This window comes from Rutidosis leptorrhynchoides, chromosome 4 (genome assembly GCF_046630445.1).
Source record: "Rutidosis leptorrhynchoides isolate AG116_Rl617_1_P2 chromosome 4, CSIRO_AGI_Rlap_v1, whole genome shotgun sequence".
Classification (NCBI taxonomy): Eukaryota; Viridiplantae; Streptophyta; class Magnoliopsida; order Asterales; family Asteraceae; genus Rutidosis; species Rutidosis leptorrhynchoides.
This window is the reverse complement of record NC_092336.1, coordinates 175,428,761-175,500,849: the sequence shown is the minus strand read 5'-3', so window position 1 is coordinate 175,500,849 and position 72,089 is coordinate 175,428,761. Positions and strand designations below refer to the sequence as shown.

Below are 72,089 nucleotides of genomic sequence, written 5' to 3'. Positions count from 1 at the left end.
TATTTTTTTCGGTTTTTGATTTTATGTTTTAAATAAAAACAAAATACTTAAATAAAACTTATATTTTTATAAAATAAAAATAAAGAAACTTTCTAAAACTTAAATATTTAACAAAATTTTAAAAATATATAAATTTTTCTTTTTTTATTTTCAAATATTTAAAACGTATTTTTATAAAAACGAATTTTAATAAAAGTAAACTAAAATTTTTTTTTTTTATATTAGCGTTGCGCTTCCGGCGTTTAAGATTTCCCCGGCAGCGGCGCCAAAAATACTTGATGTTTCGCGAGGTGTATACGAAATAGCTTATATTTTTACAACAATATAATATTAAATACGATACAATTTTACACAAGATATTTATTTATTTAGAGAACGGATATACTTAAACCTTGCTACAACACTTATAGGCAGTGTACCTAATCGTACAGTAGTGTAGTTTTTAGTAAGTCCGGTTCGTTCCACAGGGAATCTTTTTAAACAAAGCTTAACGCTATATTAGTTTACTTTTATAGAAATACATATATATATATATATATATATATATATATATATAAGTAATATTATTATTATAAAGGGGAATTTTTACCGTTTAATGACCGGTTTGTCGATTTTAAAACTTTAGTCGCAGTTAAAACCTAATGTAAAATATTAAATAAATAAAAGACTTAATTTAAAGCGTAAAATAAATAACGATAATGAAATTGCAATAAATAAAAGTGCGATAAAATAAAATTGCGATAATTAAAAAGTACGATAATTAAAAGTGCGATTAAATAACAATAAATAAAAGTGCGATAATTAGAAGTGCGATTAAATATAAAATAAAGGAAATTAAATATGAAATAAAAGAATTATGCTTATTTAAACTTCCGTAATCATGATGTTTGACGTGTTGATTTTAGTTTTATGCCCATGGGTTAATTGTCCTTTGTCCTGGATTATTTAATATGTCCATACGGATTTGTCCATAATAGTCCATCAGTCATAAATATAAAGAGCGAAAGCCTTCGTCAAATTATTCTTATTTCCGAAGTCAAATATTCCAACTAATTGGGGATTCGAATTGTAACAAGGTTTTAATACTTTGTTTAATGAATACACCAGGTTATCGACTGCGTGTAAACCAAGGTTTTACTACTTTGTTAACAATTACACCAATTACCCTTGAATGTAATTCACCCCTGTTTCAACAAGTCTATTAACTATTAATCCAGTTCCGTATCCGGTAAAATGAATAATTATTGGTATTTATAGATATCCCGCCCACCGTACCCAGTCAAGCGTATGTGGTTATATATAAATACGTCAAATTATAAGTTTGTATATTAAATTAACAAGGTATTGTTTAGTTAATATAAAACCCATTAATAGCCCATAGTCTAATTTCCACAAGTGTCGTTCTTTTGTCCAAACCCCAATTATGGTACAAAGCCCAATTACCCAATTTTAGTAATTAGCCCAACATCATGATTACTTCGGATTAAATAAGCATAATAATAACTTAGCTACGAGACATTAATATAAAAAGGTTGAACATAACTTACAATGATTAAAAATAGCGTAGCGTTACACGGACAGAATTTCGACTTACACCCTTATAACATTCGCTAACATACCCTTATTATTAGAATTATAATTAAAATTAAAATATAAATTATAAATATATATATATATATATTTTACGTATGAATGAGGAGAAAAAAGATGATGAAAAATGCTCAGAATTCGGTTGGCTTTATAGGCAGTTTCTCATTTTGGGGGTCCGCGACTCGCGGCATTTTTACCTTCAAACTCCGCGAGTCGCGGAGTTTACTTTTACAGCTCACCCATGTTTGGAGTCTTTCTTGCCGACGATTTATTTTATATATATAATATATATATAATTAATATAATTAATTATATATTATATTATATTTATATACATAGTTAACTTGTAATTTTTAGTCCGTTGCGTCGAGCGTTAAGAGTTGACTCTGGTCCCGGTTCCGAATTTTCGAACGTCCTTGCGTACAATTTAATATCTTGTACTTTGCGTTTTGAATCTTGTACTCTTGTAATTTCGAGACGTTTCTTATCAATAATTGGAACCTCTTTGATTGTCTTTTGTACTTTTGAGCTTTTTGGTCATTTGCGTCTTCAATTCGTCGAATCTGTCTTTTGTCTTCACCTTTTATTATTTAAACGAATATCACTTGTAAATAGAACAATTGCAACTAAAAGCTTGTCTTTCTTGAGGAATAATGCTATGAAATATATGTTCGTTTTTAGCATTATCAGTCAATGTGGTCAACTAAAGTCAACATCAGTAGTTTCATGTCAAATATTGGTCAACATGTCAAACCTAAGTCATACAATACGTTTTAGGTCATGAATAATCATTTTCAAAATTTCAGTTTATCGTTGTGCATCAAATCCATGAACACGTAGCATACTTAGCATATTATCTCATAGTACAAAATTCACATAAAAATGGCAAACTCCAGATAATAAATATACCTAAAATAGATTCCAAAAAGTCTAGCCTGGGACTCATACGATAATTAAAAGTCAGGAATCAGAAGGGATACATTTGGGGTTTTCCAAGTCAGTTTCTGACCGCGCACTGATTTCATTTTGGCTATAACCGGAGTTAGGAACATGCAATTGATACAATAACAGTGGACATAGTTCAAGGACGAATCAAAGTAACACGTATCAAAAATCTAGCAACTTTTGTTTAGCCAATTTGTACAGTTTATTCGTGCAATTTGAACATTCAGTTTTCAGCTCAAATCAGAATTTGCATAAAGTATGGCTCTATTGTACCCAATGCATAAGGTTTCAGAGATTGACATAAACTAACAATAAGTCACATATCATGTTAAGTTTCATTTCCCAGAAGCATACATGCTCAAACAATTCACATAATCCACAGAGTACAAAACTGTGATCAATTTACAGATTCGATTCTCATTTAGTCAGTCACATTCGCATACGATTATCCGAAGATCTAGATACAATTAGCCTATGATATCCCCATGAAAGATGAAATAATTTTTGTCTAATTTTCAAATATGCAAATATTTAATCACATAAGTTAACACATTTTATCATACAAGGTTATTTTCATGCAAGTGCTGTATAAAACTACTTTTACACTAATTCTAGCATATCTCGGGCTATACATAAGCAAACGATATGATATCCTAGTCTAACTTGAGTGTTTTTAAATTATATTTCCAGTGGTATAAGTCTCACATGCCAATTATTTGTCTATCAATACCAGTTTTCTGATCAAGCAACAAAAACACAACGATAATTCAAATCGACATAACTTAATCATACGGAAACGAAATCAAGCGAATCCAAAGCCTAAACTCAATAGTTTTTCTCAAGGAATCTGATTATAACATAATAATTAACATTTGAAAAACTTAATTTTTCTGATCAAGAAAATACAAATTCGTTTTTAAACCCTAGCACATTAAACAATCAAAATAACGATTACAATTAACACGTACGCGTATAGACTTGAGCAATTGACAACATAACTATGAAACTCACATGAAAATCAGATTTTAAGAATTAGGGTTCATGCAATTATATCAACGCGTAGAGGAGATCGAGAATTGCAACGTTTGTTCTTGAGATTTAATCAAAAATTGAAAATTGAAGGTGATGGTATGGGGATGGTGATCGACGAATGGGCAGGGGAGAAGAGAGCAGTTGCCTAGTGATTTCTTTTTGTGAGGGTTTATGCCAAATTTAGGTTTACTAAATGTATTTATATTAGGGTTTAATTAATACTAAATACAAATAAGTCCCTTAACTTGCAAAAATTAAAATATAAGGGGAAGAGGGGAGGGGTTGGCCGAATGGGCCCCATAGGGTATCCCCGGGCTCTCGTTTTGCAATCCCGTGTAATCGTGGTCCGTTTTAAGTGCTGTTTAGTCGTACTGAAGGCCCGGAACGCTAACCCGAGTGTTAAACGCAACCAATTATTTAATTTAATAAAAACCCAATAAATTAAATATTTTAAAAAGTTAATAATTAATAAAATTGATTATTAAAATAAATTCGAGCGATTCGTTGCTCAAAAATTTATTATCCAAAATCGTATCGTTTTTATCGTATTTCATTATCTGAAATATTTATTTGAATTAATATCAACCCATATTAATTATTAAAACCCTCCGAAGATCAAGTACGCATTTAATGCACGTAAATGCATAAAAGTTAAATAATCGCCGTTAAATAAACTAACAGAAGGTTAACGGAAGTAACGGAAAAATCAGGGTTGTTACAATTCATGACATATTTTAAAAGACGTTGCATTCGAGTCATTGAGTTCATCAAGATTATTATTAAGTCAATTATAGATTGGATATATTCTGAAATGGTATGCATGCCTGTCAACTTTTGATGTGATGAAAGTTTGTCTTTTAAAAAACGAATGCAATGTTTGTAAAACGTATCATATAGAGTTCAAGTACCTCGCGATGTAACCAAATGTAATGTATTCGTCCAGATGGATTAGGACAGGTCGTTAAATGAACTTCCTTGCACAATGAGCGAGGCAATCTAGAATTCATCCTTATTCTTAAATTTATGTGCGGATGAACAGAAACGCGAATCATGGGTTATAAAGAATGGTCGACTCCAGGTGAGATGAATCTCCAAAAATGATTTTGCGCACCTCAAAGTATTGAATCCTAGGATTGATATTTACGAGGGTGTTGCGGTTAGCCGTGAACATTGAGAGTAGAAACTTCTCAAACGGTCTAGTGTAATATATATCCATGATACCAACTATAACAACAGTTGGGGTAGAAACTCACCCAGTGCATTTCCTATAATAGGGCGACCACCGAGTGTACCTCAGAAAACTGATTTATCGGTCCGCGTTTCGGCCATGTCCAACCATAAGAGGGAAAATTTTATGAGCGCAAAGACTTCCCAACAAATTTTATAAAACCATCGTCCAAAGTGGCGTGAGAGTTTTTATCAATAAACTTAAGGGTAAGTTTCATCCTTGAATGAAGGATGAGAAGAACTGTGATCCAGACACACTGCAGAGTAATGCAAAACTTTTAATATAATCAATCAAAGAAGTTTTGAAAAAGCTTTAAACGTCTGATGTGACCCCATAAATGAAACGAAGTTCTTAGTAAATTTAGAAGTATGTACAACGTGTACCATTTTACATAAAACAATTTGGCTTAATTAAACAACTCAATAGAGGAGTGGTTTTAAAAAAAATTTGAAGGTATAATTTAGTATGTATTAACCAGAATAAGTTAAGGTAAATTTATTTATTTAATTTTATACGTACATATGTGATTTTATAAATTGCATACGTGACAGAAAATCTTACTACTTCTATCTGTCCATAAATCTCATGAGGACCGCCCAATTAAACAAATGTGTAAAAATCCTGATGATAAACAGAGTATTCGTATTTCAGAGGTTACGAGTTGAAGTAAGATCGTAGAAGATCGAGTGGAGGACTTGGATTGTCGTACGACATTGACCAAAAAATGTTACAAGGTCATGAAAACCAATGAATTAAATGTCATTTTGACTATTATCATGACATAAGTCCTTGGGCCAAAACTGTTCACGTGCGAAGCTGTTGCTAACAAGTAAGGTATGAAGGATAAAGCATGAGATGGGTAGTTTGGTTAAAATGAGTTTCTCGTATATCAACAAATAAGAAAATGAGTATTTTCCATACTCATATAATAACATGAGAATTTCTGAATGAGTGGTGTAAAAATTTTCTTTGACTCGCTTTCTGTTCCTCATGTCACAATATTGGAATTTCTATATGAATTACCGTAATATAATCTCGTTAGCCAGACACCATTATATTTCACTAATTCATAGTTCCATTCCAATATCACTACATAAGGTCAGGACACGTGGTCAACCTCGAATTTTAGCACAATTTTCTCTAGAACGGTTTCTTAAAAGTGTGCTAAGGATAGCACAAAGAGACAAAAACATCTAAAGTAATGAATAAGAGTAACGATGACATAAAAATGTCTTTGAAGTATCAAGAATCTTTAAATGTCAAGAATGACGTTTCTAGTTCGCAACCCAAAGCACAAAGGTACAACGGCACAAAGGCACGTAATATAAAAAAATGTTATATACCTAAACATAATAGCTGACATTGAAATGCCGAGCATTTTATAAGTCAAGAATGACCTCTCGCGTAATATAAATCAAACGTTATATACATAACCATAATAGATGACATAGAAATGTCGAGAACTCCAGAAATCAAGAATGACATCCCTCGGTTTCACTAACCGATGTGTTCTTATAAAGGATAAACTCATAAGAGTTGGAGAATACATTTAATCGGAATGGGAGTTCCTTCCGGATTCAGAGGATAAAAGAGATGTATGTATGATAACAATATACATAATAATACGATACAAATAATCACATATAATAATACATTATAGGTCAGGCTGTAGACTAGACTCAATAATGCACCCTATTGACTCGGGGTAACGACATCAATGCAGCCTAATTCCCTACAACCTGGGCTCTGATACCAACTGTAATGACCCGTCAAGTACCCTTAACGGCTCCGTCACTTAGTCCCACAGCTTGATCGTAACTCTATATGAAATTAATAAATAACATTGCATTCTTTATTTAAAAATGATTTCCTATAAAGGAAATCTACCAAAGTGTGTAAGTTTAGAAAAACCCATCATATGTAAATATCTAAAGTTGACCAAAAACCAAGTCAACAAAATACCCACAAAGTATTAAACCCAAAAGTAGAATACAATGTTTAATGTTTAAATCCATATCTGCTACAGACAATGCAGACTCTCTAAGCACAGCGGAAGCAATCAATCATGAACCTGAGAATAAAATATGTGAGTAACTGTCAACAAAAATGTTGAGTGAATTATAGGTTTAATATTGCAAACAATATTTAATTTAAACCATAAAAATTTATGTTTGAAAACATAAAGACTCATTGTGGACCACAAAACTATATGCTCGAAAACATATAAAACATTATTCCATTAACCCGTGAGCCACCTGGTAATCACTTAACAACTCCATACCCTTAACAAAACCAATATAAAAATATACACTGAACAGGTATATCTTCCAAAATATGAAGTACTAATATATTCCGTTTGTAACTGCTAGCGCGACTAGCACGAAATGGGGCGGTCAGACCCGATAGATCTATCCATAGGACTAGCGTTCACCAGTAGAAACCAGTGATTAAAATTACTAGATTATGAAATATTTTCGTTCGACTCACATTGAATAATTCAAACCAAATTCCACTTGTATCCAATATGTAAAATAAATTGCATGTATTCTCATCCCAAAAGATTTAAAATAGAAAAATTAGACTATAACCTACCTTAACATAAAGGAAGCAACAACACAGTAAAGCGAACAGCAAAAGATAAAGTGATCAAGAATAACCACAACGCCAACCTATAAATAAAGCAGTTCGATATAAATAACTACCTTAGGTCAAGTCTTAGTGTGATAGCTATAGTACTTGTTGTAAATAAGCATAGAACAACACTACGTATGTTTTGGTATGATCAAGACAGCGTATAACACGTACTTTCTATTTTTAGAAAGTTTCTATTTTTAGCAGGTTTCCATTTTTAGAAAGTTTCAATTTTTGAAAAGTTTCTATTTTTAGAAAGTTTCTATCTTGGGAAAGTTTCCTTAATTAGAAAAGTCAACAAAAGTCAACTGAAAGTCAAAGTAATCCGAAAGTCAATACAAAAGTCAACCTTGGCCAAACTTGATCAACATTGAAAATAAAAGTGTAAATTATATTAATAATTTAAGTTATAATGTTATTTAAAGTCATACTTGTATAATCATGTCATATCATATGTTAAATTAAATTAAATTAAATTATAAAGTTAACATAAGTTTAAATGATGTAATTAATATAACAAAATTATTAATTTATTAATTAAATATTAATCATAACATAAGTATTATTAATTAATAATGAATTTTTAATCATATCATAAGTATTATTAATTAATAATGAATTATTAATCATATCATAAGTATTTAATATAATTATTAAACCATAAGTATTTAATAATTAAATTATAATTAAATAATAACTAAGTCTTATAATAAATAAATAAATAAATAAATAATCTTTATTATAAGTCTTGATATAATAATCCCATAATATAAGTTTAATACTTACCATAAGTATTTTCATTAATAATAAATGTATTATTAATCATAAGTTTAATTATAAGAATAATTAAATCATAATGTAATTAATAAATGATATACTAAATATATATATCATAAGTCTGAATTAGCAATAATTACTTTTATATCATAAGTAATTTAATAATAATAAAAATCATTATTTATAACATAAGTTCAATTTTTATAACCATAAGTTTAATTAAAAGTTCGTCGGGTCATAACTTGAGCCACGAGTGTCGGTTTTCGACGAATTTTATATATATCTTCGTCTAACCAACCAACCCGACATATTAGTGCACTCAAGAACACCCTAAGGTCAGTTCATGAGTCGTGAAAAACAGCCATGAACCCACTTGAAAATTTAATCCGCTTTAAATCTTGTTTTAGCCATTCCGGGTGATCCGTGGCTCGGATTTCGATGACCCAAACATGAATGTTCATCCAATCATCAATCCTAACCAAATGGTGCACCCTAGAGACTCCAAAAATGGTCACAAATTCGGACCAAAACTGATTACACACGTTTTTACATTTTAATTCCATCAAAACCCTAAATCGGGCATAACTTTTGATCTGAAACTCAAAACAACATGAATCCAAAGCCTAAAATTATTGTCTTGATGAGAGGAACTCATCTAATCACTTTATTTAATCAATAATCCATGTTAAGTTCACTGATTTCAACCAACAAGCTGCTGTACAAAATTAATCAAACCGAAAACATACATAAACAAGTATTTCTACGCATCCAATCATCAATACAACAATACACAAGTACTATACTATCATAATAACATCAAAAATAGTAATAATGAATAAAAATGAAAAAGTTAGGGCTAGAGTTTATACCCTAATCAAGAAAATATTGATATAATTGCGTAGAGGATGAAGAGAGCAATCCGGTTATATGAACAATTAAAAGATCCAAGTTATTGATGATTAACAAATGATGATGATGATGATGATGATGATGATGATGGTTGTGTGGTCGGCCAAAAAGAGAGAAAAGAGAGAGGAGAGGTGAAGTTTGATTAGGTTAATTGTGAATTAAAATGTGGTTTTGATCAAATGACACCAAGTTTCAAGATTTGGCACAAAACCCCCCTCCCTTGGGAATTTCGGCTGAACATGGGAGGGATTGGGCTCCCATTTAGTCCATCATGATTAAATGTACAAAAACTTGTGGTCCGAAAGCCCGAACGAAACTCGAAATGCGAAAATGCCGTTACGAGATTAAATATTAGGAAGAATTACACACGCGCGAAGAATAAAATATATAAACACTATATATATTCATATGATATAAAAATATCACATTTAAAATAATTTGGATTTAAAAATCCTAAAAGTCTGACCGTTGGTTTGAAAACCGAAATGATTCGCCGGATGAAAATCCACGACACGTAGAAACGTGCAATTTTAAATACGAATATAAATATTCATATAACACATAATAAGGAATATATTATTACTAAAATAATAATATAAGTCATAGAAATGACGTTGCATGAAAAACAATTAACAGACGTTGACTACATATGGTAAAAGATAACGGAAAAAGTAGGGTCGTGACATTAGGGGGAAACCCTACACGGCGGTGTAGGTAAAACGCTATAGGGGAGATAGGAGGTCAAATGATCGTCTAATGTGTGTTTAGGGTAGAGGGTCTACCCTTTATTTATATAGGAAATATTAGGATTTTGAGGGAAAGGGCCAATGGGCCGCTAACAGACCAGGCTCAAGTAAAAGCCTAAATAGAAGCTCGATGCGCTATGCGTATCATCAAGTCCCCCAAGTTTAGTATGATATATAGCAAATGTATCATGTCGAACTTATAATATTCCAATGCACGTAACTCGAGAGGACTGTCATGTTAAATAGTAAATAAAGTTTCAATAGACATTTAATGCGCATCTTGTGCGCCAATTAATGATGCGTAATGAGCATCTATTGCGCCAAATGACGCCACGACAATGACAGCTCCCATGTTGAGCTCCTATACTCATGAATGTTACACTTTGTGTGTTATGCGCAAAACACACGAATGCTAATTTTAAACTTAGGTGCGACTAGAAAACAATGTCTATGCGAGATAATTACGAAACATAAACCCAATATAATTATGACGTAAAAGTATACTAATAGTATATTAGTATATCGTTACACCCCAGTTCATGATAACCAAAGACACCTTACAAATTGTCGTAAAAGTATAATAATGAACAGCCATGGACTCTATCCAAGCATGGACTTACAAATTGAAATTTCCTCATAGAATGAGGTTCGTTTTAAGCAGATAGTTTTCGGATTCTACCTGCCTTTAATGTAACTCGTCAAGTGAATTGAGGTTTCGAATCTCAAGGTCACGTCAGGTCATCTCCAGCTATTCACAATGAAGGCATCGTTGAAACACATAGCGATTGAAATTCGTATTGTTTAAAGGCGTCTCTTAATGAATTCCAAGATCCGACCTCAGGGTTCATGTTGACGCATCCCTACCACGAGGTGAGGGGCTTCTTGAAGCAACTAGACGATATATCTGAGACCAAGTTTGAACTAATAATATCCTCGAATGTAAAGCAAAACAAGGTTAAATCGTTACCATTTTCATCATCTAGACGAACTCTAATGCCAAGACACCTTCATGGAGTCTTGCTCCTTGTTCTCTTCTAGGGTGATCTTAGGAATTTCAGCATAATCTGAAAACAAAAATTATCCGCCGCCAAATGTTACTCCATTTGTCGGTGCATATTAATGAGTTAACATTTGTACTTAGTGAAGTTATATTAGTTTCAAAATTATATGCGTTATACATAATTACAATGTGAGTGAAATAATAGGCCTTAAAACAATTTATACAATGCTAAGTTATTCTTAAACAAAAATAATAATATGATACAAATTCAAAATGTTTAAAAAGAACATTAAAATGAGTAAAATATCATTTCTTCATCTAGACAACCTCGAATGGAAAGACACCTTCAGGGAGTCTTGCCCCTTGTCTTATTATAACCTCGAAATGCTATCTAAATCTGAGCCTGAATGAGGACAAATTAAAATACAAGAGAACACAAACAAAACAAAACAACATAATAAGAACCAAATGTCAAACCAACAAAAACCTTAATCAAGAAACCAAGTTTGAATCGTTACCACCCTCAACCGTACTAGCCTTAAACGATAAGGAAGGCTCGATATCACTCCCGTCGCATCCAAACCTCCATTCCTAAATTCATAAAAAAAAAAACCCATCATCTAAAGGTTCGCCCTCCCCGTGCCATAACGCTTCCCTTTAACACTCAAAAAAGTAAACTCACGTTTATCATTTCACTTAGAATTCTCCTCAATCTTCTCCTCGTCGCTCGAATCGTGTAACTGAAACGCCCTATCCGATATAATCTTCTTCTTATCCTTCCCTTTCCTCTTGTATATCCCTCTCTATAACACTCTTCTTCCCAACATTAAACTGAAACTTGTTAGCGTGCACGTGTCAACCCCTATAATGACCTTTGTAATTCAAATCTGCACAAATACAATTTTTACGACCCGCACTATTACCAGTAGCGAAGTTAGCCAAGTTATCAAGAATACCACTAGTAGAAGCACTACACGCACTACACACCCGTGATGTCACAACCTCATCTATTCTCCTTTTTTTAGTTTTTGAACCAAAGCCATTATCACAAAGAGCATTATCAATCTCGACGAAATTAACCGAATAAGGAGAACCCAAAAACCCATTGTCACCAACACTGTCTTTTCCCTTGTCCTGCGCACTACCCTTATCAGCCTTATTTAAACCCCTATTTATCCCCACCAACCCGTCATCCACAATCTTCGTATGAACCAACCCATCACCTTCACAAGAGGCATCCAAGCAACCCGAAGCTTGAATAACCATGTCTCCACTCCAGTGACTCCTTCTCGAAAACCTGCAGCCTCATCCACACCAACAGAAGCACCAGAAAATGAGACCTCTCCGATAACCATTTCCAAAAATGAGCCAAACTTAATAGCATAATTAATACTCGCTGTCACCTCCTTTGAAAATCAATCATCAATCAAAAACCTAAAATCGACCGAATTACCAACTTCATTAATCCAAATGTCTTTCGTCAAGGTCGACACCCCTTCAAGTCTACAAGCAATTAACTCATGAATATGTTTAACTCGCTTTGATTTTATAAACACAAATAAAGAACCAAAATTGCCTAATAAACAGGAAGATTTAGCCACTTGTAGAACGTCGCCAAATATTCCGGCCACCTTATGACTATTCACTTCCGAAACATACTTGGCCGGAATTCCCCTGATCTCCACCCACAAAAATCAAAGAAACTGATCAGCCATGTCTTCAAAAGGAGATACCAAGACAAACTCATTCGATGTCTTTGTTGCCTCCAAAACCCCGTAAAAACCCCCAATCTCCGAACACACAACAACACATCCAAACAACCCTAATTTGCCTATATGAACAATCAAAGCATTAGAATGAACTAAAAAAATCATTCACTTTACCTTCATCTAAAGGAACAAGATCCACTATCAGAACATACCTCTTTAAACTGCCATCAAAATCAGAATTAGGAACCAAAGAACATCGCATCTTTTATGCCGAAAAAATAGAAGACTTCCCAATAGTCTTCCCAACCCTATTCCTTATTGGCCAAACCACAAAAATGTGTCTTCCAAACACATTCGAACCATTTAACGTCTTCACAGCAATAGCAGCGATCGATTCCTCCACATAAGAAACGAAGGTTTACCTTCTTAAATCCCAATATTTGATATCAGAAATTGTTCCTATTTTTCGAAGACACTTTCGACCATACCTCTAGTAACCTCCTTCTCAATCCGCCCAATAAAGACAGTGGTACCATAGACCCACCATCGGAACCAGACTCCGTCACCTGAGAGATTGTCGGAGTAGTAGCACCCTGCTTAAAACCCACATAACCATCGGCACACGTGAGCGAAAAAGGAGTATGATTAGACCCAAAAGGAGTTTGAAAAGAAAAGGAAGAAGAAACTTTGTCATACGACCCTGAAGTATGCAAAATTGGTGGAAAATCAAAAAAAGAAAACGTAGAAGAAGAGTTCATCGTGAAAATTAGAGGAAAAAGGAAGGAACACTTGAGAAAAAGGGATCAAAGATGGCCGATGACGGTGAAAAAAAGATGAAGATCAATGGTGGTTTACGGTGGCAAAGAGTGAAAGAGAAAAAAAATTCATAAAAACTGTATCTGCACCCATGCCGAGGTTGAGAGAAAATGTAACTCGTGAAGGTCTATTGTGTTAATTTGATAGGGTAGTACAATTGATGGGTAGACTTTAGGCATCATTACTTGTGCTCTCTAAAATACAACATACTCCTTACCACTTACTTTAGAAGAAGCTATACTCAGTATTTTTTACGGTAAATGAGATCGTATTATTTTACTCCGTTGTTAATTTTTTTTGTTTTAACTTTCTGGAGTATATAATTTAATATTTAATTCTAATCTTTTGAATTTATATCATAGAGTATATGAATATATATACTTGACTACTCGTTAAGACAATAGATTTATAGTTATTATACCATCTCAACTAAATATTACTCCACGATAATCAATAAAATGTTAATATAATATATTTCAAAATTTTGAATTTTTCTAATATAAATTCTCAAAAGTCTTCTAAGTTGTAAAGAGTTACTCCGTATTTTATTTATAAAATTAAAATAAGTTTATGTATAAATTCAATCATGTTTGTAAGTAAAAGTTTTCATCCTTATTAGTTATACTCATTTACTGTTCATGGTGGCATAGGGTGTAATTACCCTCAACTTTAGAGGTAATTTGGTAAACCTTTTTTTTTCTTTTTCTAAAAACCCTTTTCATATTATTTCTTTTAATAATATTTTTAACTTCTTTTCTTATTTTCATTCTTATTAGTTAAATCTATAACTATCTCCTTAAAATGATTATACTCTAATTATTAATGTAAAATATAAGTCTATAAATTGATTAGATATCAAACACATTATATCGTTTAATTATATAATATGATATGATTGAGCATCATAAATTATCTCGCACTGGGCAACAAAACATTCAGGTTCAGCCTTAGACGTTAAGTAGCATGTTTCTACATTTAATATATAAATAAGCTAATGTCGCGTTTAATAAAACTTAATGATTTAGTGTTGAATGATTCATAATCTAAATGTTTCAAAGTTTTTGAATAACCTTAATTCTGAATGAAAATAAGTTGTTTAATAATTCTTTTGAATAAATATATGAATTTGATAAAATTACCTTATTAACGTGCTACATTCAATATACATGTTTGTTAAGTGTTGTGGATACGATTTGAGGAGGATATTTCAAAAACTTTAGGTGCTTAATGGTTAAGAAAGTGTTTCAACTCTGAATGATACATAAATGAATGTTGAACCATTCATCATCATATCATATGGCATTTAGAGGTCATAAACAAACGCGTTTAACTGAATGGTACAACATTCTACGTTAAACCATTCAATTAAGAGGTAACCAAACACACCCTTAGACACCGTAATAAAACCCTATTCTCTTCGCCTTTTAGGCATGACTTAGGCATTGTTTATTTTTAAGTATGCATATCTAATTATGGCTTATGTTTGCACGCCCGCGAACGTTTTTTGAAACAACCCAACCCGTATTAAACACGAGTAAAAAAAATTTTTTAAATAAACACCATTAGCGCCCAATTAAACGGTTACATATATCCCATTTAACGATATCACAAGTTTAATGTTTACAAAAGGCACGAAGGCCATTAATCAAATGTAATACAAGTTTGACCCACTTAAAATGATAGTTTTAATCCAAACTACACCCGAGCATGGTTTGGGGCTAAACTACCCAAAACGCTAGGTCGGCTTCAAAAGCTTCAACACAAATCCAACATGGGGAACTAGTATCCAACAACCCCCTTTCCCTTCTCCGCACCTGCATCTAAAAAGATAAACAACGAGAGGGGTAAGCTAACGCTTAGTGAGTGCAATAAGTATACGCATGCATATATAACCTACTTACTTGCAATCACAAACACAATACCGCATACAAGCTAGCAATTCAACAATCATGCAAACATCATGCATAAACTACTATCCGCGATTCACAATAAGCTAGCAATAATAATAGCATATGGTTCACAATTTAATATGCTAAATACAAATTCACACAACCATGGTTAACCAATCGAAGAAGGGAACGGTACTTGAAAGGCCGTTGGAGTTCATAACATCCATTAGTGTTACTTAATCATCGCGTAATCACTAATCCCCCGAATGATGTCTTGAACACCATGACTAACTCACCCCCATGACAATGTGGTGTCTTGAACACCGCGACAATTCCACATGTCAATCAAAACAATGAGTGGTGTCTTGAACACCGCGACAATTCCACTCCCATGACAAGGTGGCGTCTTGAACACCGCAACGATTACATATGTCAATCATAACAATGAGTGGTGTCTTGAATACCGCGAAAATTCCACTCGTTACCTAGAATGTGGTGTCTTAAACACCGCGACAATACCACATTCACACTACACAAATAAATACATTATATACGTACACGCATAATTATTCCACTCACCTTAACACCAAGATGATGATTATGCACTTCCGAAACTTCAAAGCAACGTACCTAATACATTAAGTACACATTCAATACACAACTTGTGGAACCAACCACAATACTTCCACTTGAGCATTTAATGACCCAAATGCATTAAATGACTCACATCCACCAAAACTGCCCATTAATGGCCATGACTCGTCATAAATCACTAAAAGCTAGTGATTAGAGTCTACTATTACCAACTAACACAATTTATGGGTAATTCATACCCATTTCACCCAACTAGGTCAACAATTACCCATTTGACCCATTTTGATACTTAGACTTACAATTTTTGTCCAAACATGACCCATTAACAATTCTTTCATCATTTACAAGTGTAATAGTGACTAACAACACCATTTAACACTTAAAACCTCAATCCATATGACCAAAACTCTAGACTAACACCTTTTGGGTTTTTCTTGCATCATATTAACCCAAATCCACCCATTAGTCCCCAAATGGGTCTTACAAGACTCAAATGGCCAAACCCTAGCCATAAATTAACCAAACTCAAAATACGGAGTTAAGACTTACCAACACTATCCACTCGAAGCTAAGAACGAGAGGAACAATATTACTTCTTGCTCCTAAGATTGATTCACAATTCTTCACCTTCAATTCTTAGTTTGAATGTAAGTGGGTTTAGTGTTTTAAGAGGAAAAATAGAGAAGAAAATGAATAAAAAGGATAAGTGGCTGAGACTTAAAGTCTCAATCAGATCTACACGCGAAAAGACGAAAATACCCTTGATTCACTCTTTTTAAAAGCTAAAACCGGACCCAGTTCACCCAGTGGGTCGCGGTGCGACCCCATATGTCACGGCGCGGCAATGCACATAAAATTCGAGCTGTTTAATCTGGTTCCTGACTCTTGATTCGCGTTATATGTCGCGGCGCGACCTTCCTCTCCGCGGCGCGACAATGGTCGCAGTCTGACCACCTTTCCATATTTTAAACTCACAATGAAAAACACGACTTGAACCCTTCGTTCTCGCTTCTTATACGCATTAAACTTCAACCTTAAGCCTCACATGACTTAATACCCCTCCTAAACCATGTGTATACCCGTACACATATACCTTCTCATGCGTAATATAACAAATTAACACTTTAAAACGTTTAAACACATAAATGAACAAGATATAACATTCTAACAATTAAATAAGTACCTTAAGTCATATACGAAGAAAACGGGATGTTACAACTCTCCCTCACTTGAATCGGAGCGCGTCCTCGCGATCCAAGCCGCATGACAAGCCGGAAGATAAACCAAAACAAACTCTTCGGATTCCCATGTAAATTCGGAACCCTTTCGATGTCGCCATTGCACTTTGAAAGTTCTAACTTCTTTGTTCCGCAACATTTTAACCTTTTCATCAAGGATTGTAATCGGCTCTTCCACGTACTCTAATTTGTTGTTCAACGCAATCTCATCTAACGGTACCCAAGTCGAGTCGTCCGCAAGACACCTACGGAGATGGGAAACATGAAACGTGTTATGGATCCCCGCAAGCTCTTCGGGCAACTCTAGTCTATAAGCTACCTCACCAACACGAGCCAAAACCTTGAAAGGACCAATAAACCGAGGAGCTAACTTTCCTCGCTTTTGAAACCGAATAACACCCTTCCACGGCGAAACTTTAAGCATCATCATGTCTGTCATGACCCGAAAAATTTCGACTAATTTTAAATCAAACTCTCGATACGATTTAATATATTTTTGACACGATAAGAAAATTCTGTTAGGTTGAGTCTCAAAAACTTTGAACTATTTTTATATATTCAATTACCCTTCGACCAATTCCGACGATTCACGAACAACATTTTAAATTTTAATTAACTAATTAATATTATATAAATCTTTAATAAAATTTTATCTAAAGAAATACATTAATAATCACACGTTAATAAAGTACTAATTCGTTTGACAAAGGGATACTGTTTCTTTTAATTAATTTAATCTGTATAATATAATAAGTATTTGTTTAACTACTTATTAATTTATCAGTGTGCAATAAGTCAAAATATGAAACTTTCTAGCTACGTTATAAAAAGTTAAGGAGACCAACAAATATTATAGTAACAAGACCGAATTTGAACTTGATCACTTTTTCGAATATATTATTAGATGAATTGCGCAATAAAGTTAAACAACGAACACCTCAATCATGGAACACACCTGTGACTCCTGTGACTGAACTAGTGGTCCTATGCGTCCAAAATTTAAAAGGAATTGTGTTATTGATATAATAATTTCAGCAATAATGTACTCCATGTCACATCCACCAAAGCAATGACAAGAAGAAAAAGAAAAAGTAAACAAAACGTGGATGGCTGTGTTTTTTTTTAATATTGTTATCTATCTTTTTCAAACAATAATATGCAACAATGCACATGCATACTGTTAGATTATGATTTATATATATCCTAAATCTCTTGGTCCACAAAAACACATTCATACAAACTAGCACTAATCAACTTGCCACTTCAACTTGTTAACACGTGCCTTTGAAACCGGTCCACCCAAAAACACACGCATCATTTGCTCTTTCTTTCATTTTGTAAATCAACAATATAACATTTATTTTAGTTGGTATTTTGTTTTACATGTGAGATGTTTAGGATCTGTGATCCTACACTTTCAATTATAAACACAGCCGAGAACCATCAACCGCCGCCTGCCGCTTTACCGTTGTAACCATGAAACACCACTTAACCACCACCTCACCTCCATCACCGAACGCCACCCAACACCACCCTCGGATTACCATCCTCCAACACCTTTCACCATCGACGAACCTTGATCACATCGTGAACCCATCAACCGCACACCACCTTCATCTCCTCCTTCTTGTGACTGTAACCATCACCACACACTTCCATCATTTCTATGGCCATTTCTTTATGCTTTTCTGTTCATCGATCACTCAAAAACCTTCACCTTTATGATTCGTTCATCACTATTTGGGTGCTACTTTACCACTGTTTTTCTGTTTCAATTTAGAGGGACATGAAGCACCATGAAACCCTTGAACTATCGCCACGATTGAAAACCATTTAGAACACCATCGGTTCTCAACACATGCTCGGTTTAAGAACCACGTGTCACGGCCCAAAGACTTCACATAGTCTTCCACTTAACAGCCGTATTAGCCATATTTTATTACAGGTTCACTAACTTACTACATGGTGATGTACCCACTTTACCATGGGCTATAGTCACTTTTGCCGAGCTTATGTTCGCGTTCATTTGGTTCCTAACACAAGCGTTTCGATGGCGTTCAGTTGCTGGAAATGTTTCACTTTACAATCTTCCTAGTGATAACAAGTTACCTAAAGTGGACGTGTTTATATGTACCGCTTCTCTCTCTCGGTAATACTTTTAATTATATACATATATACAAACTTAATTTGTTGATTTCGATCGGTTATTAAGAAATCGGTAATATCGTTATATTCACACCTAATATTGATTTCCGATCTGTGATTAAACAATAGGATGATTAGTGAATGATGAATATATTTGTAGAATTTCGATTTCTCAATCATACACTATAACACACTGATTTTCCTAATTTACACACTAAACATTTTTGATTTTGAATTTGATCATCAATTTAATGTTAGAGAATGTGAATTTGTTAAATGTGATTTTGGTCGTTAATCAAATTTTAGAGGCAGTCAATTTGTTTATCAAATGAGTGATCTATAACATAAATTATTGAAGCTAATGAGTTAAATCGAGTTTTACAAGTCGAATCATATAATTAAAGTTAATAATTAAAGTTATTAAAGTTTTAGTAGATGTTTTGTTTTAATGTGACGTAAAAGCATGGAGACTTGTCTAATGTGGACCCAATTTCTAATATTTGTTTGAAAATTTGAAACAGTAAAACGGTTCAAATTTATTATAGATCAGAAGTGATTAGTCCAAATTTGTGCATTATTAAACATTTCACTTTATCTTACTTTGCTTATATTTTGCTGTTTTGGAGAATTATTTATACAATTATAATTATGTATTTAAGTTTTAGGGAAATCAGACAATTGAAACAAATAAAAAGAGACCCATAGATATTCATCAATATCGAGTAGTTGTTGGGGTACATGTTCGGGTTATTTGAACGTTTGGGTTGGTATGTGATATGGTCTATTCGAGTCAACCGCTAACTCCAAGATAGAGACCTATTCGAGTCGATCAAGACTCCCAAGAAAAACTAGAGAGAAACAGAGATAGCAACTTTGCTAATTTTTGTTTTTCACTCAATTAATGAAATTTGGCTACATATTTATACTAGAAAATAAAGGATTACTGAGTACTAAACAAACTTGCAATAACTTCTAGACTAAATGCATAACTAACTACATAATGGATAGATGTACGTGCATGACATGCATTCATGTTATACATATATGAAATGGTGGTCATAACTGTTGCTAAATTCCCCATGTACAGAAAGTTCCATAAACCCAAACTTCTTTAATTAAACTCTATATTTTAACTAGGCTCTAACATGAGCTTATGGGTCATTAATCCCACAACTAGGCTGGTATATGTTTGTATCAATATGCATAGTTCCAAGTTATCTGGATGAAAATATGAATATGAATATATATCTTCGCAAATTAACTATTTAAAATCAAAGATGTTGATATCAAAAAGTTGTCGATCATAAACGTCATTACCAGATTTTATAACACATGTTGGGTTAATCTATATCTTGAATATTTACAAATAACTAAGAAAGAGATTTACTATATGAATAAACTAATTATGAAAATGAATTAGCAAATGTAATTATTTAAAATATATAAAACAAATATATATAAACATATAATTTATTAATATAACAATTATATCACTAATAATTATATATAAATTTGTTCGATTTCAATTATATGTGTTAATATATATATAAATGATATAGGTTCGTGAATCCGAGGCCAACCCTGCATTGTTCAGTTCCGTCGTATGCATATTTTTACTACAAAATATCGTATTGTGAGTTTCATTTGCTCCCTTTTTAATTGCTTTCGCAATATATATTTTTTGGGCTGAGAATACATGCGCTGCTTTTATGTTTGACAAAATAGACACAAGTACTTAAAAATATATTCTACGTTGAGTTGTACCACTGGCATACTTCCCTGTAGCTTGGTAACTAATATTTACATAGGTATTGTAAACGCGAATCCTGTTGATAGATCTATCGGGCCTGACAACCCCAACCGGACTGGATGACCAGTATTCAACGGTTGCACAGTACTTTGTTTCGTGACTACACTTGGTACGGTGTAGTGAGATTTCATTATAAAGGGAATATGCGACGTTGATTAAATGTTAAGTATGGTTACCAAGTGCTCAACCACTTAGAATATTTTTATTAAAACGTTTGTGTATATGAAATCTTGTGGTCTATTAAGATATTGAAATAATTGTTATGATAAACATATGAACTCACCAACCTTTTGGTTGACACTTTTAAGCATGTTTATTCTCAGGTACGAATTAAGTCTTCCGCTGTGCATTTGCTCAATTTAAGGACATTACTTGGAGTCGATCATCGCAATGGGACCAAATGTTGATGACTTCGTCCAGGTGGATTAGGACGGGTCGCTACAATGTCACCTTCTTGAAACTCGATCGGCCTCCTACCTTTATCGGCATAAGATTTTTGTCTATCTTGCGCCGCTTTAAGTCGAGCCCGAATCATCTCAATCTTACTATTCATCTCTAGAACTAAATCGGTACTCCCGATTTCTCGTTGACCCACTTCACCCCAAAAAATAGGAGTTCGACATCTATGCCCATAAAGTATCTCATAAGGTGGCATTCCAATACTAGTGTGATAGCTATTATTGTACGAGAATTCCACCTATGGTAAGTGCTCATCCCAACTACCACCGAAATCAATAACACACGCCCTTAACATATCCTCCAACGTTTGATTTGTACGTTCGGTTTGACCGTCTGTTTGAGGATGATACGCCGTGCTCATTTTTAATTGAGTACCCATATCTTCATGAAACTTATTCCAAAACCGAGAAGTGAAACGAGTATCTCTGTAGTGACCCGAACTTTTCCATGTTTATATATATTAATTGAGATTGATATTTACATGATTAAATGTTTCCAACATGTTAAGCAATCAAACTTGTTAAGGCTTGATTAATTGAAATATGTTTCATATAGACAATTGACCACCCAAGTTGACCGGTGATTCACGAATGTTAAAACTTGTAAAAACTATACGTTGACATATATATGGTTATATATATAGTTAACATGTTTTTATTATAAGTATGTATCTCATTAGGTATTTTAACAATGAGTTATATACATAAAAATGAGACTATTAATTTAAGAAACTCGAAAACGATATATATAACGATTATCGTTATAACAACGTCTTACTAGGTACATATGAATCATATTAAGATATTGATACACTTGGTTAATTATGTTAAATGATAAGTAAATATATTATTAAGTGTATTAACAATGAAATACATATGTAAAAATAAGGCTACTAACTTAATGATTTCGAAACGAGACATATATGTAACGATTATCGTTGTAACGACATTTAACTGTATATACATCATACTAAGATATATTATATATCATAATATTATGATAATATAATAATTTAACATCTCATTTGTTATAATAAACAATGGGTTAACAACATTCAACAAGATCGTTAACCTAAAGGTTTCAAAACAACATTTACATGTAACGACTAACGATGACTTAACGACTCAGTTAAAATGTATATACATGTAGTGTTTTAATATGTATTCATACACTTTTGAAAGACTTCAAGACACTTATCAAAATACTTCTACTTAACAAAAATGCTTACAATTACATCCTCGTTCAGTTTCATCAACAATTCTACTCGTATGCACCCGTATTCGTACTCGTACAATACACAGCTTTTAGATGTATGTACTATTGGTATATACACTCCAATGATCAGCTCTTAGCAGCCCATGTGAGTCACCTAACACATGTGGGAACCATCATTTGGCAACTAGCATGAAATATCTCATAAAATTACAAAAATATGAGTAATCATTCATGACTTATTTACATGAAAACAAAATTACATATCCTTTATATCTAATCCATACACCAACAACCAAAAACACCTACAAACACTTTCATTCTTCAATTTTCTTCATCTAATTGATCTCTCTCAAGTTCTATCTTCAAGTTCTAAGTGTTCTTCATAAATTTCAAAAGTTCTAGTTTCATAAAATCAAGAATACTTTCAAGTTTGCTAGCTCACTTCCAATCTTGTAAGGTGATCATCCAACCTCAAGAAATCTTTGTTTCTTACAGTAGGTTATCATTCTAATACAAGGTAATAATCATATTCAAACTTTGGTTCAATTTCTATAACTATAACAATCTTATTTCAAGTGATGATCTTACTTGAACTTGTTTTCGTGTCATGATTCTGCTTCAAGAACTTCGAGCCATCCAAGGATCCGTTGAAGCTAGATCCATTTTTCTCTTTTCCAGTAGGTTTATCCAAGGAACTTAAGGTAGTAATGATGTTCATAACATCATTCGATTCATACATATAAAGCTATCTTATTCGAAGGTTTAAACTTGTAATCACTAGAACATAGTTTAGTTAATTCTAAACTTGTTCGCAAACAAAAGTTAATCCTTCTAACTTGACTTTTAAAATCAACTAAACACATGTTATATATCTATATGATATGCTAACTTAATGATTTAAAACCTGGAAACACGAAAAACACCGTAAAACCGGATTTACGCCGTCGTAGTAACACCGCGGGCTGTTTTGGGTTAGTTAATTAAAAACTATGATAAACTTTGATTTAAAATTTGTTATTCTGAGAAAATGATTTTTATTATGAACATGAAACTATATCCAAAAATTATGGTTAAACTCAAAGTGGAAGTATGTTTTCTAAAATGGTCATCTAGACGTCGTTCTTTCGACTGAAATGACTACCTTTACAAAAACGACTTGTAACTTATTTTTCCGACTATAAACCTATACTTTTTCTGTTTAGATTCATAAAATAGAGTTCAATATGAAACCATAGCAATTTGATTCACTCAAAACGGATTTAAAATGAAGAAGTTATGGGTAAAACAAGATTGGATAATTTTTCTCATTTTAGCTACGTGAAAATTGGTAACAAATCTATTCCAACCAAAACTTAATCAACTTGTATTGTATATTATGTAATCTTGAGATACCATAGACACGTATACAATGTTTCGACCTATCATGTCGACACATCTATATATATTTCGGAACAACCATAGACACTCTATATGTGAATGTTGGAGTTAGCTATACAGGGTTGAGGTTGATTCCAAAATATATATAGTTTGAGTTGTGATCAATACTGAGATACGTATACACTGGGTCGTGGATTGATTCAAGATAATATTTATCGATTTATTTCTGTACATCTAACTATGGACAACTAGTTGTAGGTTACTAACGAGGACAGCTGACTTAATAAACTTAAAACATCAAAATATATTAAAAGTGTTGTAAATATATTTTGAAGATACTTTGATATATATGTATATATTGTTATAGGTTCGTGAATCAACCAGTGGCCAAGTCTTACTTCCCGATGAAGTAAAAATCTGTGAAAGTGAGTTATAGTCCCACTTTTAAAATCTAATATTTTTGGGATGAGAATACATGCAGGTTTTATAAATGATTTACAAAATAGACACAAGTACGTGAAACTACATTCTATGGTTGAATTATCAAAATCGAATATGCCCCTTTTTATTAAGTCTGGTAATCTAAGAATTAGGGAACAGACACCCTAATTGACGCGAATCCTAAAGATAGATCTATTGGGCCTAACAAACCCCATCCAAAGTACCGGATGCTTTAGTACTTCGAAATTTATATCATATCCGAAGGGTGTCCCGGAATGATGGGGATATTCTTATATATGCATCTTGTTAATGTCGATTACCAGGTGTTCACCATATGAATGATTTTTATCTCTATGTATGGGATGTGTATTGAAATATGAAATCTTGTGGTCTATTATTATGATTTGATATATATAGGTTAAACCTATAACTCACCAACATTTTTGTTGACGTTTTAAGCATGTTTATTCTCAGGTGATTATTAAGAGCTTCCGCTGTCGCATACTTAAATAAGGACGAGATTTGGAGTCCATGCTTGTATGATATTGTGTAAAAACTGCATTCAAGAAACTTATTTTGTTGTAACATATTTGTATTGTAAACCATTATGTAATGGTCGTGTGTAAACAGGATATTTTAGATTATCATTATTTGATAATCTACGTAAAGCTTTTTAAACCTTTATTGATGAAATAAAGGTTATGGTTTGTTTTAAAATGAATGCAGTCTTTGAAAAACGTCTCATATAGAGGTCAAAACCTCGCAACGAAATCAATTAATATGGAACGTTTTTAATCAATAAGAACGGGACATTTCAATCTCGATCCGAAATAATAGATATAGGAACCCCATGTCTCGATATCACCTCCTTGATAAATAACTTGGACAAAGTCTCCGACGATATCGTTTCCCGAATGGGTAGAAACAAAGCACTCTTCGTCAATCTATCAACTATCACCCATATTGTATCATATTGGGTTCTCGCCGTCTTTGGTAACATGGTAATGAAGTCCATGGTAATGTGCTCCCATTTCCATTTTAGAACTTCCAACGGTTGTAATTTACCATACAGCTTTTGGTGTTCGGCTTTAACTTACAAACACTTGACGCATTGTTCAACATACTTAACAACATCACGTTTCATACCGGGCCACCAATAATCTTTCTTCAGGTCATAGTACATCTGTGTTGCACCCAGATGAATGGAATACTTTGACTTATGTGCTTCATCAAGTAGCACTTGTCCGTAGCCACCCATCTTAGGCACCCACACTCTTCCTTGAAAAGACAACAAACCATGCGGGCCTAAAGTAATAGACTCTGTTTGCCCCACAATCCGCTCTTCATGTTTGTTGTGAACGTACACTTCTATTTGAATCTCACCAAGCTTTACAAGAAAATCGTTAGTAATGATCATGTGTAACGACCCTACTCGTATTTTCGGACGTTGACTCTTTCGACTTAACGCATCCGCGACCACGTTTGTAGTGACCCGAAATTTTTCATGTTTATATATATTAATTGAGATTGATATTTACATAATTAAATGTTTCCAACATGTTAAGCAATCAAACTTGTTAAGACTTGATTAATTGAAATATGTTTCATATAGACAATTGACCACCCAAGTTGACCGGTGATTCACGAACGTTAAAATTGTAAAAACTATATGATGACATATATATGGATATATATATATAGTTAACATGATACTATGATAAGTAAACATATCATTAAGTATATTAACAATGAACTACATATGTAAAAACAAGACTACTAACTTAATGATTTTTAAACGAGACATATATGTGACGATTATCGTTGTAAAGACATTTAATGTATATATATCATATTAAGAGATATTCATACATGATAATATCATGATAATATAATAATTTAAAATCTCATTTGATATTATAAACATTGGATTAACAACATTTAACAAGATCGTTAACCTAAAGGTTTAAAAACAACACTTACATGTAACGACTAACGATGACTTAACGACTCAGTTAAAATGTATATACATGTAGTGTTTTAATATGTATTTATACACTTTTGAAAGACTTCAATACACTTATCAAAATACTTCTACTTAACAAAAATGCTTACAATTACATCCTCGTTCAGTTTCATCAACAATTCTACTCGTATGCACCCGTATTCGTACTCGTACAATACACAGCTTTTAGATGTATGTACTATTGGTATATACACTCCAATTATCAGCTCTTAGCAGCCCATGTGAGTCACCTAACACATGTGGGAACCATCATTTGGCAACTAGCATGAAATATAACATAAAATTACAAAAATATGAGTAATCATTCATGACTTATTTACATGAAAACAAAATTACATATCCTTTATAACTAATCCATACACCAACGACCAAAAACACCTACAAACACTTTCATTCTTCAATTTTCTTCATCTAATTGATCTCTCTCAAGTTCTATCTTCAAGTTCTAAGTGTTCTTCATATATTCTACAAGTTCTAGTTACATAAAATCAAGAATACTTTCAAGTTTGCTAGCTCACTTCCAATCTTGTAAGGTGATCATCCAATCTCAAGAAATCTTTGTTTCTTACAGTAGGTTATCATTCTAATACAAGGTAATAATCATATTTAAACTTTGGTTCAATTTCTATAACTATAACAATCTTATTTCAAGTGATGATCTTACTTGAACTTGTTTTCGTGTCATGATTCTGCTTCAAGAACTTCGAGCCATCCAAGGATCCGTTGAAGCTAGATCCATTTTTTTCTTTTCCAGTAGGTTTATCCAAGGAACTTAAGGTAGTAATGATGTTCATAACATCATTCGATTCATACATATAAAGCTATCTTATTCGAAGGTTTAAACTTGTAATCACTAGAACATAGTTTAGTTAATTCTAAACTTGTTCACAAACAAAAGTTAATCCTTCTAACTTGACTTTTAAAATCAACTAAACACATGTTCTATATCTATATGATATGCTAACTTAATGATTTAAAACCTGGAAACACGAAAAACACCGTAAAACCGGATTTACGCCGTCGTAGTAACACCGCGGGCTGTTTTTGGTTAGTTAATTAAAAACTATGATAAACTTTGATTTAAAAGTTTTTATTCTGAGAAAATGATTTTAATTATGAACATGAAACTATATCTAAAAATTATGGTTAAACTCAAAGTGGAAGTATGTTTTCTAAAATGGTCATTTAGACGTCGTTCTTTCGACTGAAATGACTACCTTTACAAAAATAACTTGTAACTTATTTTTCCAACTATAAACCTATAAATTTTCTGTTTATATTCATAAAATAGAGTTCAATATGAAACCATAGCAATTTGATTCACTCAAAACGGATTTAAAATGAAGAAGTTATGGGTAAAACAAGATTGGATAATTTTTCTCATTTTAGCAACGTGAAAATTGGTAACAAATCTATTCTAACCATAACTTAATCAACTTGTATTGTATATTATGTAATCTTGAGATACCATAGACACGTATACAATGTTTCGACCTATCATGTCGACAAATCTATATATATTTCGGAACAACCATAGACACTCTATATGTGAATGTTGGAGTTAACTATACAGGGTTGAGGTTGACTCCAAAATATATATAGTTTGAGTTGTGATCAATACCAAGATACGTATACACTGGGTCGTGGATTGATTCAAGATAATATTTATCGATTTATTTCTGTACATCTAATTGTGGACAACTAGTTGTAGGTTACTAACGAGGACAGCTGACTTAATAAACTTAAAACATCAAAATATATTAAAAGTGTTGTAAATATATTTTGAACATATTTTGATATATATGTATATATTGTAATAGGTTCGTGAATCAACCAGTGGCCAAGTCTTACTTCCCGACGAAGTAAAAATCTGTGAAAGTGAGTTATAGTCCCACTTTTAAAATCTAATATTTTTGGGATGAGAATACATGCAGGTTTTATAAATGATTTACAAAATAGACACAAGTACGTGAAACTACATTCTATGGTTGAATTATCGAAATCGAATATGCCCCTTTTTATTAAGTCTGATAATCTAAGAATTAGGGAACAGACACCCTAATTGAAGCGAATCCTAAAGATAGATCTATTGGGCCTAACAAACCCCATCCAAAGTACCGGATGCTTTAGTACTTCGAAATTTATATCATATCCGAAGGGTGTCTCGGAATGATGGGGATATTCTTATATATGCATCTTGTTAATGTCGGTTACCAGGTGTTCACCATATGAATGATTTTTATCTCTATGTATGGGATGTGTATTGAAATATGAAATCTTGTGGTCTATTATTATGATTTGATATATATAGGTTAAACCTATAACTCACCAACATTTTTGTTGACGTTTTAAGCATGTTTATTCTCAAGTGATTATTAAGAGCTTCCGCTGTCGCATACTTAAATAAGGACGAGATTTGGAGTCCATGCTTGTATGATATTGTGTAAAAACTGCATTCAAGAAACTTATTTTGTTGTAACATATTTGTATTGTAAACTATTATGTAATGGTCGTGTGTAAACAGAATATTTTAGATTATCATTATTTGATAATCTACGTAAAGCTTTTTAAACCTTTATTGATGAAATAAAGGTTATGGTTTGTTTTAAAATGAATGCAGTCTTTGAAAAACGTCTCATATAGAGGTCAAAACCTCGCAACGAAATCAATTAATATGGAACGTTTTTAATCAATAAGAACGGGACATTTCAGTTGGTATCAGAGCGTTGGTCTTAGAGAACCAAAATTTTGCATTAGTGTGTCTTATCGAGTTTGTTAGGATGCATTAGTGAGTCTGGACTTCGACCGTGTTTACTTGAAAAATGATTGCTTAACAAATTTTGTTGGAAACTATATATTTTTAACATGTGAATATTATGTGATATATTAATCTCTTAACGCGTTTGATATTATGTGATAGATGTCTACCTCTAGAACAAGTCCCATTGACTCACCTAATAATAATGAAGAGTCAAATATAAATTGGAATGATTCGTGGACTGATTCACAAGTTCCCGAAGAGGAACCGGAAGAAGAGTCGGAACCGGAAGAAGAATCGGAACCAGATGAAGAAATAGAACCGGTGGGGGAAATAATAAAACGGTTAAGTAAAAGAAAATCTTCAACCAACCGACCAAGGTTAATTATGGTCAATGGTGTTTCCGCCAAGGAAGCAAAATATTGGGAGGATTACCAATTCTTCGATGAATCGGATTTCGACAAGAATTCCGATAATGTTATAGAAATTACCCCAACTGAATTTAAAAAGGCAAAAGAAAATAATAAGGGAAAGGGCATAAAAATAGAGAAATCTAATTCCAACCCCGATGAACTTTATATGTATCGTCAACCCCCGAAGTCCTTAAGTTGTAACAATGACCCGGGAACCTCTAAACCACCAGGTTTTTCTAAACCAATGTGGAAAACGACGGCTCGTATTAGGGGAACATCATATATCCCTAGAAACTTGGCAAAACGAACCAAAACCGAAGAAGAAGAAACAAGCGAGTCGGAATAAGATAGTTGTATTCGTGTGGTGTAATATATGTAATATAGTGTGCTTATGCTTTATGATATATGTAAAAATTGCTTGTATTAATAAGTATTTTTTTATGAATCTAACTCTTGTCTATTTTACAGTATAAAAACACAAAATGGATAGACAACCCAATATTTTAAGAGACCTACCCGGAGACATGATTGATGAAATCTTGTCTAGAGTCGGTCAGAATTCTTCGGCACAACTATTTAAGGCGAGATCAGTTTGTAAGACATTCGAAGAACGTTCCAAGAATGCCTTGGTTTATAAAAGGGTTTCGTTCGAAAGATGGGGGATATCACATTGGGAAATCCATAAGTTACGATGTGTTTACTTTGACGCATATATTGCGGGGAACCCAAATGCTATTTTACGCAATGAGTTAAGAAATTATTTTGACTCAATATATCCGTTTATTGGACTTCGTGATTTAGAAAAAGCGGCTAACATGCAACATAAAGAAGCATGTTATGCTTACGGATTAGTAATGTTCGCTTCTCACCAAAGTGAGAACAAGAACATCGGGCTATAACTATTAAACAAAACGTTCCCACAAGTGACGGAGTCGGTAATTGGGGTAAGAAATGAGGTTTTTAGATTGTTACGGGACTGTTGGACATTACGTAACCCTCGTCCCTTTAACGACGTTACAACACGCTGTCTTATCAACGGCCATAACGGTTATGTTCCACAAGACCAAGGATGGGAAGTAATCCTAGTAAAACCAGAATGCATGACTTGTTTCTGGACGTATGAATTACGTGTCTTTATTGCCTTTGCTGAACGACTTGTGTGCTAGCTAGAATTATCTTCACAACCATCTTGTATCAAATTTATTGTGTGCTATATTTCATGCTATATGTAAAATAAGTGGTATTGTAAGTTTGTAAAATATTGTGTAAGAGTTTGAACGCGAAATATTATTATAATCAGTTTTTCATATAGAATTGTAGTAGTTGAATTGTATATTAGCTACTAAGTATGAATTTAACGGGTAGGTACTACCCGAATTTAAACTTATAAAACGCTAATATGAAGAAAAAGTTTTTATAAATGAGTTCATATTATGCTACGAAATACTATTAACTACTCTTAATATTCTGTATGATTAACTTGTTCCATTTGACTATTTTGAAGGAAATGGCACCGACTACTCGACACACCGTGAATATGAATGAAGAGGAATTCCGTACTTTTCTAGCTTCAAACATAGCCGCTGTACAGGCTGCGCTACATACCAACAATAACCTTGGATCTAGCAGTACAGAAAATCGTGTAGGATGCACCTACAAAGAATTCACTGCCTGCAAACCTTTGGAATTTGATGGAACCGAAGGACCGATCGGATTGAAACGGTGGACCGAGAAGGTCGAATTGGTGTTTTCCATAAGTAAGTGTACTGAAGAGGACAAAGTGAAGTACGCTACGCATACCTTCACAGGTTCTGCGTTAACATGGTGGAATACCTATCTAGAGCAAGTGGGACAAGACGATGCGTACGCACTACCGTGGTCAGCATTCAAGCACTTGATGAACGAGAAGTACCGTCGCAGAACCGAGGTCAATAAGCTCAAGACAGAACTTAGAGGGTTACGAACCCAAGGATTTGATATTACCACGTACGAAAGACGATTCACAGAATTGTGCCTATTGTGTTCGGGAGCATTCGAAGATGAGGAAGAGAAGATCGACGCGTTTGTGAAAGGATTACTGGAAAGAATCCAAGAAGATATAAGTTCACACAAGCCCGCCTCCATACAACAGGCATGTAGAATGGCTCACAAACTAGTGAACCAGATTGAAGAAAGAATTAAAGAACAGACTGCTGAAGAGGCCAATGTGAAGCAAGTCAAAAGAAAGTGGGAGGAAAACGGTGATAAGAATCACCAATACAACAACAACAGCAATTACAACAATAATCGCAACAATTATCCCAACAATCGCAACATCAATCGCAACTACAACAAACGGCCCAACAACAACAACAACAACAACAACAACAACAACAACAACAACAACAACAACAACAACAACAACAACAGCAGCAACTACAACAATCATCCCAACAACAATAATAACCGTAACAACAACAACAATCAGAAGCAGCTATGCCAAAGGTGTGAAAAGTATCACTCGGGGTTCTGCACCAAATTTTGCAACAAGTGTAAAAGAAATGGTCATAGCGCGGCGAAGTGTGAGGTGTACGGACCAGGGGTTAATAGAACGAAAGGAACAAATGGTGTCGGAACGAGTAATGGCGGAGCAAGTAGTGTCGGAGCAAGTTATGCCAATGTAGTTTGTTATAAATGTGGAAAACCGGACCACATTATTAGAAATTGCCCGAACCAGGAGAACACGAATGGACAAGGCCGCGGAAGAGTTTTCAATATTAATGCGGCAGAGGCACAGGAAGACCCGGAGCTTGTTACGGGTACGTTTCTTATTGACAATAAATCTGCTTACGTCTTATTTGATTCGGGTGCGGATAGAAGCTATATGAGTAGAGATTTTTGTACTAAATTAAGTTGTCCATTGACGCCTTTGGATAGTAAATTTTTACTTGAATTAGCAAATGGTAAATTAATTTCAGCAGATAATATATGTCGGAATCGAGAAATTAAACTGGTTAGCGAAACATTTAAAATTGATTTGATACCAGTAGAGTTAGGGAGTTTTGATGTGATAATCGGTATGGACTGGTTGAAAGAAGTGAAAGCAGAGATCGTTTGTTACAAAAATGCAATTCGCATTATACGAGAAAAAGGAAAACCCTTAATGGTGTACGGAGAAAAGGGCAACACGAAGCTACATCTTATTAGTAATTTGAAGGCACAAAAACTAATAAGAAAAGGTTGCTATGCTGTTCTAGCACACGTCGAGAAAGTACAAACTGAAGAAAAGAGCATCAATGATGTTCCCATTGCAAAAGAATTTCCCGATGTATTTCCGAAAGAATTACCGGGATTACCCCCACATCGATCCGTTGAATTTCAAATAGATATTGTACCAGGAGCTGCACCAATAGCTCGTGCTCCTTACAGACTCGCACCCAGCAAGATGAAAGAACTGCAAAGCCAATTACAAGAACTTTTAGAGCGTGGTTTCATTCGACCAAGCACATCACCGTGGGGAGCTCCTGTTTTGTTTGTCAAGAAGAAAGATGGTACATTCAGGTTGTGTATCGACTACCGAGAGTTGAACAAACTTACCATCAAGAACCGCTACCCACTACCGAGAATCGACGACTTATTTGATCAACTACAAGGCTCTCCTGTTTATTTAAAGATTGACTTACGTTCCGGGTATCATCAAATGCGGGTGAAAGAAGATGATATTCCAAAGACTGCTTTCAGAACACGTTACGGTCATTACGAGTTTATGGTCATGCCGTTTGGTTTAACTAATGCACCAGCTGTGTTCATGGACCTTATGAACCGAGTGTGTGGACCATACCTTGACAAGTTTGTCATTGTTTTCATTGATGACATACTTATTTACTCAAAGAATGACCAAGAACACGGTGAACATTTGAGAAAGGTGTTAGAAGTATTGAGGAAGGAAGAATTGTACGCTAAGTTTTCAAAGTGTGCATTTTGGTTGGAAGAAGTTCAATTCCTCGGTCACATAGTGAACAAAGAAGGTATTAAGGTGGATCCGGCAAAGATAGAAACTGTTGAAAAGTGGGAAACCCCGAAAACTCCGAAACACATACGCCAGTTTTTAGGACTAGCTGGTTACTACAGAAGGTTCATCCAAGACTTTTCCAGAATAGCAAAACCCTTGACTGCATTAACGCATAAAGGGAAGAAATTTGAATGGAATGAAGAACAAGTTATTGAAGAAAAAGCTAACTACGGCACCTATATTGTCATTGCCTGAAGGGAATGATGATTTTGTGATTTATTGTGACGCATCAAAGCAAGGTCTCGGTTGTGTATTAATGCAACGAACGAAGGTGATTGCTTATGCGTCTAGACAATTGAAGATTCACGAACAAAATTATACGACGCATGATTTGGAATTAGGCGCAGTTGTTTTTGCATTAAAGACTTGGAGGCACTACTTATATGGGGTCAAAAGTATTATATATACTGACCACAAAAGTCTTCAACACATATTTAATCAGAAACAACTGAATATGAGGCAGCGTAGGTGGATTGAATTATTGAATGATTACGACTTTGATATTCGTTACCACCCGGGGAAGGCAAATGTGGTAGCCGATGCCTTGAGTAGGAAGGACAGAGAACCCATTCGAGTAAAATCTATGAATATAATGATTCATAATAACCTTACTACTCAAATAAAGGAGGCGCAACAAGGAGTTTTAAAAGAGGGAAATTTAAAGGATGAAATACCCAAAGGATCGGAGAAGCATCTTAATATTCGGGAAGACGGAACTCGGTATAGGGCTGAAAGGATTTGGGTACCAAAATTTGGAGATATGAGAGAAATGGTACTTAGAGAAGTTCATAAAACCAGATACTCAATACATCCTGGAATGAGGAAGATGTACAAGGATCTCAAGAAACATTTTTGGTGGCTGGGTATGAAAGCCGATGTTGCTAAATACGTAGGAGAATGTTTGACGTGTTCTAAGGTCAAAGCTGAGCATCAGAAACCATCAGGTCTACTTCAACAACCCGAAATCCCGGAATGGAAATGGGAAAACATTACCATGGATTTCATCACTAAATTGCCAAGGACTGCAAGTGGTTTTGATACTATTTAGGTAATAGTTGATCGTCTCACCAAATCAGCACACTTCCTGCAAATAAGAGAAGATGACAAGATGGAGAAGTTAGCACGACTGTATTTGAAGGAAGTCGTCTCCAGACATGGAATACCAATCTCTATTATCTCTGATAGGGATGGCAGATTTATTTCAAGATTCTGGCAGACATTACAGCAAGCATTAGGAACTCGTCTAGACATGAGTACTGCCTATCATCCACAAACTGATGGGCAGAGCGAAAGGATGATACAAACGCTTAAAGACATGCTACGAGCATGTGTTATTGATTTCGGAAACAGTTGGGATCGACATCTACCATTAGCAGAATTTTCCTACAACAACAGCTACCATTCAAGCATTGAGATGGGGCCATTTGAAGCACTTTATGGTAGAAAGTGCAGGTCTCCAATTTGTTGGAGTGAAGTGGGGGATAGACAGATTACGGGTCCGGAGATTATACAAGAAACTACCGAGAAGATCATCCAAATTCAACAACGGTTGAAAACCGCCCAAAGTCGACAAAAGAGCTACGCTGACATTAAAAGAAAAGATATAGAATTTGAAATTGGAGAGATGGTCATGCTTAAAGTTGCACCTTGGAAAGGCGTTGTTCGATTTGGTAAACGAGGGAAATTAAATCCAAGGTAAATTGGACCATTCAAGATTATTGATCGTGTCGGACCAGTAGCTTACCGACTTGAGTTACCTCAACAACTCGCAGCTGTACATAACACTTTTCACGTCTCGAATTAGAAGAAATGTTTTGCTAAAGAAGATCTCACTATTCTGTTAGATGAAATCCAAATCAAAGAAAAACTTCAATTCATCGAAGAACCCGTCGAAATAATGGATCGTGAGGTTAAAAGACTTAAGCAAAATAAGATACTAATTGTTAAGGTTTGATGGAATGCTCGTAGAGGACCCGAGTTCACCTGGGAGCGTGAAGTTCAGATGAAGAAGAAATACCCGCATCTATTTCCAGAAGATTCGTCAACACCTTCAACAGCTTAAAATTTCGGGACAAAATTTATTTAACGGGTAGGTACTGTAGTGACCCGAACTTTTTCATGTTTATATATATTAATCGAGATTGATATTTACATGATTAAATGTTTCTAACATGTTAAGCAATCAAACTTGTTAAGACTTGATTAATTGAAATATGTTTCATATAGACAATTGACCACCCAAGTTGACCGGTGATTCACGAACGTTAAAATTGTAAAAACTATATGATGACATATATATGGGTATATATAGTTAACATGATACTATGATAAGTAAACATATCATTAAGTATATTAACAATGAACTACATATGTAAAAACAAGACTACTAACTTAATGATTTTTAAACGAGACATATATGTGACGATTATCGTTGTAAAGACATTTAATGTATATATATCATATTAAGAGATATTCATACATGATAATATCATGATAATATAATAATTTAAAATCTCATTTGATATTATAAACATTGGGTTAACAACATTTAACAAGATCGTTAACCTAAAGGTTTAAAAACAACACTTACATGTAACGACTAACGATGACTTAACGACTCAGTTAAAATGTATATACATGTAGTGTTTTAATATGTATTTATACACTTTTGAAAGACTTCAATACACTTATCAAAATACTTCTACTTAACAAAAATGCTTACAATTACATCCTCGTTCAGTTTCATCAACAATTCTACTCGTATGCACCCTTATTCGTACTCGTACAATACACAGCTTTTAGATGTATGTACTATTGGTATATACACTCCAATGATCAGCTCTTAGCAGCCCATGTGAGTCACCTAACACATGTGGGAACCATCATTTGGCAACTAGCATGAAATATCTCATAAAATTACAAAAATATGAGTAATCATTCATGACTTATTTACATGAAAACAAAATTACATATCCTTTATATCTAATCCATACATCAACGACCAAAAACACCTACAAACACTTTCATTCTTCAATTTTCTTCATCTAATTGATCTCTCTCAAGTTCAATCTTCAAGTTCTAAGTGTTCTTCATATATTCTACAAGTTCTAGTTACATAAAATCAAGAATACTTTCAAGTTTGCTAGCTCACTTCCAATCTTGTAAGGTGATCATCCAACCTCAAGAAATCTTTGTTTCTTACAGTAGGTTATCATTCTAATACAAGGTAATAATCATATTCAAACTTTGGTTCAATTTCTATAACTATAACAATCTTATTTCAAGTGATGATCTTACTTGAACTTGTTTTCGTGTCATGATTCTGCTTCAAGAACTTCGAGCCATCCAAGGATCCATTGAAGCTAGATCCATTTTTCTATTTTCCAGTAGGTTTATCCAAGGAACTTAAGGTATTAATGATGTTCATAACATCATTCGATTCATACATATAAAGCTATCTTATTCGAAGGTTTAAACTTGTAATCACCAGGACATAGTTTAGTTAATTCTAAACTTGTTCGCAAACAAAAGTTAATCCTTCTAACTTGACTTTTAAAATCAACTAAACACATGTTCTATATCTATATGATATGCTAACTTAATGATTTAAAACCTGAAAACACGAAAAACACCGTAAAACCGGATTTACGCCGTCGTAGTAACACCGCGGGCTGTTTTGGGTTAGTTAATTAAAAACTATGATAAACTTTGATTTAGAAGTTGTTATTCTGAGAAAATGATTTTTATTATGAACATGAAACTATATCCAAAAATTATGGTTAAACTCAAAGTGGAAGTATGTTTTCTAAAATGGTCATCTAGACGTCGTTCTTTCGACTGAAATGACTACCTTTACAAAAACGACTTGTAACTTATTTTTCCGACTATAAACCTATAATTTTTCTGTTTATATTCATAAAATAGAGTTCAATATGAAACCATAGCAATTTGATTCACTCAAAACGGATTTAAAATGAAGAAGTTATGGGTAAAACAGGATTGGATAATTTTTCTCATTTTAGCTACGTGAAAATTGGTAACAAATCTATTCCAACCATAACTTAATCAACTTGTATTGTATATTATGTAATCTTGAGATGCCATAGACACGTATACAATGTTTCGACCTATCATGTCGACACATCTATATATATTTCGGAACAACCATAGACACTCTATATGTGAATGTTGGAGTTAGCTATACAGGGTTGAGGTTGATTCCAAAATATATATAGTTTGAGTTGTGATCAATACCGAGATACGTATACACTGGGTCGTGGATTGATTCAAGATAATATTTATCGATTTATTTCTGTACATCTAACTGTGGACAACTAGTTGTAGGTTACTAACGAGGACAGCTGACTTAATAAACTTAAAACATCAAAATATATTAAAAGTGTTGTAAATATATTTTGAACATACTTTGATATATATGTATATATTGTTATAGGTTCGTGAATCAACCAGTGTCCAAGTCTTACTTCCCGACGAAGTAAAAATCTGTGAAAGTGAGTTATAGTCCCACTTTTAAAATCTAATATTTTTGGGATGAGAATACATGCAGGTTTTATAAATGATTTACAAAATAGACACAAGTACGTGAAACTACATTCTATGGTTGAATTATCGAAATCGAATATGCCCCTTTTTATTAAGTCTGGTAATCTAAGAATTAGGGAACAGACACCCTAATTGACGCGAATCCTAAAGATAGATCTATTGGGCCTAACAAACCCCATCCAAAGTACCGGATGCTTTAGTACTTCGAAATTTATATCATATCCGAAGGGTGTCCCGGAATGATGGGGATATTCTTATATATGCATCTTGTTAATGTCGGTTACCAGGTGTTCACCATATGAATGATTTTTATCTCTATGTATGGGATGTGTATTGAAATATGAAATCTTGTGGTCTATTATTATGATTTGATATATATAGGTTAAACCTACAACTCACCAACATTTTTGTTGACGTTTTAAGCATGTTTATTCTCAGGTGATTATTAAGAGCTTCCGCTGTCGCATACTTAAATAAGGACGAGATTTGGAGTCCATGCTTGTATGATATTGTGTAAAAACTGCATTCAAGAAACTTATTTTGTTGTAACATATTTGTATTGTAAACCATTATGTAATGGTCGTGTGTTAACAGGATATTTTAGATTATCATTATTTGATAATCTACGTAAAGCTTTTTAAAACCTTTATCTATGAAATAAAGGTTATGGTTTGTTTTAAAAATGAATGCAGTCTTTGAAAAACGTCTCATATAGAGGTCAAAACCTCGCAACGAAATCAATTAATATGGAACGTTTTTAATCAATAAGAACGGGACATTTCATGAACACCGCGACGATTCCACATGTCAATCAAAACAATGAGTGGTGTCTTGAACACCGCGACAATTCCACTCGTTACCTAGAATGTGGTGTCTTAAACATCGCGACAATACCACATTCACACTACACAAATAAATACATTATATACGTACACGCATAATTATTCCACTCACCTTAACACCAAGATGATGATTATGCACTTCTGAAACTTCAAAGCAACGTACCTAATACATTAAGTACACATTCAATACACAACTTGTGGAACCAACCACAATACTTCCACTTGAGCATTTAATGACGCAAATGCATTAAATGACTCACATCCACCAAAACCGCCCATTAATGGCCATGACTCGTCATAAATCACTAAAAGCTAGTGATTAGAGTCTACTATTATCAACTAACACAATTTATGGGTAATTCATACCCATTTCACCCAACTAGGTTAACAATTACCCATTTGACCCATTTTGATATTTAGACTTACAATTTTTGTCCAAACATGACCCATTAACAATTCTTTCATCATTTACAAGTGTAATAGTGACTAACAACACCATTTAACACTTACAACCTCAATCCATATGACCAAAACCCTAGACTAACACCTTTTGGGTTTTTCTTGCATCATATTAACCCAAATCCACCCATTAAGTCCCCAAATGGGTCTTACAAGACTCAAATGGCCAAAACCTAGCCATAAATTAACCAAACTCAAAATACGGAGTTAAGACTTACCAACACTATCCCCTCAAAGCTAAGAACGAGAGGAACAATATTACTTCTTGCTCCTAAGATCGATTCACAATTCTTCACCTTCAATTCTTAATTTGAATCTAAGGGGGTTTAGTGTTTTGAGAGGAAAAATAGATAAGAAAATGGAAAAGAAATTGAATAAAAAGGATAAGTGGCTGAGACTTAAAGTCTCAATCAGATCTACACGTGAAAAGACGAAAATGCCCTTGATTCACTCTTTTTAAAAGCTAAAACCGGACCCAGTTCACCCAGTGGGTCGCGGCGCGACCCCATATGTCGTGGCGCGGCAATGCACATAAAATTCGAGCTGTTTAATCTGGTTCCTGACTCTTGATTCGCATTATATGTCGCGGCGCGACCTTCCTCTCCGCGACACGACAATGGTCGCAGTCTGACCACCTTTCCATATTTTAAACTCATAATGAAAAACACGACTTGAACCCTTCGTTCTCGCTTCTTATACGCATTAAACTTCAACCTTAAGCCTCACATGACTTAATACCCCTCCTAAACCATGTGTATACCCGTACACATATACCTTCTCATGCGTAATATAACAAATTAACACTTTAAAACGTTTAAACACATAAATGAACAAGATATAACGTTCTAACAATTAAATAAGTACCTTAAGTCATATACGAAGAAAACGGGATGTTACATTTTTACAACAAAATTTTTGTTTTTTCTTATAATATAAGATAAAATAATGCCTTATTCTGTCTACAAACTTAGAGACATAGAAATATGCTTATAAGTGATGCGTACATGATTAACGGTGTATTTGATAAAACTGAATGATTTACCGCTAATGGTTCAGAGCCTCTAAATAAATTTTGCTCTGAATGAAAATAAGCTGTTTAATAATTATTTTAAATGGACGAATGAATTGAGTAAAATTAACTTATTAACGTGCTAAATGAATAAAAATATAATATACATGTTGGTTAAACGTTCTGAATATGATTTGATAGGGATATTATAAAAAAAATTAGGTGCTTAATGATTAAGAGGGTATTTTAACTCTGAATGGTTCAGTCTGAACTATTCAGCTCCATCATTATATTATACATATATCTAACAGACAAAAGTTATGAATAGTAACTAGAGGTATTTTTTGACTTTTCACCTTTTTTAAATTATTTTAACTAAATTTCATTTCACCAACAAAGCCCCCCACACTTTTTTCAAAAATTCAAATCGACCCCTCAAATACCTCTAGTTACTATTCATAACTTTTGTCTGTTAGATATATGTTAGGGGGTAAAATGTCAAATAACCATTTTCATAAAACAATCTTAAATAAGCTCCACCTAAATATTCAACGGGTCATATCTTCTCGCTCGCAACGAGTTAAATTATTCTGACACCATCGTTAAACTCGAAATAATTTTAGGAACACAAAGTCACTAACTATACGCAAAACGGACGCTTTTTAAAAAACGCTAAATATTTGGGGTACTTTTCATACACGTTGATTTTGCGTTAAATTTTTAAAAGTCGACAATCCCATAGCGAAACGCGAAGATGCACATATATTGTTAATTTAAAATAACGCTTCAACGACATCATCGTTAGCTACGAAATAATTTTACAAACTAAACGCAATAAAATACATTGAAAATCGAACCTTGACGTGAAGCGAGGGTTCGAAAACTAGTTTAATTTAATTATAATAATTATAAATTATTAAATTATAATAATTATAATTAATAATTATATTATAATTATAATTATAATTAAATCATTAAAAGCGTCAATATTTGAACTTGTGACGGGCTTAGCATTTCTAGTTTCAATATAAAACCTCCACTTTCAGCCTCCTTTTGAATTCTCTCTTGTAAGACCTAATCCTCACTCCCAAACGCACACACCACTCTCCCAAACACTCAATCAAACAAATCGCCGACGAAAATGAGAGAAATCTTACATATTCAAGGAGGACAGTGCGGAAACCAGATCGGAGCAAAGTTTTGGGAGGTAGTGTGTGCGGAACACGGAATCGACGTCACCGGAAAGTACACCGGAGATTCAGAGTTACAGCTCGAGAGAATCAACGTCTATTACAATGAAGCGAGTGGTGGAAGGTTTGTTCCACGCGCCGTGCTTATGGATCTGGAGCCAGGAACGATGGACAGTCTCAGATCTGGAGCGTACGGACAGATCTTCAGGCCTGATAACTTTGTGTTTGGTCAATCTGGTGCTGGTAATAATTGGGCGAAAGGACATTATACTGAAGGTGCTGAGTTGATTGATTCAGTTTTGGATGTTGTTAGGAAGGAAGCTGAGAACTGTGATTGCTTACAAGGTATATCTATATTTTTTATATCTGTATTTATACATTCATGTGATTGTGTATTCGTTGATTTGATGTAGAAATGGTAGATCACTTAGTTATGTGGTCTGGATCTAAGATATTTGATAGATTGTTATGTGAATTTGTTTAGTTAAATATTATATTAATTGAATTGTTTTTGTTTATCTATACAAGTGCATAATATAGTTGTAATTAGTGTTAGTTGTTTTGAATATTGAGATATCAGAATATCAGATATGAATATGTTAAGATATGGCTTACTTGTATGTATAATTTCTAGATCTGTTACTGTTTATTTCAGATCTCGCGCTATGCTACCTATGAATATTGATATTAATTGAAATCATTAGACTAGTTGATTCCTCTTAATGATCATAGTACGTTTGAAACTGACATGTAACTTTGTTTTAACTTGAAAGTGTGTCGATCGTTTCGAATGTCGAGATTCCTGATATGAAGAGTTTTGACTCCTTGTTTTCATGTGCACATACATAAATGGTATTATTAACCTATGGACCAGTTGATTGTGCTTACTAATGAAAATGTGCGTAAACAATATGTGTTGTTTGTAACAAATCATAATTATCATAATCTATCTATGTGAATGTATATTTAATTTTGGTTACTTGAACTCTTGAAGTATGATACAATGATCTGATTATGTTATTCTACACTTGAAATGAGTGTGCATGGATCTTATGTCAATTTCATCGACCTCATTTGAGTAAACTGTGATGTGTAGCTTTGGAAGGATGTTCCATGTGATCCAATAAAATTTTGTTAATACTTTGTGCTCGATTACTTGATTGTAAGATCTTTTACTGATTAATCATCTTTTTATTTTACAGGATTTCAGGTTTGTCATTCTCTTGGAGGTGGAACGGGATCCGGGATGGGTACCCTTTTGATCTCAAAGATCAGGGAAGAGTATCCTGACCGTATGATGATGACCTTTTCTGTATTCCCATCACCAAAGGTGTCCGACACTGTTGTTGAGCCTTACAATGCCACCTTGTCTGTCCACCAACTTGTTGAAAATGCTGATGAGTGTATGGTTCTTGATAATGAAGCTTTGTATGATATTTGTTTCAGAACACTCAAACTGACCACCCCAAGTTGTAAGTCTTCATCAAATCTTTAAAACTGCTTTTTATGATTATAACGATATACATTCCGAGGTAACTAACAAAGAGCTTTTATTTCAGTTGGTGATCTAAATCATCTCATATCTGCAACCATGTCTGGAGTGACTTGCTGTCTAAGGTTTCCCGGACAACTCAACTCCGATCTACGAAAGCTTGCTGTGAATCTCATCCCGTTCCCGCGTCTCCACTTTTTCATGGTTGGTTTTGCTCCTCTCACTTCACGTGGGTCCCAGCAGTACCGTGCTCTCACAGTCCCTGAGCTCACCCAGCAGATGTGGGATGCCAAGAACATGATGTGTGCTGCTGACCCACGACACGGGCGATACTTGACCGCATCCGCCATCTACCGTGGTAAAATGAGCACCAAAGAAGTTGACGAGCAGATGCTTAACGTCCAGAACAAGAACTCGTCTTACTTTGTTGAGTGGATCCCGAACAACGTTAAGTCCACCGTTTGTGACATCCCACCAACTGGTTTGAAAATGGCATCAACATTCATTGGAAACTCGACCTCCATTCAAGAGATGTTTAGGCGTGTGAGTGAACAGTTTACTGCTATGTTCAGGCGAAAGGCTTTTCTGCATTGGTACACGGGTGAAGGTATGGACGAAATGGAGTTTACAGAGGCAGAGAGCAACATGAACGATTTGGTTTCGGAGTATCAGCAGTATCAGGATGCGACTGCTGATGAGGAGGGAGAGTATGAGGAGGAGGAGGAGTACGATGAGGCCTAAGAAACAACTTAAAACTTACTTTTTATGAGTATCAAGTGTATTGGTTTTATGTAGTTCTGAGTAGTGATTACAGTCTCTGGTTGTAATCTCTGCTGCCAGTCATATTATGCAAACACTGTAGGAAAGAACCATATTTTATTTTTGTTTTGCTGGAAGGTTTGTGTTATTTGTGTATTTGGATATCAGTTTCTGTAATATTTTATCTTTGTTTATCTTTGTTTGGGTGATTTTTCCCTGTTTTTCCAAAGTGTTTGTTTTATTTTTACCGGTGGTGCAAAGAAATTTGCGTACCTGGTTTTTTAATCTTGAGTAACAGCAACCACTGTGTTATCCATACACATAACTTGTATATGTAAGCTGGTTTCTGTACTATCTGCCTGCATCGTTTTAGAGTTGCTTATTGAGCTGAAACTGGATTAGCAGATCGTCCTAAACGAGTCTCACCTTGGGCTCATGCCTTTTGGGTTGATTGTGCCTGTCTCGGAATTTTGCTTAAAGCTGAAATCTTATTTTTAGCTAAAAAAAGGATTGTATATTAGAATAACATCATCCAAGGATAAATAAAAGAAATACCAATAACCATCACCCCCGTCCACAGCCTATATACATCAACTCAGGGTCTCAGGCTATATGAATGAAAACAGTACCAAAACTAAGTCACAAAAAGATTAGAATAGAATGCCAACTACACAACAAAGCAAACTCAACTGCCCAGTAGCAGGATCAAAACACACAAACCCAAACAGTTCAAAAGTTTTAATTATTACGAGTACTATTTAAAAAAAAAAATACTTTTTCTTTTCTATTTTACCGTGATGAGATACGTTTATGACCAATTATTTCAAGTATACTGGGCAATATAATTTTTTAATCATCAAAACAGCTATAAATTTATAAAAACGATACATTGACCTAAAATTTAACCTAAAGCCATATGAAATTCATAACAATAATTGTTACATAATACTCCTCCGTCCCACCAGAAGTGTCCACTTTGACTTTAAGTAGTCTTTCTATATCAACTTTGACTTTAAATATTTTTGTTTGTATTATATAATACATCATCAAAGTTATAACAATGAAAACACATTTAAAACTCAGTCTATTCATATAATTTTTATCAAATATTATATAACACAAATTAAAATATTTAGAGTCAAAGTTGATGAAGAAATACCGGAAAAAGGTAAAGTGGACACTTCTGATGGAACCGAGGGAGTAAACATTTTCCACATTGGGCTTCTAACAGGGCCTAACCCAAGTTTCTTTCATCACAACCCAATGGGCTTAACTCAGGCAATTATTCATCTGCCCAATCTAAAAATAAACTAAATTCTCCGTATATTTTACTTTTATTTCTATTAAAAAAGGAAAAGTGGGGCCCACAAGTCTTCTTTAACTGACAAATTTCTGAAGAAAAGAAAGAAAACTGTAGTAATAATAAGAAGCGAGTCCCCTTATTTTCTTTGCTTTTCTTTGCGTTTCATTTTCAACACTGACACCCACCCACGCACCTATACATACAACCTATACATACAGGTACACCATTTCTACACTTCTCAAATTCCCCCAATGTCTTCAACATACGACAATTTCATTACCATCCAACCACCTTCTGCCGGAACTTTACCTCATCCACCTCGCCGGAGACGTCGCCGTCCTCGTTCTGGCCGTCGCCGGCGCCCTTCTCATGTCGAACCAGCTGCCGCAACTACAGACGGCGTCGGCGGCAGTAGCTTTAGACTATCCGATTCCGACGCGCAGTCGTCGGCGCGTCTTGATTCGTCAGTTGCCGGAGATGAATGTGGATCTTCTGGAATCTTCTCGTATAATCATAGTCGTATTGAATCTTCCTCCGATGAAATTGATTTGGAGAGTGGTGAATTGGAAATGAAAGTGCATTTTTTAGGGAAGAATGATAAGCAGTGTAGAATTTGTCATTTGAATTTTGAAGTTAACGGTGGTGGTGGTGGTGGTGATTCGTCGGTTGATTACGACGGTGATGACGGCGGAGGTGGTGACGGTGGTGGCCCGATTGAGTTAGGGTGTAGTTGTAAAGGGGATCTGGGAACTGCTCATAAACAATGTGCTGAAACTTGGTTTAAAATCAAAGGAAATATGTAAGTTTTCAATAATTATTCAATTATAAATTATTATAGTTATTATAAATATGTTTGTATATGTATGTATGTGTAGATGTATGTGGGTATCTATATACATATTTGAGAAATTGAAGTCATTATGTGAATAATATTAGTGAAGGGTATGTTTGGCACGCTAGCTTGTGGGAGCTTATGAGAGTTTATAGGAGCTGGAGCTTATGATTTTTATAAGTTTCAAGTCATAAGCTTTGTTTGGTAAACAAAAAAAGTAGAGCTTATGAAAATCATAAGCTCTAGAAAAATAAGCTACTTCTATTAGCTTATGAAAAAAAGTAGAGCTTATGAATTGGAAAATAAACTTCAGCTAGTTTACCAAACACTTATAAAAAATAATAAGCTCCAGCTAACAGCTTCAAAAATAAGCTCCAGCTCCAGCTCTAGTCCATAAGCTCCGGCTCCGGCTCCAAACACACCCGAAGTAAGTATCTTTTTGATGAATTTAAGCTCATTTTATATGTATGTATGAAGCTGCATTTGAGTTTTAGGGCATGAAAAATTGGGTGAATACTGTGCTAATGAGAGTTGTACTGTACAACAACATAATTGGGCTACCTAGTGAAATGTCAGATAAAGATTTATATACTTGAGTTTTGAATTTGGTGTTCCCTCTCATTAATTGCCTATTCCTGTATATGGGTGTTACATTTTGGCGGTCAAAGTTATCATTTTTGGGATCATAGTTTGATGCCCTTTATTATTGTTGAGTATATTATGTGGTCTTCTCTTTATTGTAACTTAACTTAGTAAAATTATAGTTTGGGACTTGGGATTATAAATAATAGTGTAAATAAACATGTATGAAAATGAGATATTTAAGTTGGGCTGTCTGACTTTAAAAAAAGTCAAAATGCATCTTAGAATTTGGTTGCTGATAAATTCAGTAAACATTATATTAAACCTTTGACTGCTAAAATGAGAACTTCATATAGGAAGGATGGATTATTTTTATGAAAGGAGCAGTATAGAAAGTATAATCTTTTAATTAAGTTTTTACACTTTGTTTATGATTACAATTGACTTTGGGTTTAACTAATGGTATAAAAAGAATTTTACAAAGTTAAGCTTATGAGGTATAATTGACATTTTGTGTAGACACCTGAATGTTTTTTTTGACCCTCTTATGAACGAGCACATTGGCTCCTTTATAGAAGGTAAAACCTCAGGTAATCAAGCCCCCCGAGCGCGAGACTTGGTACCGGGTGAATTGCACATTATGCGCACCCTCCAGTCACACGAGTCAAACATATATGAAATTATTCTATTTAGAGTTTAAACAAATGAATGCCAATTTTGGTATCAAAAACAAATTTGTAGCTTGTCTTACGAGTCAAACATATCTAAAAAATAAGGTAGGGTACAATTGTAATGTCACACTTTTTGTATTATCAACCCCTATCCAATTTAAGATACAAAGTTGATGTGAAGTTTCAAAAAACAGTACTGTTTCGTAAGATGTTTATGTGTCTGATTATTCAATTTTGTCATTTGTTAAATATTTGCCTAACCCTGGTTGTATAATTGTCATTTGTCAAACAGTACTGTTAGTGTTACGAAGTAGGTTTAATTAATGCTAAGACCATCTTGTTAGCTACTCGCGATGCCAAAATAAATGAGCATGTGCTAATTCAGGCGAGCCTGTTTATTTTGGTTCATAGGCAGTGATCAAGTGTACAAAATACAAATGTACAATTACTAATGTGTATCAAATGAACTAATGAAGGACTATTTTGGTCTTAACATGTTTGTGCTGAATGTACTTTGATGATCCAGGACTTGCGAGATATGTGGTGCCATAGCGCAAAATGTCGGTGGGGATCAGACAAATGAGACAAGCAACACCAACAATGATACTGAGCCAGTGGATCGATCAGCCACTGCACCCAGGGTGGGTCCTACCGAGGCACGTTCGTTTTGGCAGGGTCGCAGAATCATGAATGTCTTGCTGGGTTTCATGGTACTTGCATTTATCGTTTCTTGGCTCTTTCACTTTAAAGTGTTGCCTTAATTCATGTCATTTGCAGAGGGAGGAAAGTGTTGTGTTGAGAGGCTATATATGTTTCTCTGTGTTTGTATGAATTGGATGTTGGATCACAGAAATGTATATACTTGAAAGTTCGGAAGAATATGTTTAACAAGATTTTTGAGTTAAAAAAAAGTTTGTTTTCAATGTGTAAAGTGTAGAATGAAAACGAAATTCCAAAGTGGTGATTAGCATGACTTAAAACCTGACTTCATAACTCAAAGGTCATCTCAATACGTTTAACTAAAGGCAGATTGTCTTGTGAATTATGACTGATTGACTGATACCAAATACAACGGGTAATGGTACTTAGGGTGCGTTTGTTTACATCTTAATAGAATGGTTCAGCACTGAATGCTGAATGGCTGAACCATTCAGCATTCAGTGCGTTTGTTTCTAACCTCTGAATGACATATGGTACTGAATAGTTCAGAATTCAGTGCTGAACCATTCAGAGATGAAACACTCTCTTAACCATTAAGAGACTAAATGTTATGTAATATTCTTCTTAAATTGTATCCAGAACAATATCAAATAACTATATTGAAGTTTTTTTGTTAATGTTAAACGATAACAAGTTGATTTAATTCATTCATATTGATTATTCAAAATGATTATCAAACAGCTTATTGTCATTCAGAACTAAATTCATTCATAACCTTTGAATTATTCTGATTATGAATTATTCAGTGCTTAATCATTCAGATTTATCAAACGCACCCTTAGTCCCTTTGATATTTAAGTTGTTTATTTAACCTATATTCGTAACACATTCTACTCATTGCATATAAAACACAATAGGAACCAACTAATTTATATATTTGTCACAATCGGCACATATCCTTACAGGATGTGAAATTAAATGAATGTCACACTAAGATATGAGAAGAAACAAAGACAATTTAAATCAATAGATAGAGAGACCCAACCTAAATTTTTATCTCCGTACACTATGACCCAACATCTTCCAATTCCCACTTCCAGCAAGCATTGAAAGTAACCCATGCTCAGTTTGGTCAGCATGGTGACAATGCTAGTGATCTTAACCATAGGGGTGCACCTGTCGGCTTGTTTGTGTTCCCCCATCATCTCGATCATGTCCAACAAGCATTGAAAGTTCATGGTCAAGTTGTTCCTTCTCAATCCGTGGAAGTCGCAAACGGGTTGGTTAATGAGATGGAATCTGTTAACTCTGATTTGGAAGGTAACTGTCGTATTACTCATTCTGTTGTGAACACAAATTCTGTTTGTCATCGTGGTTTTAAGTGTTTAAATGGTTGTGTGCCTATTGATACTGTGATCGATCCGAGTAATTCTGTTTCATTATTACCGAATGTTACACCAGTTACGGTATTTGGAGGGTCGTCTTCGACCTTGGGGATTGTAACGATTGATAAAGAAACGGAGGTAGTGAACTCGTCGAACGACAAGGGTTCCAAAGATTTCGCTTCCGTCACCCCCAAATTTAATAAATACAGAGGTAGTGAACTTGTCGAACGACAAGGTTCCAATGATTTCACTGCCATTTTAATTAATTCCGATGATGTGTCTAAGAAACCGATTAAAGTTAAGAAGCTAAGAAGAAGACATCCGACTCAGGGTGCCTAGATGAAGAAGTTTACCATTTAGTAAAGGACATTTGATGTCACTTATCCTTTGGTTTGTTCGGATTTTGGTTTTTTCAAATGTAAATGGCTTATAATCGTTAGTTTGATTGGTCACCCTCTATATTTGTTTTTCATTGATTTTTAGCGTATGCTACATAGTTTGTTTGTTTAGGTTTGCGGTTTTGTTGTGAGCTCAAGATAGTAGTTTTTGGTTGTACATTTCTTGCGGCTTCGTTTTTTGATGAAGTCCCAATTAATTATAAAGTTTTAATTTTTTTGAAACAAAAAAAAAAAAAAAAAAAAAAAAAAAAAAATCAAAGACACAATTTCATGAAAGAAAATAAAAATTATGTATCCGTCCACATTGGAGATGACTTTGCAATGGAAGGATCAAGAAGCTTCAATAGTGGATGAAAGGAAGGATCAAGAAGTAAGTTCATCTTTAGTTAATATCTGAATCTATAAGGGACCATCATGAAAGTTCCAGAACATGCCCAGATCATCATATATATATATAAATCCCAACCACATTCCACAAATAATCACGTACCAAAATCATCAAAAGAGCAAATTAATCAAGTTAACTTTTCTCTAGCACAAACCATCTTATTAATCAAACAATGTCAATCGTTCCAAGGTTATTCAGTGGCCGACGAAGCAGCATTTTCGACCCATTTTCTCTCGACATTTGGGATCCATTCAAAGACTTCCAGATTCCATCGTCATCATCCGAAGCATCTGCATTGGTAAACACCCGCGTGGACTGGAAAGAAACGCCCGAAGCTCACGTGTTTAAGGCCGATCTTCCCGGGATTAAAAAAGAAGAGGTCAAAGTTGAAGTTGAAGACGGGAATGTGTTACAAATAAGCGGTGAGAGGAACTTCGAAAAAGAAGATAAGAATGATAAATGGCATCGTGTTGAACGAAGCAGCGGAAAGTTCACAAGGAGGTTTAGGCTGCCGGAGAACACGAAAATGGATCATATCAAAGCGGCTATGGAAAACGGAGTGCTGACAATTACTGTGCCGAAAAACGAAGTTAAAAAACCTGATGTGAAGTCAATTGATATCTCTGGTTAAATAAATCTACCAATTTACACATATCATCAAGTCCATGAGTATCTGAGTGTTTAATATGTGTTTGTGTGATGTCCTTTTGTGTTTTACTTGTCCAGAAAAGTGTTTATTAAGATATAAGCATAACTGGTGTACCTGTTTGCAGCTTCAATTATGAATAAAATTATTGTTAGCTTCTAAAGGTTCTTGGTGTAATTAGTTTGTGGTTATGATAATAATAATAGTTATAAAAAAAGGGGTCAATTAGAATTGTTGATCAGCAATCTTAATGTGTCAAACAACAACCAATCATGTTGTAGGCACAATTAAGCCAGTCATAACAGATACAGTCAAAAAAATATAAAGTTTGTTACTCCTAACGATATAGGGGTCTTCATCTACACGATTTAAAAACTTTAATTGTTTTTGAAATCAGCAATGACTTGGTTAAAGGTGCTGTGAACGTGTTGACATATCAGCATGAGATGTTGGCATGAATCTTTCAATACTTCATTTGCTGGATCACCTTACAAACCAAAAGCATATAGCCATGGTCATAGTCAACCTTCTTGTAATGCACATTCAGGGAACAGAAATTAACAAAAGAAACTCAACACATAACAAATCTCGAATATAACTAGATATATGTACCAGTTGTCTGGACTCTTATGTTTACACGAGCCTCGGAAGGATGAGAGGAATGCTGTAACCGCACACTGAAACTCTTGGACTGCAACCACATATAATTGATACAATCATAAACTAATTAAAGACATTAAAAGAAATTATATGACCTTCAAATAATATAAAAGGGTTAGTCATTTTCGTTCTACTGTCGCCTACAAATTTTCAAAAAGTGTACCAATGTAAACAAAAACTTTCAAAAAGTGTACCAATGTAAACAAAAATAACTTGCTACCGGCTAAACCGGTTAAAAATGATATCAAATCAACACGTGTCGTTCGTGGATTGGATCTTAATTTTATTTATTTATTTTTTTTTTTTAAATTTATCAGGTCAAATTTAGTATTCAACAGGTCAAAAATATAAAATGTTGATATTAGCATATTTTTCGAAAGTTTGTAGGCGACAGTAGGACGGAAATGAGTTTGTGGGCGACATCGGTACATTTGTGTAAGTTTGTAGCATATTTTTGACTTTAACCCAATATAAAAAGGTTGTAACTTGTGCAATTAATGTACATGCCAGATATCTAAAACTGTAACAGATAACAAAGTTTGCAGGCAGAGTGGCGCGATTCGAGTGAACTACCATAATCTAAAGGTGAAAATGCAAGAAGTTGGAAAACATAAACTTACTCTTGGTTAAGAGCAAATCGTAATGAATTCGCCAGTGTATGATCTTCATCAGCTAATGAAAATGTCGAAGCAGGGGCAGATCCAGGATTTTCTATCATTGGGGTCACAAAAGAATGCTCCGAGTAACAAAATTTTAATTGACAAACTATCATTTTACAAGCTTCTTGAAAACATCTATCAACCATTGTAGTTGTAATAGGAATAACAATATATATATATATATATATATATATATATATATATATATATATATATATATATATATATATATATATATATATATATATATATATATATATATATATATATATATCCAATAGACAAAACGATATGAAAAACGTTTTTCAGTTTCAACCTTTAATCTAGCAAGGTCGTCAATCCCTTTAAGTTAGCAAATCTTTCATCTAAATACATAAAATAAAATAAACATGATATAAACTAAAAAACTTAAAACATAAAATTAATAAACTCTTAGATACTTGAGATACTGAATAACGCAATATGATAAAATAATTTTTATACATACACACTTTTTAGTTAACTTCAAAATTAAAGTTTGATGAATTATTTAATGTATATTAATTGACTCTTAAAAAATAACTGCAACTAAGAACTTAAATTATAACGTTGTAAATGTAAATGTACGATTTTGTGCTATATATTACGGAGTAACATGGTATAAAATAAAATACAGTAAATGAGCATCTTAAATAGCACGTGAAACATTTGATTTCAACTATTTGCTATACTCATATTATGGGTTGTAACTAATTGAAACGGGCTTAAACGATACAAACTGTTGGGCTGCCTTTATATTTAATGGGGTCACTTATTAAAGTTCAAAGAATAAACAAGTATATAGACTATTAGACTAGTGGGTTTCTGAAATGTTGAGTGGGGTCACGGCCCCCCCTAAACATACCATACCTCCGCCCCTGTGTCGAAGCTGATTGATCCTGAAATGACCTGTGTTCCATTACCGACCACAAAACTGAAAATGCAGTCTGCAGCAAACTTTGTACTAGTAAAGATGCAATGACAAACAAAATACTACTCTGTATAAAACTTTTCTATCAAGTTGCATACATAAATTATAACTTTAACTTGAATTATATTATAAAATGAAGTACATAGAGTGTGTCGGCACTAAAAACATATGCATTGAATCATAGATAGCATTTGAAAACACAATAATACCCAATCACAGACAAATCAAACCATTAGTTCAAATATTTAAGTAAAAGAGCTGCAGTTTAATAGGGAAACGACACAGTTTCATGTGATCGAGATGTGTATGCAAATATTATACTCGGCAATTGGTTGAAACATTATATCAAACAATAGTAACAAATAAGATACCCGTGAATAAGGACACCTCAATTCATATGAATAACATGGGAAGAACAAGAGATATAATTAAAGAATAACGCTAATTCGATATTACCTTAATCTCTTGAAAGTCTGCAACCCTAATTTTACGTGAGCGATAGTTTTTATTATGATTTTATTTTCTGTGAAATAGAAAATTATACGGAATAAACCCAAAAGTGAATGTATATTCGCAGTTTAAAAAAAAAAAAAAAAAAAAGTGAATGTATAAGACAATAAATTGTTTATCATTGTTTTTTTTTTTTCTTTTCAAAACAACTTTGAACTTTTATAAACTAAGGTCCATTCATCACGCGATAATAGCAAAACAACAATACTAACTCTCTCCTCTGTCTATGCTTGTTTATGGTCTTAAACGAAACTCTTTTCGGTTGCTTCCTTGTCCTTGCTAAACTAGAAAAAACCTCTTACGACACGCATTGCGATATATTGCACAACCGTACCCGAGATATTAGTCGACACGCATTGCGATATATTGCACAACCGTACCCGAGATATTAGTGGTGAATACTCTTGTATACTAGACGTCTCACAGGTTCGCGAGAACATCAAGCCGCAACACATAACAAAGACACTGAACAACTAACAATGACACCAACGAACAAACAACAAAGACGACCGAAGGGACAACAAAACAAACGTAACACCTAAACGAGGTAACAAAGCTAATCTAACAAGTAACAACCTTACAAAACAAACTAACTAAACCAAGAAATTAGGCAACAAGCCAAATGAGCTCGGATTTTTGTCTTAATTTTAAATGTCTAATTTATATTATATTTGTGACGAAAAATCCATTCAGCCCGAGCTTAAACGAGCTCAAGTTCGTATATATTCGAATGATTCTTTAGACCAATTTCAATGGGCCTCATGATGGGGCTTGTGATAACCTTGTCCTCGAGGGTGCCGTTGGCAATGTCATGTGTAACGACCCGTCAAAATCGCTATTGACGCGGCACGTTAATCATTGATTTCACAGTGAGGTTTTGACCTCTATATGATACGTTTTGATAAAATATTGCATTCATTAAAATAAATGACTTTCTAAACATAGAAAGTTATAAACATGTGGGCGAGTGCTTAAGTATAAGCAAATCCCCCAAATACATAAGTCTTTATTTTACAAGTTGACATCACAGTCAATTTATTTATTACACAACGTAGTTTTGTTTCGAATGTAATAAACTTTAAATAAAGCATGAGAGACTCCATGCAGGCAACAAGCACATTACAGCGGAAGCATTCTAAGGACCTGAGAATAAAACATGCTAAAAAGGTCAACACGAATGTTGGTGAGTTATAGTTTTAATTGCTCGAGTCATAGTATATAAAGATGGATCACAAGATTTCATCAAAAGTTTATCAATAGATTCTACGTAACAGAGCACCCTGGTAACTAAACTTAACGCTATAATAATAATTACCCCTGTTGTTTTTAATACACACAAACCAACGTGTCGTAAACTCAAGTAACATACGTCCGTTAAAATGCTAGCGCTCTAGCTCGGACGGGGATGTCAAGCCCTATGGATCCATATACGATTACTCGCGCCCACCAGTCTACATCCTATGTACTGGCAGTTACTAGTTACCAAAGCTAAGGGATTTTCGGTTTAAACTCAGTGTAGAATTAAGTATGTATTCTCAGCCCAAAAATATTTAAAGCGATTAAAAAGGGATCTATAACTCACTGTTCAATATTGAGATTCAATATTGTAGGTAGACGTAACGATAGTGAATGATTGTATGGTTGGCCTTGATTTCACGCACCTTTAAAATAAGACCGAGTTTGTACCAAAACTATTAACAAAAGTTATCGTTCTCGATGTGGCTTTCTTGTACGCTCCCCGTATGCTATTCTCTATAATCTAGTTAGTTTGTGACCTCATGATTTGAGGAGGATTAATAGGACGTACTGATTGACATGGATTTAAGGGTGATATTGAGAGATTAAGATAGATGAGTTAAAGGTTATGAATGAATTATGATTTTGCAATTTAACTGCAAGTTGTGACTACAAAAGCTTATCGTAAAAATATAGTTTTGAAAGTATGGGTTATGAAGTAGTATGTGGGTTTGCATGAATATAAATACTAGATCATTAAAGTCGGTCTAATAAGTTGGTAAAAGATGACGTATAAGCAATAATTCGTGAAAGTCTCCAAATCGCGTTTGAGTACATCTTAATAAGATCAAAGATTTTAATTTAGATCCAAGTTGTGACAACCCGGAAATTTTCAACCAAATTTAAACTTTAATCTTTATATGTTTCCGACACAATAAGCAATATTTGTTAAGTTAAATTTCAAGAATTTTAAACTATGTTCATACATTCATTCAACCTCGACCAAGTTCCAACGATTCACGAACCATTAAACGAATATGATTATATATGTATATGTGTATATATATTATAACTTGAAACGTAAACAAAATATTAGATTAAATACTTTATATGATTGTATCTGTTTCAAAATGTTTATCAATGGAATTAGAAGATAAGATCAAATGATTGAATTATCAGATATATTAAATTATGATTACAAGTCTCTGTTGAAAGGCCCACGTTGATTTGAGAAATCTTTTCATTTTAACAACATTCGGAAAATGGTAAAGTAATTTATAAATAAGAACAAATTGTCAATCATTGAGAACTAGACAAAGGATAGTGGAAGATTGAATCTCATAAAGACTCGATTGATCTATTTAGTTTCAAACGTACAAAAACGTTTTCAGTTTAAAAAGAACTTTATTATTAAAACGTATATAACTTTTATAAATATCTAGAACCACTTTTGACAACTCATTACTTAACTAGTATGATAAAGATAACGATATTTATATTTTATTTTATTAAATATATATAACGATTTAAATTAATATTATATATATTTATACGCGTATAATACGTACATAGTTTTATACTTTTACTATACTTAAACTTTACCTTTACTTTATTTTTACTTTACTTTAACTTTAATAATAATTCACTTTAATAATTCATACTTTAATAATTCATACTTTAATAATTCATACTTTAATAATTCACTTTAATAATTCATACTTTAATAATTCACTTTAATAATTCATACTTTAATAATTCACTTTAATAATTCAAAAATCTATTATAAATAGAATTCAATAGGTTTCATTATTTCATAGAAACTTGAAAATATTTTTCTCTAAACTCTCTCAATCGATTAACATATATATATTTACTCCGTATTATTTCAAGATATTATTAGTATACATAAAATATTACGACGGAGTGCTGTCCGAGTGATTTCGAAATTGTTTTTCGAGTAGGATAGGATTAAGGAAATTATGGGTTATAGCTATGTAGGTGATTGAGTATGGTTCATGGGTATGCTCGTGAGGTCAATATAGTGTTTATCATTTCCGTTGCGTCTACGTACCTTTCCTGCAATATTGAATCTCAATATTGATACGTGAGTACTCATAATTTAACTTTTACATACTAATAGTGTATCCCTGACTAGTGCTCGAGTATTTAGGATTATGCATGCTTGTACTTTTGATATTGCCCTTACACAGGTTAGGTTGAATCTTGAATTAGTTACACTTGCGGTTGAGATAAGGTATAAGATATGCATGTCCTTGGAAAGCTAGCGAAAAATTAAGAACTTTTCCTTTAGATATCGAATGGTTTCGATGAACGGATTAGAAGTTATAATCAATTGAATTTTCGATATTTTTATTAAAAATGATTATTATTATTATCGTCGTTTTTATCGTCGTTCTAGTTTTATCTTATTATTATCATTATTATTATCTTTATCAATAAAAGGGATTTATCATTAAAAATTATTTTTTTTATTACTATCGTTATTATCGTTAAAGTTATAATTAGTATTATTATTATTATTATTATCCAATTATCATTATTATTATTATTATTAGTATTATTATTATTATTAACATTATTAATATATATATATATATATATATATATATATATATATATATATATATATATATATATATATATATATATATATATATATATATATATATATATATATATATATATATATATATATATATATCATTATTTAAAAATGGTTATTGTTATTGTTATTATTATTATTACTATATTATCATTAAGATAATTATTAGTATTATCGTTAATAATATTATAGTAACTATCATTATTAATATTAGTGTAATTAAAACAAATAATTGTAACACCTAAATATTTTGATTACTATTATTATCATTATTATGAACACGATATAAAAGACGATTAAAAGCTATTAAACGAAACGATTAGGAAATAATGAGTAAGAGTATCATGATGAAATTAAAATATTATAAGATATTAATTTAGATAAAATTATCTTTCTTATTATTTTTATCATTACTATTATTATTAAAAGTATCGTTAGTATTAAAACTATCATTTTAACAAAAATTATCATTTTAATAGAAATGTCATTGTTATTATAAAATATCATTATTATTATTATTATAAATAGAATTATTATTTTAAAGATAATATTAAAAATTATCGTAAATATTAAAGTTATCATAATTAGAATTATCGTTTTATCATAATGTCATCTTAGTAATTATAAATATTGATATTTTTATAATAATAATTATTATTACAAAATAATACAACTTTTACTTACTATCATTATAGATATTATTTTATCAAATAAATATGTGATACAAATATATTTTACTACGTGTAATAACTTACTTTAATAATACCTATCATATTATCTTTATGATATTAAATGAACCCTATAAATTTTATTACTTAATATATATAAAAGTATATTTTATTATATAAATTTAATATAAAATTTTATTTATTAATAAATAAATTATATTATTTACTCTAATAAATCTTTTAAAAATATTTAAAAATATAAAACGACGATATTTAAACTATATATTAATCATGTATAGATTTTTGGAAATTATTTTGAGTCAAATTTACTTTTGTTGACTTTTGCATATTAGTCTCGAGCATTAGGATTGTGGTACACTATGACTTGACCTAATTTGTTAGACAAATATTGACCAACATATAAATATATATAATTAATTTAGGTTCGTGAATCCGAGGCCAACCTTGCACTTGTTCAATGACGTTATATGTATTTTTACTACGAAATACAGTATAGTGAGTTTCATTTGATTCCCTTTTTACTCATTACATTTTTGGGCTGAGAATACATGCAAATGCTTTATTAACTGTTTTTACAATATTTATATGCGTGAGTTTCATTACTCCCTTTTTAAATGCTTTTGCAATATATATTTTTGGGACTGAGAATACATGCGCTTTTATAAATGTTTGACGAAATAGACACAAGTAATTGAAACTACATTCTATGGTTGAATTATCGAAATCGAATATGCCCCTTTTTATTAAGTCTGGTAATCTAAGAATTAGGGAACAGACACCCTAATTGACGCGAATCCTAAAGATAGATCTATTGGGCCTAACAAACCCCATCCAAAGTACCGGATGCTTTAGTACTTCAAAATTTATATCATGTCCGAAGGAGGATCCCGGAATGATAGGGGATATTCTTATATGTATCTAGTTAATGTCGGTTACCAGGTGTTCACCATATGAATGATTATTTTTGTCTCTATGCATGGGACGTATATTTATGAGAACTGAAAATGAAATTCTTGTAGTCTATTAAAATGATGGAAATAAATGATTATGATAAACTAATGAACTCACCAACCTTTTGGTTAACACTTTAAAGCATGTTTATTCTCAGGTGTTAAAGAAATCTTTCGCTGTGCATTTGCTCATTTTAAAGATATTACTTGGAGTCTTTCATAGCATATTTCGAAGAACGTTGCATTCGAGTCATTGAGTTCATCAAAGATTATTATTAAATCAATTTATAGTTGGATAGTGGATATTATGAAATGGTATGCATGCCTGTCAATTTTTGATGTAAAGAAAGTTTGTCTTTTAAAAACGAATGCAATGTTTGTAAAATGTATCATATAGAGGTCAAATACCTCGCAATGTAATCAACTATTGTGAATCGTTTATAATATATATGAACGGGTCCTTTCAGTTGGTATCAGAGCGGTGGTCTTAGCGAACCAGGTCTGCATTAGTGTGTCAAACTGATAAGTCGATAGGATGCATTAGTGAGTTTGGACTTCGACCGTGTCTGCATGTCAAAAGTTTTGCTTATCATTTTGTGTCGAAAATTAACTACTTATCATCCTCAGGAAATTACCTGCTTATCATTTTTAGTCTAAGACACATCTTGCTGCATTGATTGCATGAATAGTGTATAGACAAAAATTCATATCTTAGCATATCTGCTAAATCGTATCTTATCGTATCTGTTACTTTAAACTTTGCCTGACATATCCCTCAAAGTCCTCCGTAATCTACGAAATCTTTTGATCTATATATATATATATATATATATATATATATATATATATATATATATATATATATATATATATATATATATATATATATATATATATTCTATGTAATTAGAATACCACCCGTTAGCCAAAATCATTTCATATCGAAAAAAAAAATCCTTTATCCAATCGTACGAAATGGAATTCGTCATCAGTTCAAGTCACTCAGATTCCGAAATGGAATCCCATTCAAGCTCCGAAAGCAGTGTGACCGGAATAGATCAACCAATCAGTCATCACCTATTCTGGATGAATTGGGGATGGGTTCGTAGCCTCCTCAATCATTGGAGACAAGAAGAAGGTGATCCCTTCCATCCACCACATTGCCCTCTTGATGAAGAACCTGAAGCACTTACCGGCGAACCTGTCCGAAACACCATTTTCTCGCTCATTTCCAGAGTATCTCGTCACGATTATATATTACATCAAATTTTAGATTTTATTTATCCGCTCGTCCGAACCGACAATCACCCCGGTGTAATAGAAGAAGTCAACGAGCTTCGCGCTCGGGTAGTGGCTTTGGAGAATATGGTGCAGAGATTACAAACACCAGCAGCAGCATCAGCAGCATAACCAGTACCACCATCATCAACGCCAACAGTACCATTACCACCTCCAACCACAACCGCGTCGTAAACCTCAACTTCACAATCTGTCCCACGAGCATCAACGTCATACGCACCATAGATACCAAGGAGTACCAACAACAATAACTGACGAAGTATTAATTCATAACTTCATTGGAGAAACATTCCGCGGCGATTATGTAATCTCTAAAGTTTTAGAGATTATCTAATCTAGCCCTAACCATAAATCAGTTAAGCGAACCAAAATGATGGAAGGAAGAGTAGAAACCCTGACCAAAATGGTGTGTGATTAACAAGCTAAACTTGCTTTACCAACAACATCAATAGTACCATCAGCGTTACCAGCATCGTCAGTACAGTCAACATCCGAATCAACAACACCGATAACATCACAAACTCCGTCAGTTCAAGAATCACTGTGGACATCATTACGAATCAATAACGTTTATATTGTATCAACGAGTTATGAAGAATTAACTCATTTCCTCTGAAGAAATTATATGTATATTATATATATATATATATATATGTATATATATATATATGTATATATATATGTATATATATATATATATATATGTATATATATATATATATGTATATATATATATATGTATATATATATATATATATATATATATATATATATATATGTATATATTGAAATAAATCTTTCAGTGCTAAGCTATTGTGTGTGAATCTTAACTACTCGGTTAATTCATATTACAAATATGCAATAATGTACGTCCTTCGGCCGCAACTTAACCAGCGTTAACTACAATCTCTGTCGCAATTCAACAAATTCCAATTCATAATAAATCAAGTATATATTTGATTTTACACTTTCATCATCAATGTACCCGAAACTTTTCAGATAACATCATTCGTACTTTGCGAAATTCACAAGAATTCCACGAACCGAACACCATACATCAACAAATAACGAAGTATTGATTCATAATTTCAATGTCATTAAAGAAATACTGCGTAAAAGTTATGTACTTTTTAAAGCCTTTAGGGATTATTCAATTCTAGTTTCAACCGTAAATCAAATGAGTTTAATTTAACATTAACTCATTAAATCTATGTTACATCTGAAGAAAATATACATATATATTTTCATAAAGACTGTAATAAAATTCTTTTGTACAAAATATTAATTGTGAATTTTTTTTAACGAGTAGGTAATACCCGAGAGATATATAAATTCACAATTAATATGTTACATTCTTCGAATCTGATTCAGCAAATCATCCATTATACTCCCTACTTTCACAACAATATACATTCTTTTATAGAAATCAAAACAACCATACTCATTCAAAATTTAATTACATATTCTGATTTTGAAATCTCAAAATTTAACTTGAGATATGATCAAAATCATCACTCTTAGATCCTTACATCTTTCACAAGCTATATTTTGACTTCAAAACTGTGTTAGAACATCAAATGTATGTTAACGATTACAATCTGTGTTCAAACCCTTCAAAAATTTCTGAAGACACTTCGAATGATGAGCAATCGAGATGATGATCCAACCACATGTTACCCACAGTTATGTACCCGAAAAACTCTTGAAACCAAAGTAAAAGTTTAAACAACGTATCCGCGTCAGATTCTTTGGCATTTATTAGCAAAAATAACTTTGCGACTCCTATTCAAAGTAGCCAGTTTTGTCACAGCTCCAGCAAGTCAACTTCGACTTTTCAGTCAGACTAACCTTATTATAACCTTGAGATATACACCATCGTTACCAGGGAACCTTTTACATTCCACCATATTATTAGCAGATGTACCAACAACTTCATTACCCTTTGACTTTAGCCTCTCCAAAAAGTCATCATAATTATTCATTGAAACCCCATCATTTACTCATTCGCATCTTGTAATGAGAATTGCCATACGAATCATTGGGAATTAGCAATCAGTATTTTGAAATCTTGCAGCATGTCTGCGCCAACAGTTATATGTGTATATATAACGTCTATCTTCTGGACTTAATTTGAATGTGAAGTTTCTGAAAAACACTCCGAACTACGAATTGGTTCTCCGAAAATGGAAAAAATGTTGATGAAGCAGCAAAAACTATAAACGACTTTAAATGGTAAAAGCTGGATGATAATGATGAAGTGTGCTGGCAAAGCGCAGAAAAAGAGAAGTTTTGGAACTAAAAAACGAATTGAGCAAAGTAGGAAGGAGGCTGTGGACAAATTACAAAGACTGAACCTGACTTCAAAGGATCCAAATGATTCAGTACCTGCTAAAGTCATTAACGAATACCTTGCTCCTGACTCTAAACCCCTGCGGACAATATTCTTCATCATCCTCTGATATTAGAAATTTTAAAATATCATCATATCTTTCATTATAAATATCCTCCATATTTCTGAAGATATTTTCTTAATTTTTCTTATTTGAAATCATTTACCTCTTCGCGCTATCTGTATTACATCATAAAAGAAACTATTTTAGTTTCTAAATTCTGAAAGATTCAAGTTTAAAATAGGAATATTTTGAAGTAGTGTTGAGAACTGAAGCATGAATTAGTATAATATAATGACACTTGATCAATGTGATTATATTACAGTAAGTCATGCTGAGTTTCTAAATGGAACGTGATGATTCACAGATCATAACATCATCATGTGCCATGTTATACGACTCTTGTATTCTATTTAACCTCTAAAATATCAAGAAAATATTTCTTGATGATTCAGCCTTTTCCAAGGTATTCTAGTAATTTGACAAGTCAAGATCGTGCCATCACAATTTCCTTCCTAGAACATTAACAATGTTCATTCCGAAATTCATATCTGTGAATTCTGGACCATTACAAGCGGTGCTTAATCGCAAGAAGAAGAAACGAAAGGACAAAACTCCGAAATAGAAATTGGGGTATAAATTGCAGCAAATAAAAGAGAGCATTAACTGTGAATGATAATGATTATAGAAGACAGAAGCAGAGACTTTGAAATATAAGGGAACATATAAAGCCCAACGACAAACCAGAAATTATAAACCATATATCGATGCATATAGCAATATAAAGACACAGGAGAACTAGAAACACTATAAACCCAAGAGTATAGTAGAAGTAAATAGATTCTTCCGGCGGTAGATGAAAAAGAAGAATGACCGATATGAAAGTTAGAAGTATATCGAGAATCAGAGTTGGATGGAGCATATTGATGAATACTTTAAAATATGAGTTGAGGGGGAAAGAATAGAAGGTGATGAAACATGACTAGGAACTTAGAAATCAACATATTTAACTCACACAATGGTAGAATAAGTGAATCAAACCCTCTAGTGAATAGGTTAAGTTTTTTTTTTTGATTAATTTAGTTAAACCACAACTAAATCAAGTGTGATTAGATCAACACCTAGAGCTATTATTCACCACCTGGGTGATTTGGACTGAGAGAGAATCGGAGGAGCTCACTAGATCTGAGTGTGTGTAACAAATGAGAGGCTTAACCTAAAATGAAGAACATAAGACTTTATATACCCCTGCTGTTGACTCACCCATACGATTCATTCATCACACGTACGAGTTAGCTTCATCAGCCGTACAGGTGATCACTCACTCGTGTCTTCTCATTTAGGTTGTAATTGTGACTTAGCTCAGCATCAACCGTGCGTATGAGCCTGTCAGCCGTACTAGTGAGGCTTCACTCGTACGTCTGACTAAGTCTAACATAGTCAAACATCTAAATCTTGTTCCTGCAGTTCCTGTAACCACATACAAACACGGATAGGATAATAATGAGCAATCATGGTGGCCTGTAAACTGTTGTACCTGCAATGGACGTGGGTAGATATCTAGGGACTTGCATAAAATGCATCAACAGAAGGTGTGAGTTGTAAGGAAACGAAGGAGGTGAATTTATAAGAAAATCTCCGACAGAATAATTAAAATGGACGATCGCATTTAAAGCGGATCCTAATTCCCTTGATTACCGGAGAGTCAAATCTTATTAAGAAGATTTTCTTCAAATCCCTTGAAATCTGGGAATCAATCATATCTATGTCAAATGATAAGATGAATCTACACTTACTCATTTCACTCTTCTATGTTAGCTTCATTCGTACTCTTCATATAAATGGATTGTTTATCTAAATTATTCGCTGATGATAAAACTCTAATTTTCAGCCCGTATGTATCATGAAAACATACTTATTATCATTCACGATCTTTCCACTTAAATTTCGAGACGAAATTTCTTTAACGGGTAGGTACTGTGACAACCCGGAAATTTCCAACCAAATTTAAACTTTAATCTTTATATGTTTTCGACACAATAAGCAATATTTGTTAAGTTAAATTTCAAGAATTTTAAACTATGTTCATACATTCATTCAACCTCGACCAAGTTCCAACGATTCACGAACCATTAAACGAATATGATTATATATGTATATGTGTATATATTTTATAACTTGAAACATAAACAAAATATTAGATTAAATACTTTATATGATTGTATCTGTTTCAAAATGTTTATCAATGGAATTAGAAGATAAGATCAAATGATTGAATTATCAGATATATTAAATTATGATTACAAGTCTCTGTTGAAAGGCCCACGTTGATTTGAGAAATCTTTCCATTTTAACAATATTCGGAAAATGGTAAAGTAATTTATAAATAAGAACAAATTGTCAATCATTGAGAACTAGACAAAGGATAGTGGAAGATTGAATCTCATAAAGACTCGATTGATCTATTTAGTTTCAAACGTACCAAAACGTTTTCAGTTTAAAAAGAACTTTATTATTAAAACGTATATAACTTTTATAAATATCTAGAACCACTTTTGACAACTCATTACTTAACTAGTATGATAAAGATAACGATATTTATATTTTATTTTATTAAATATATATAACGATTTAAATTAATATTATATATATTTATACGCGTATAATATGTACATAGTTTTATACTTTTACTATACTTAAACTTTACCTTTACTTTATTTTTACTTTAATTTAACTTTAATAATAATTCACTTTAATAATTCATACTTTAATAATTCATACTTTAATAATTCACTTTAATAATTCATACTTTAATAGTTCACTTTAATAATTCATACTTTAATAATTCACTTTAATAATTCATACTTTAATAATTCACTTTAATAATTCAAAAATTTATTATAAATAGAATTCAATAGGTTTCATTATTTCATAGAAACTTGAAAATATTTTTCTCTAAACTCTCTCAATCAATTTACATATATATATATATATTTACTCCGTATTATTTTAAGATATTATTAGTATACATAAAATATTACGACGGAGTGCTGTCCGAGTGATTTCGAAATTGTTTTTCGAGTAGGATAGGATTAAGGAAATTATGGGTTATAGCTATGGAGGTGATTGAGTATGGTTCATGGGTATGCTCGTGAGGTCAATATAGTGTTTATCATTTCCGTTGCATCTACGTACCTTTCCTGCAATATTGAATCTCAATATTGATACGTGAGTACTCATAATTTAACTTTTACATACTAATAGTGTATCCCTGACTAGTGCTCGAGTATTTAGGATTATGCATGCTTGTACTTTTGATATTGCCCTTAGACAGGTTAGGTTGAATCTTGAATTAGTTACACTTGCGGTTGAGATAAGGTATAAGATATGCATGTCCTTGGAAAGCTAGCGAAAAATTAAGAACTTTTCCTTTAGATATCGAATGGTTTCGATGAACGGATTAGAAGTTATAATTGTAGTGACCTGAACTTTTCCATGTTTATATATATATTAAATGAAATTGTTATTTACCTGATTAAGTGTTTCCAACATGTTAAGCAATTAAACTTGTTAAGACTTGATTAATTAAAATAGGTTTCATATAGACAATTGACCACCCAAGTTGACCGGTGATTCACGAACGTTAAAACTTGTAAAAACTATACGATGACATATATATGGTTATATATATAGTTAACATGATTTTATTATAAGTATGTATCTCATTAGGAATTTTAACAATGAGTTATATACATAAAAAAATGAGACTATTAATATAAGAAACTCGAAAACGATATATATAACGATTATCATTATAACAACGTCTTACTAGGTACATATGAATCATATTAAGATATTGATACACTTGGTTAATTATGTTAAATGATAAGTAAATATATTATTAAGTGTATTAACAATGAAATACATATGTAAAAATAAGACTACTAACTTAATGATTTCGAAACGAGACATATATGTAACGATTATCGTTGTAACGACATTTAACTGTATATATATCATACTAAGATATATTATATATCATAATATCATGATAATATAACAATTTAACATCTCATTTGTTATAATAAACAATGGGTTAACAACATTCAACAAGATCGTTAACCTAAAGGTTTCAAAACAACATTTACATGTAACGACTAACGATGACTTAACGACTCAGTTAAAATGTATATACATGTAGTGTTTTAATATGTATTCATACACTTTTGAAAGACTTCAAGACACTTATCAAAATACTTCTACTTAACAAAAATTCTTACAATTACATCCTCGTTCAGTTTCATCAACAATTCTACTCGTATGCACCCGTATTCATACTCGCACAATACACAGCTTTTAGATGTATGTACTATTGGTATATACACTCCAATGATCAGCTCTTAGCAGCCCATGTGAGTCACCTAACACATGTGGGAACCATCATTTGGCAACTAGCATGAAATATCTCATAAAATTACAAAAATATGAGTAATCATTCATGACTTATTTACATGAAAACAAAATTACATATCCTTTATATCTAATCCATACACCAACGACCAAAAACACCTACAAACACTTTCATTCTTCAATTTTCTTCATCTAATTGATCTCTCTCAAGTTCTATCTTCAAGTTCTAAGTGTTCTTCATAAATTCCAAAAGTTCTAGTTTCATAAAATCAAGAATACTTCCAAGATTGCAAGTTTACTTCCAAGTTTTCTAAATCCATTCCAAGTAATCATCCAAGATCAAGAAACCTTTATTATTTACAGTATGTTATCTTTCTAATACAAGGTAATAATCATATTCAAACTTTAATTCAATTTCTATAACTATAACAATCTTATTTCGAGTGGAAATCTTACTTGAAATTGTTTTCGTGTCATGATTCTGCTTCAAGAACTTTCAAGCCATCCAAGGATCCTTTGAAGCTAGATCTATTTTTATCATTTCCAGTAGGTTTATCCAAGGAACTTGAGGTAGTAATGATGTTCATAACATCATTCGATTCATACATATAAAGCTATCTTATTCGAAGGTTTAAACTTGTAATCACTAGAACATAGTTTAGTTAATTCTAAACTTGTTCGCAAACAAAAGTTAATCCTTCTAACTTGACTTTTAAAATCAACTAAACACATGTTCTATATCTATATGATATGCTAACTTAATGATTTAAAACCTGGAGACACGAAAAACACCGTAAAACCGGATTTACGCCGTCGTAGTAACACCGCGGGCTGTTTTGGATTAGTTAATTAAAAACTATGATAAACTTTGATTTAAAAGTTGTTATTCTGGAAAAATGATTTTTATTATGAACATGAAACTATATCCAAAAATTATGGTTAAACTCAAAGTGGAAGTATGTTTTCTAAAATGGTCATCTAGACATCGTTCTTTCGACTGAAATGTCTACCTTTACAAAAATGACTTGTAACTTATTTTTCTGACTATAAACCTATACTTTTTCTGTTTATATTCATAAAATAGAGTTCAATATGAAACTATAGCAATTTGATTCACTCAAAACGGATTTAAAATGAAGAAGTTATGGGTAAAACAAGATTGGATAATTTTTCTCATTTTAGCTACGTGATAATTGGTAACAAATCTATTCCAACCATAACTTAATCAACTTGTATTGTATATTATGTAATCTTGAGATACCATAGACACGTATACAATGTTTTGACCTATCATGTCGACACATCTATATATATTTCGGAACAACCATAAACACTCTATATGTGAATATTGGAGTTAGCTATACAGGGTTGAGGTTGTTTCCAAAATATATATAGTTTGAGTTATGATCAATACTGAGATACGTATACACTGGGCCGTGGATTGATTCAAGATAATATTTATCGATTTATTTCTGTACATCTAACTGTGGACAACTAGTGGTAGGTTACTAACGAGGACAGCTGACTTAATAAACTTAAAACATCAAAATATATAAAAAGTGTTGTAAATATATTTTGAACATACTTTGATATATATGTATATATTGTTATAGGTTCGTGAATCATCCAGTTGCCAAGTCTTACTTCCCGACGAAGTAAAAATATGTGAAAGTGAGTTATAGTCCCACTTTTAAAATCTAATATTTTTGGGATGAGAATACATGCAGGTTTTATAAATGATTTACAAAATAGACACAAGTACGTGAAACTACATTCTATGGTTGAATTATCGAAATCGAATATGCCCCTTTTTATTAAGTCTGGTAATCTAAGAATTAGGGAACAGACACCCTAATTGACGCGAATCCTAAAGATAGATCTATTGGGCCTAACAAACCCCATCCAAAGTACCGGATGCTTTAGTACTTCGAAATTTATATCATATCCGAAGGGTGTCCCGGAATGATGGGGATATTCTTATATATGCATCTTGTTAATGTCGGTTACCAGGTGTTCACCATATGAATGATTTTTATCTCTATGTATGGGATGTGTATTGAAATATGAAATCTTGTGGTCTATTATTATGATTTGATATATATAGGTTAAACCTATAACTCACCAACATTTTTGTTGACGTTTTAAGCATGTTTATTCTCAGGTGATTATTAAGAGCTTCCGCTATCGCATACTTAAATAAGGACGAGATTTGGAGTCCATGCTTGTATGATATTGTGTAAAAACTGCATTCAAGAAACTTATTTTGTTGTAACATATTTGTATTGTAAACCATTATGTAATGGTCGTGTGTAAACAGGATATTTTAGATTATCATTATTTGATAATCTACGTAAAGCTTTTTAAACCTTTATTGATGAAATAAAGGTTATGGTTTGTTTTAAAATGAATGCAGTCTTTGAAAAACGTCTCATATAGAGGTCAAAACCTCGCAACGAAATCAATTAATATGGAACGTTTTTAATCAATAAGAACGGGACATTTCAGTTGGTATCCGAGCGTTGGTCTTAGAGAACCAGAATTTTGCATTAGTGTGTCTTATCGAGTTTGTTAGGATGCATTAGTGAGTCTGGACTTCGACCGTGTTTACTTGAAAAATGATTGCTTAACAAATTTTGTTGGAAACTATATATTTTTAACATGTGAATATTATGTGATATATTAATCTCTTAACGCGTTTGATATTATGTGATAGATGTCTACCTCTAGAACAAGTCCCATTGACTCACCTAATAACAATGAAGAGTCAAATGTAAATTGGAATGATTCGTGGACTGATTCACAAGTTCCCGAAGAGGAACCGGAAGAAGAGTCGGAACCGGAAGAAGAATCGGAACCGGAAGAAGAATCGGAACCGGATGAAGAAATAGAACCGGTGGGGGAAATAATAAAACGGTTAAGTAAAAGAAAATCCTCAACCAACCGACCAAGGTTAATTATGGTCAATGGTGTTTCCGCCAAGGAAGCAAAATATTGGGAGGATTACCAATTCTCCGATGAATCGGATTCCGACGAGAATTCCGATGATGTTATAGAAATTACCCCAACTGAATTTAAAAAGGCAAAAGAAACTAATAAGGGAAAGAGCATAAAAATAGAAAAATCTAATTCCAACCCCGATGAACTTTATATGTATCGTCAACCCCCGAAGTCCTTAAGTTGTAACAATGACCCGGGAACCTCTAAACCACCAGGTTTTTCTAAACCAATGTGGAAAATGACGGCTCGTATTAGGGGAACATCATATATCCCTAGAAACTTGGCAAAACGAACCAAAACCGAAGAAGAAGAAACAAGCGAGTCGGAATAAGATAGTTGTATTCGTGTGGTGTAATATAGGTAATATAGTGTGATTATGCTTTATGATATATGTAAAAATTGCTTGTATTAATAAGTATTTTTTTTTATGAATCTAACTCTTGTCTATTTTACAGTATAAAAACACAAAATGGATAGACAACCCAATATTTTAAGAGACCTACCCGAAGACATGATTGATGAAATCTTGTCTAGAGTCGGTCAGAATTCTTCGGCACAACTATTTAAGGCGAGATCAGTTTGTAAAACATTCGAAGAACGTTCCAAGAATGCCTTGGTTTATAAAATGCTTTCGTTCGAAAGATGGGGGATATCACATTGGGAAATCCATAAGTTACGATGTGTTTACTTTGACGCATATATTGCGGGGAACCCAAATGCTATTTTACGCAATGGGTTAAGAAATTATTTTGACTCAATATATCCGAATATTGGACTTCGTGATTTAGAAAAAGCGGCTAACATGCAACATAAAGAAGCATGTTATGCTTACGGATTAGTAATGTTCGCTTCTCACCAAAGTGAGAACAAGAACATCGGGCTACAACTATTAAAAAAAACGTTCCCACAAGTGACGGAGTCGGTAATTGGGGTAAGAAATGAGGTTTTTAGGTTATTACGAGACTGTTGGTCATTACGTAACCCTCATCCCTTTGACGACGTTACAACACGCTGTCTTATCAACGGCCATAACGGTTATGTTCCACAAGACCAAGGATGGGAAGTAGTCCTAGTAAAACCAGAATGCATGACTTGTTTCAGGACGTATGAATTACGTGTCTTTATTGCCTTTGCTGAACGACTTGTGTACTAGCTAGAATTATCTTCACAACTATCTTGTATCAAAGTTATTGTGTGCCATATTTCATGCTTTATGTAAAATAAGCGGTATCGTAAGTTTGTAAAATATTATATAAAAGTTTGAACGCGAAATATTATTATAATCAGTTTTTCATATAGAATTGTAGTAGTTGAATTGTATATTAGCTACTAAGTATGAACTTAACGGGTAGGTACTACCCGAATTTAAACTTATAAAACGCTAATATGAAGAAAAAGCTTTTATAAATGAGTTCATATTATGCTACGAAATACTATTAACTACTCTTAATATTCTGTATGATTAACTTGTTCCATTTAACTATTTTGAAGGAAATGGCACCGACTACTCGACACACTGTGAATATGAATGAAGAGGAATTTCGTACTTTTCTAGCTTCAAACATAGCCGCAGTACAGGCTGCGCTACATACCAACAATAACCTTGGATCTAGCAGTACAGGAAATCGTGTAGGATGCACCTACAAAGAATTCACTGCCTGCAAACCTTTGGAATTTGATGGAACCGAAGGACCGATCGGATTGAAACGGTGGACTGAGAAGGTCGAATCGGTGTTTGCCAT

At 33.1% G+C, this 72,089-nt stretch overlaps 3 protein-coding genes and 1 pseudogene across 3 annotated transcripts; 3 read left to right on the top strand and 1 right to left on the bottom strand.

Annotated features, from left to right (window-relative positions):
• Positions 1-41,711: 41,711 nt before the first annotated feature.
• LOC139904368 (tubulin beta-2 chain-like) lies at positions 41,712-44,306 on the top strand. Its single transcript, XM_071886304.1, has 3 exons — positions 41,712-42,204; positions 43,062-43,331; positions 43,419-44,306. Exons 1-3 carry the CDS (start codon positions 41,811-41,813, stop codon positions 44,090-44,092), a joined length of 1,338 nt encoding a protein of 445 aa, XP_071742405.1. The 5' UTR covers positions 41,712-41,810; the 3' UTR covers positions 44,093-44,306.
• A 1,358-nt stretch (positions 44,307-45,664) lies between these two features.
• On the top strand, positions 45,665-48,344 carry LOC139841239 (uncharacterized). Its single transcript, XM_071831466.1, has 2 exons — positions 45,665-46,212; positions 48,025-48,344. Exons 1-2 carry the CDS (start codon positions 45,665-45,667, stop codon positions 48,257-48,259), a joined length of 783 nt encoding a protein of 260 aa, XP_071687567.1. The 3' UTR covers positions 48,260-48,344.
• Positions 48,345-50,454: 2,110 nt separating this feature from the next.
• LOC139841040 (17.3 kDa class I heat shock protein-like) lies at positions 50,455-51,048 on the top strand. The gene has a single exon (XM_071831275.1). It carries the CDS (start codon positions 50,502-50,504, stop codon positions 50,958-50,960), a length of 459 nt encoding a protein of 152 aa, XP_071687376.1. The 5' UTR covers positions 50,455-50,501; the 3' UTR covers positions 50,961-51,048.
• Positions 51,049-51,200: 152 nt separating this feature from the next.
• On the bottom strand, positions 51,201-53,809 carry LOC139841238 (uncharacterized; annotated as a pseudogene).
• Between the last annotated feature and the right edge of the window lie 18,280 nt (positions 53,810-72,089).

Coding starts and splice junctions, on each gene's coding strand:
- LOC139904368 (XM_071886304.1), top strand. CDS start 41,811: ATGAGAGAAATCTTACATATTCAAGGAGGACAGTGCGGAAACCAGATC. Junction 42,205..43,061: donor GAACTGTGATTGCTTACAAG/GTATATCTATAT, acceptor TTTATTTTACAG/GATTTCAGGTTTGTCATTCT. Junction 43,332..43,418: donor CAAACTGACCACCCCAAGTT/GTAAGTCTTCAT, acceptor CTTTTATTTCAG/TTGGTGATCTAAATCATCTC.
- LOC139841239 (XM_071831466.1), top strand. CDS start 45,665: ATGTCTTCAACATACGACAATTTCATTACCATCCAACCACCTTCTGCC. Junction 46,213..48,024: donor TTTAAAATCAAAGGAAATAT/GTAAGTTTTCAA, acceptor TTGATGATCCAG/GACTTGCGAGATATGTGGTG.
- LOC139841040 (XM_071831275.1), top strand. CDS start 50,502: ATGTCAATCGTTCCAAGGTTATTCAGTGGCCGACGAAGCAGCATTTTC.